The 50,622-nt window shown below is 36.5% G+C and overlaps 3 protein-coding genes across 4 annotated transcripts; all 3 read left to right on the top strand.

Annotated features, from left to right (window-relative positions):
- Window positions 1-10,252: 10,252 nt before the first annotated feature.
- Window positions 10,253-17,434, top strand: LOC132191455 (calcium-transporting ATPase 4, endoplasmic reticulum-type). Its single transcript, XM_059606472.2, has 8 exons — window positions 10,253-11,970; window positions 12,142-12,214; window positions 12,349-12,470; window positions 13,695-13,976; window positions 14,079-14,456; window positions 14,875-14,984; window positions 16,264-16,492; window positions 16,621-17,434. The coding sequence occupies exons 1-8, from the start codon at window positions 10,561-10,563 to the stop codon at window positions 17,200-17,202; spliced, it is 3,186 nt and encodes a 1,061-aa protein (XP_059462455.2). The 5' UTR covers window positions 10,253-10,560; the 3' UTR covers window positions 17,203-17,434.
- A 3,041-nt stretch (window positions 17,435-20,475) lies between these two features.
- Window positions 20,476-22,910, top strand: LOC132162587 (ABC transporter G family member 20-like). The gene has a single exon (XM_059572847.2). The coding sequence runs from the start codon at window positions 20,682-20,684 to the stop codon at window positions 22,887-22,889; it is 2,208 nt and encodes a 735-aa protein (XP_059428830.2). The 5' UTR covers window positions 20,476-20,681; the 3' UTR covers window positions 22,890-22,910.
- Window positions 22,911-45,176: 22,266 nt separating this feature from the next.
- Window positions 45,177-50,410, top strand: LOC132192022 (uncharacterized). Of its 2 annotated transcripts, none has more exons than XM_059607202.2 (7): window positions 45,177-45,236; window positions 47,513-47,632; window positions 48,292-48,331; window positions 48,470-48,565; window positions 49,114-49,331; window positions 49,425-49,520; window positions 49,644-50,410. In XM_059607202.2, exons 2-7 carry the CDS (start codon window positions 47,523-47,525, stop codon window positions 50,116-50,118), a joined length of 1,035 nt encoding a protein of 344 aa, XP_059463185.1. In that variant the 5' UTR covers window positions 45,177-45,236; window positions 47,513-47,522; the 3' UTR covers window positions 50,119-50,410. The 2 variants fall into 2 exon arrangements, with proteins under 2 accessions (XP_059463185.1, XP_088367058.1); XM_088510932.1 differs by having other exon boundaries at window positions 45,191-45,236; window positions 47,516-47,632; window positions 48,052-48,331.
- Window positions 50,411-50,622: the final 212 nt, after the last annotated feature.

The following is a 50,622-nucleotide window of genomic DNA, read 5'->3' as shown; positions in this document are numbered from 1 at the left end:
AGCCATATATTTTGGCCCATGTTTGTAATTATAGAATACTAAATCCATAGCTCAAGTGGGTTGATTACAATTAAATTATTCAGTTATTATTTTCTATTATATGGTATAAGATCTGTAGGTTATGAGTTCGAACATGACTCCATCAGTTACTTGATTTAAATTAAATATTCTACGTGTTTGATGCAGTTTGTTTAAGAAAGTTGATGTATTCCATCAAATCACAAGTCCTACATTCGTCCTCCACCGTCGATTGGAATCACCTTTTAATTGAAGAAAAAATAATGGAAAAAAGTCTATTTACTCTTCAAACTACAATTCAATTGAAAATGTATTTTCAAACCTTTCATTGTAACAATGTTTTTTTAAACTATCAAATAATTGACAACGTCTACTCCATGGCCAACAAAATAATCATAATTTTTTTTAATAAGACAAAATTATTCCAATAAATTCGAAAAATAAAACCAAAAGGAAGAGATTGAAAACTTTTGATAATTTGAAAAATATTATCATTTGAGTAATAATTTGAAGGAATAAATATAAAATTGGTCATTGTGGTTAACATAAATTACAAATAACTCCATATGGTATACAAATAATTTATAGGTCTATGTAGTTAGCATAAATTACAAATCATTTCCCATGGTATAAAATTAAAATAATTTATAAGTCCTCAAAGTATGCCAAAATAATAATTTACTCCATAAAATCAATTTATGTTAATTAATTTAACAGAATCCGTTATTTTGCCACGTCATACTGCTACAGTAAATTAACATAATCTCTTCTATGTCCAAAATTGTACTCCGTGCATAAACCTCCCTCATTTTCATCTTCTTTGGCACGATTGAGGAGCATTTTGCGAGAATTTGACGGTCACATTTTGTGAACCGGTTGAGAAAGATGAAGATGATGGAGGATTACACACGGGGTAAAATTTTGGAAATATAAGAGATTAGATTAATTTACTATAGATGGATGATAGGGACCCAACTTTTTTACCCAACAAAAGTCCAACTTTTGCCTTTTTTTTTTTTTTTTTTTTTTAAAAAAAAAACAAAATAGAAAATGGAAAAAATGTCTAAAGCAAACCCTATCTATTTTTTGTCTTTCTTTTATTTGGTATTTTTTTTAAAATGAAAAATAGTATTTTTTTTTCGTAATAATGTCATTTTTTTTTAAAGAAAATGTCATTATTATGAAAAAAAAATACCATTTTTCATTTTAAAAAAATACTAAATAAAATAAAGGCAAAAAATAGATAGAGTTACTTCAGACATTTTTTCCATTCTTTATTTTTATTTTTTTTAAAAAGCAAAAGTTAGACTTTTGTTGGGCAAAAAAGTTTGGCCTTTAGCATTTCTCTTTACTATAACAGTATGACGTGGAGTGAGGGATGATGTGTAATCTTAGCTGGCGTCGTAAAATGATGTGAAAAATCCTAATTGTCATTTTTGAAAGTCATAAATTAATAATAACACATGTGTTTTTATTAGGCATGATGTGGAAAATTAATTTTAAGAAGAAAATTGTTATTTTGGCAAACCTTAAGAGCTTATAAATTATTTTTTATACTACATTGAGTATTTTGTAATTGGCTAAATTACAATGTGTTATAAATTATTTTTTATATCACATAGAGTGATTTATAATTTAAGTTAACTACAATGATCAATTTTATATTTATCCCGAATTTGAAAGAAGTATGCAAACCTTTTCTTAAAAAAAAAAATGGTGCAACGGTTCAAGTGATCCCACACCCTGCAATAGTGCAATATTTGTGTAAACATCAAGTCAGGCAGCGACGCATCGTCATGGCCAACAAGCGCGCGTGATGACGTTGTCGATGGCAAGGAAACCACGCTCAATGAGCCGTCGAGAAACTCGCAAACGTCGTAATCGGCGTACCACCAAAGATGTCAATGGCACGTTGTTTTACCATAAAGAACAGCCTGGCGGCTTGTCGTGGCCCGGGGCCCATTTTTAAAATCAACCAAGACACTCACCAAAATCAAAATGTCGCTTTCAATTTTTCATTTTCCTCACCCAAACAAAACCTTCATTGTTTCAATGGCGTTATTATATTTTTAGCTTAATCCAACCACATCAATTATAAACATCACAGGATTCAAATCAAGACACACAAGAAATGTGCGCATCAGGTTAGAAAACCATGCTATCAACTATTTTTATTTCACAATTATTTTATAACGCTAACCTGATAATTCAATTGTTAGTTTAAACTAATCATTGAATCAGTATTTATTGTTAAGAAAAAAATAATAATTAAGAGTTAGTTGGGACTATCGTGTCAGCATTATAAAATAGGTGTGAGATAAAATATGATTTTTAGTATTACTCTATTTTTATTAATTTCTTAATTTTATTATGAAATTTTTATTTTCATTTAATATTTTATTTTTATAACTAGTTATGACTATTTTTATTTAAGGTTTGTAGTTGAGGGCATGTTTGGGTGTGCATTTGAGTGACTTAAAAGTGCGTTTAACACTCAAAAAATCTGTTTGAAGAAAAATGTATCCGTTTGGTAAAAAAGATTGAAACTGTTTTTAAAAGTCCAAAAAGCTCAAAAATTGACAAAATGCACTTTTGACATAATTTTTTTAAAAAATATTTTTTTGACTTAAAAGTTCTATTTCTTAAACGCAATCTCAAACATGCTCTAAAAGTGTTTAGAGTTTAATCCGCTCAAAATAATCATTTAGAAGCCTGATCCCCTCGAAGTGGTCAATTTATCTCTTACCTCCTTTCTATTTTCTAATATTCAAATGTCACCTATGTTTGCTCTAGCCACCAAGGACGAAACATATAAATCAAGGGGGGCCCTTGGTTTTCAAATTTTATCTTAAAACTCTTTAATTAACTTAAATATATACATATTTTTAGATTTAAAAATTAAACTTAATCTCTCATTCATACTTTAGTTCGTTGGAACGAGGATTTTCAGTTCCGTCCCGGGCCCATCCCAAGTGACCCACCAGGAAAAACAAAATGGTCCAGGTCTTTGCAGCCTGACAGGGAGGAAACGAATGAAACATCATGGTTCCCATCATAATCAGCCTTGTTTTAGTCAACCCAACAACTCCCATTATATGAATATGAACCTTATCCTCTTTGTGCAAATAATTCACGTTGGTAATTCCAATCTCAGCAGTTTTGTGGACCCACAAAGTTAGCACAGAATGTCAAGGTCCAGCTCCACCTACAAAATCCTTCAAAGTATGCTAGGAATTCAATTAGAGAATAATTAATTAATTATTAATTTCAGGATTAGGTGCGTGTGCGTTTCCTGGTAGCTTCCTCGGACATCACAAATTAATAAATAATTAATTAATTAATTGAAGAGCTACTTTTACACGGAAGGTGCCGTACATAAAAGGCGGACTCTACAAGAACCAACTTGCGCGACAAGAAAAACCAATTTTATAAAATTCTTATTAAACAAGTTTTCCTTTTCTTTTTTTTCTTTTTTTCTTTTTCCTTTCTCCTGTAGTCATTTTCAAATTTTCTTTTTCTTTTTTATTTAAAAAAAAAAAAATTCATTTCCTTTTACTTTTCCTCGGGAGTATCCCATAATTGAGAATGGACTGAAAAATAAAGTCACTATTTTGGGAATCGAATTTTTTTAAAAAAAATTGGGTAATTATTTTTTGCTTTAATGAATTACAGCCTTTGATATTTTTTTCACTATGAACTACTAATTATAATATCCGATTTTATCAAATTATAATTCTATAACAAAAAGTCCAATTTTGTCAGTTAAAAAATTTAAAATTAATAATTAATAATCATATGCAAATTATGTGTTATTTTAATTTTTTTTTCTTTTACTTTTACTTTCATTTTAAATTATTTTTATATTTTAAATTATAATTTAAAAAAGTATAAGCGTAATTTTTTCGGCCCAAAGAAGGCGAATCACTTTAGATAAAAATAAGAGTAAGGATGGAATGCTCTTAGTCGCCAGCATATTTGGTGAGGGTTTTTTCAATAAAAGTCAGATAATAATGACTGCTCAGTGGACTTCCAAGATACAATGCACTGTGATAATGACTGCTCAGTGGACCTACATCTCGCAACGTATCAAATTACGTGTTCAATGAACTAAATTTATTTGCCGTACTTCACATACATATATTTTTTCTTCTGTACTTGTTATATAATGTGTATTTGGATTCATTCTCGTTAAATGAACCAGAGGATCTAATTCCTTATAATATATGCCGTTGAAGTTTAAGTTAATAGAAAAATAATGATTTAATTAATATTGTAGTATGACGGAAATAATTTGAACTTAAAATATTTATTTTTATATTATGTTAAATTATTATTTATCATAAAAATATAAGCAAATTGTAAAAATAAATAAACTTAATTATTTAATTAATATTTAAGGTATTGCATCAGCTGCAACGTATTTTATATGTAGTGACAATGAGAGAAAATAGTGTTTTAGGGCTATTGTTGGGTAGTCGAACCTTTCTCTTTTACCACAATGCTGATTTGGCTACCCCAAAGAATGGTACAAGGGTGGTTCAACTACTCTCTAAGATTGGCAATCAAACACTTTTTTTTTTTCCTTTTTTTTTTTTCTTTTATTATTATTACTATTATTATTTAAAAGCATAAACTAAGATCCTCTCCATTTTATTTAAACTAAATAATATCCGGTTAATTATATTAAAGTTGTATTTTTGTCATTTCAAAAAGTAAAAAGACAAAATACCCATTCAATATAATTAACTAAATAGTACGAGGATCTTGTCCCTAAAAGCATGCACAACCGCTTTTCCTTGATTTTATCTAAATTTAAGGAATAAAACTATTTTTTTTTCTTTATTAAAATACATTGTGCAATAGTTTTCCTTATTTTTTTATTTAACGTTAAAATATTATTTTTTTTACAAAATACAAGTTTTCAAGGTTTGTACAAAATCTCCGCACAATCTCTGACTTTTTGCTGTTTTTAGATTTTTTCTATACTTAAAGAAAGAAAGAAGTTATAAGAAGCTGTTGTGATATGACACGCAGAATAGTAAAAAATGAATAATGCGCTTTTGTAAATAGTTTTTAAAATTACTATTAAATTAAAATTAAAATTAAATAATAATTTATCTCAAATTTAATAATATTTTCAAAGTTATTTATGAATGTAGAAAAATAAATATAAAAAAGTAATAGCGTAAATAACATTATATATATATATATATAGTACCACCATGTGCAACACTGTAACTAAATCCTACAAATCCTGGGTTGGTTACTTGGTTCAGCAGTTTTGTTCCCTGAGTGAAGAGGCTGGAAGCATCTTGGAAGTTCACGGGAGTCCTTGAATGCAACGGTCAACCTGCTCCGAGTTTCTTTCTGTTCCATCAGACGTTGGCGGGGAACATTTCCAGTTTTCGATGGTGGAGAGATTCCTTTTCCATTTTTGTCAAAAGCATTCGAGTGCGTGCCACCCAAGGTCCCAAACCTTGGCCCCACGCTTCACTTTGCATGGATTGGGAAAAATTCAGTTACGGCCGTATAGGGGATTTGCGCTCAAAGTATGTAAACTTCAGGGAAACCTCCGGAACATACATAATTATTACTTTGATGTAGATGGGAATCGGGTATGGATTTCGATCGTATTGGATATAAAATTATAAAAAATGTTAAGATATATATATATTATTTTTTTATATTTGACCAATCTCTTCTTATATATCAACTATTAGATTTGTAAATTTACGTGAACTTTACATAAATTAATGGTAGACCCCACAATCTAATAGGTGGTCTATTGAAATTTGTTATTGATGTCTAGTATTTCTCTAAAATATTTATGTTGATCATAATTTGATTTATTCAATTAATTAGGTCAAGTCCGTAATCCTAACTCTCTAGGTTTTTTTTTTTTTTTTTTTTTTTTTTTTTTTTTTTCAAAACGAATTATCTCTTTATTGATATAACAATCAAATGAGGCAAAATGCTTTGTACAATGCTAAAGATACAATTTAAAATCTTTACAACTCAAACATTATCGATGACATACGAGGGTTTTTGTAAGACAATATCTACGAAAAATCATTGTCCCAATCAATTTAAGATCTACAACAAATTAAGACAAATCACATCTCTATCTGCTGCCACGTCATTGATTCCCTAGCTTTAGCCTTTTTTTTTTTTTTTTTTTCTTTTCAAATTTCTGCCACTAATGCTTTATCAATTGCAATCCTCTTTGTTGCTTCTACTATAGTGAAAATTATTCTTTATGCCTGATAACTCATCCGTCATCGGTGTATGGTTTACTCACATAAAATAAACCATAAGAAAACAAAAGACCGACTGAAAATTAATTCCGTTATTCTTAAGGGTTCGTGAAAACAAAACTTAAGAAAACGAATAAAATTTCACTTCATAGATCAATACTAAAAGCAAATCTAGAAAGAATACATTCTTATTTAAAAACAATTAAAATACAATAACAAAAACCCAACACACCCTCACGCATTCCACGAGCTACTACCGGCCAGCCACGCACAGCTAGAATGCACCCCGAGGACCATTGACACACACGCCTTGGTTGATCTACAATGGAGTTGGGAAAAATGAGGAAGAAGGGGAAGGAGAAAGGGGGCGAGGAGAAGGGAGTCGTAAATCATAATTCCCTCTCCCCCCACCCTAATCCTCTACTTTTGTATATGATTAATGTTGAATTTGCAGATCATATAAAAAATTATCAATCATTATGTCGCATATCGGGTTCGGGTAGTGTTGATGCTTAGTATAAGACTATATATGTTAACCCTAACCCTACCCATTTAATTAAATGAGTCATACTCGTAAATTATAACTCTTTAATTTTGTGTTGAGTTCACAGTACGTGTTAAAAATTGCTAACTCTAATTCTACGTATAAAAGGATTGTGATTTAGTCTTAAGATACTGTACAGATGCAATATATTTTGTTTTGACAATTAATTACATTATAACTAATTCTTTGGCGGCCGAGGTGATTTAGCAATCTCAACGTTGTTCGAATAAAATATGTTGCATAGGATGCAATACCCAAGTTATTTTTCCGTTTGTTTCGTACTAAAAAAGTCATTTGCCCCCTCTCGCCCCCACTCTACAGTTGGGTCAAGTGTAGCATCTAAGCTTGCGTGTCCGCACTAACTTGGAAAGCTTATCATTTTGTGACCATAATTAATTAATTAATTAATAGGTCTAATAATTTTATCTCTTTTGTTGGTTACATATGAGCAAAGCTTTATTAAATGGGTGTCCTTTGGCTTTACGAAATGCCTTATCAAATGTTTGGAAGAGTAATTAGAAAAGATAATGGAAAAGCAATCAAGAATTCCACATAGAATTAGAATATGGGGTTTGCTCTTTTTCCTTGAAGTTTCACTTCTGACAAATCGCCCACTGAAATGCCTTTTTGTACGTGTTGGCTTAAGATTCCACTTTGAGCCAACCACTTTGTGTGTCCTCCAAGTTGGCCATGGTCTCCAAGGGGAGTCGTTGTTTAAGACTGGGAAACAACAAAAAAGTAATGGTCTTGTTCTTAGTCAAGCAACGGAAAGGGTCATGGGAATTTACTTTTCCTTTTACTAGAAGAGCCTCTCGAAGTGCCCAACAAGCTTGAATTTTGAATCATTTGGCATTTTGGTCTTATTTATGTATTTGTTGGATCAGAATTCTTTATACTGTTTAAGTCGTTTTTAGGCATGAAACGCTTAAAAAATGATACATATTTAAAAAGTGGCATGTTATAGTTGAAAATTGAGAAAATTTTCACCAGGTTCTTATTATCTATATTGTGAATAAAAACTGCTTTTCGACTTTACGAAGAAAAAACATCTTTGCAAAGTAAAGAATAAGCATTTTCTTTATGGTTGTCTCGATAAGATGCCATCTTTTTCATGCGTCATTTTTAAGCGTTTTGATGTCTAAAAACAACTTAAATTTCGTAATTTGATAAATTGTAGAGGATCCTAATTCATTTTAACTAACTGTATGAGAACGCTCTTAAATCTCATAATCTCGACTCCTATGGTGCAATTATGTTTAGTTTTGTGTTCTTTTTCATTTCAAGTACAATTTTATAATCTAATGCTTCTTAGAGCCTTATTTATTTCAGAATGTTGGATAATTAAATGATATTTTGAAATTAAGTATGATTTAAGCATATATATTTACCGCAATTATGTGTTATAAATTTTTTTTTAATGGAAATTTTTTTATTATGATTCATTAATTTGGGCATTTTTTAAATTTCTTATTTACCATGATTAGTGGTAAATAAGTTGAGCCGGCCCGCATATGTAAAATACTTAATGAAACAAAGTATAACTCTCTACTTTAGTTATTGTCTTTCTTATATACTCTCAAACTACTTCTCTATTATCTTCTCTACTTGCTTTAAAATATTACTTTTCACTCATTTTTATATTATATCACGTTTTCGTTAAAAAGAGAAGCCACAAACAACTAAAAAGTAACATAGAGAGGTGGAGTTTTAATTCAGGATCATTATTCTAATATCATATTAAATTATTAATTATTTTAAAAATTTAAACGGATAAAAATTATAAATTTAATTATTCAATTAATGCTATTATAATATTGCCATGCTGAAAGTGAAATACAATCATGTCATATCATAGCTAAACGCAACTAAAAAAAACATATCTTGTCACACATTTGGTGAGTACTCTACGGGTGAATGTATTATGTATTGAACCAGATTATTATTAATTTTTTTAAACCAAAACAAACTTTTTATAATATATTTGACCAAGTATGGATCGTCCTTTATTTTTTTATTTTTTTATTTTTATTTTTTTATATCTTTCATTAAAAAGGTTTTCATAAGAGAGTAAATGAAAACCACTAAGCTGATCATCATACAAAGTTTATATAATTAGAGAAAACTTATCTTGATAACACCCCTTTAACAGCCCTTAATCAATAACCAACATATAAGCAAAAACATAAAAAGTGCACAAAAATAAGTTGGACCAAAATACACTAGATTTGAGGGTGATAAAATCATTAAAAGGTTAACCTTTCACCTCTAAGTTTTAGTTTTGAATCAAAAAACGAGTTTTAAGGCATTATAAACGAGTTTTTTGGCATTAGAAACGGGTTTTGAGATATTAAAAAACGGGTTTTGAAACATTAGAAATATGTTTTAATGTATTAGAAATAGGTTTTGAGGCATTAGAAAGCCAATTTTGGGACAGTAAAAACGGGTTTTGAGGGGGGTCACGGCTGGCGGGGTTTGAGGCGTTCACCGCCGGCCAGACCCATGGGTTCGGCTAGACCCATGGCATGGGTCTTGCCAACTATGAGTTTTTTTTGTCCTATGAATTGGTGTGATTGTTCTCACTTTTATTTTTTACATTTTTCTTAAATTGATAATGTGTCATATAATAATTGGAGGCTGCGAAATGGGTGTTATCACGATAGACCTGATAGTAGGGGCTCTCAATTAATTATCATTCTATTAACTCTCACCCAAACTATGATAACCATTTTTAAGATATGTTTTTTGAGTTTTGGTTGAATTTTTTTTTTTGATATGAGATAAAAATAAAAATTAGTTTATATTTGATTTTTTTTTTTTGAATTATAAATCTTATCTTCATTGTAGATAGATAGAAATTCTTATACGAAACATATTTAGGATTTCCATTTATTTTACTAATAAATGAAAAGAGTTGCAAAAATCGTTAACAAAAAAGAATCGGAAACAAGGGAGAAATAAGATTTGGGTGGAGTTGGTGTATATGTCCTTTTATTTACACTAACGACGATCTACCGAGTTGGACGTTCGAGATTGACGTGAGTTTTGCGTTTGAAATTGTTCCTGTCCATTAAATTACAATCTCTGATGACGTCAACTGATTGGACGTTCGAGATTGACCCGTATTTTGCGACGTATATCAGGAAATAAATGTTGACTAAAGCAAAAAAGAAAAAGAAAAAAGAACCGAACCAACCCACGAATACGACATCTAGCGAATAGGAAGTGAGAAAAAAAGTTCCTGTCAATAGAAAGACGCCACATCATCCAGTATAAACCTCCCCTATGCCGCCGGGCGTCGCATCTAACCACGTCAGCGACTAATATGGAAGGTACGGCGAAGTTTCCGTAAAAAGTATATCTTAATCCTCAGTTAATGCTTCTAATCTCCTATTTAAATGCAAATAGACCAACGGAGAGGTAGAGAGAGTTTGTGGAAGTAAAGTGGAGAAAACAAGTACAATCCCTCGAATCTAAAGGATCTGATTGCGTTGATTCCTTTTTTTATTTTTTTTACTGTTCATGCTTTTTTTCTCTCACCGATCTTTCTAGAGAGACAAACAGTTGTTAAGGACTGTTTAGAAACCGCTTCCGAGCTTGGTGATCTGGAAGAATCAAAGACCTTCTATAACTTACTCCGTGAAATATGTTTTACCTTTAAATTTGTCGGTTACGGATTCGTATGAATAGATCTAGAAGGTTTATTAGATTTTCTAGAAAAAATTGTCGTGGAGGTGGCTGATTTCTATGGGGATGGGAGGCCAAGGCTACGGTAACGGAGGAGTTGTGAGCCCTAGACGCTCCGAGCGGAAAGTGTTCCCGGCCTGGGCTAAAGAAATTCCGGAATGCGAGAAACAGTACAAAGTGAGCAGGGTATCTGGGCTGCGATCCAGCGATGTGGAGAGACTGCGCATGATCTACGGCTACAACGATCTGGAGAAGCACGAGGGGCAGTCGATTTGGTCTCTGGTTCTCGAACAGTTCAACGACACGCTGGTTCGAATCCTGCTCGCTGCGGCGGTGGTTTCCTTTGTTCTCGCCTGGTACGATGGTCAGAAGGGCGGGGACACGATCACGGCCTTCGTGGAGCCTCTGGTGATATTCCTGATCCTGATTGTGAACGCAATTGTTGGAGTTTGGCAGGAAAGCAATGCCGAGAAGGCACTCGAAGCGCTTAAGGAGATTCAATCCGAGCACGCCACCGTTATTCGCGACGGCGAGAAGATTCACAATTTGCCTGCTAGGGAACTCTTGCCCGGCGATGTCGTTGAGCTCAGGGTTGGGGATACGGTACCCGCCGACATGCGCGTCTTGCAATTGATTAGCTCGACGTTGAGGGTTGAGCAGGGGTCACTGACTGGAGAGAGTGAAGCGGTGAACAAGACCCATAAGGCGGTTCCGGAGGACACTGATATCCAGGGGAAACGGTGTATGGTTTTCGCTGGGACGACGGTGGTGAATGGGCATTGCTTTTGCTTGGTTACGCAGACGGGTATGGAGACGGAGATTGGGAAGGTGCATGACCAAATTCAGGAGGCGTCGCAGAGCGGCGAGGATACGCCGTTGAAGAAGAAGCTGAACCAGTTTGGTGAGACGCTAACGCTGATAATCGGATTGATTTGCGCGGTGGTTTGGCTCATCAATGTGAAGTACTTTCTGACTTGGGAGTATGTGAATGGGTGGCCTAGGAATTTCAGGTTTTCTTTCGAGAAGTGCACGTATTACTTTGAGATTGCTGTGGCATTGGCCGTGGCTGCTATTCCCGAAGGTTTACCGGCGGTTATTACGACGTGCTTGGCGCTTGGTACGCGCGAGATGGCTAAGAAGAATGCCCTTGTGCGAAAGCTGCCGAGCGTTGAAACTCTGGGTTGTACGACTGTGATTTGTTCGGATAAAACCGGTACTTTGACTACCAACCAGATGGCAGTGGCGAAGCTTGTGGCGATGGGGAGTACTGCTGATGGGCTACGAACCTTCAAGGTTGATGGGACTACTTTCAATCCATTTGATGGTAAAATACAAGATTGGCTAACCAGTGGTATGGATGCCAATCTTCAAATGATAGCAAAGATAGCTGCTGTCTGCAATGATGCCGGCATTTCTCAGTCAGAGCAAAAGTATGTATCCAACGGAATGCCTACTGAGGCAGCTCTAAAGGTGAGACCCTTATGTTTTGATTTTCTCTATTCACTTTTGTTTGTTATTGTTCCCCAAAGTTTTTGCACATCGAGTTACTGTATCCTTTTGTGTTGATATGCGCCTGCTCTGCAAAATCAAGTAAAATTGTTGTTGATATCCCCACTTGCATCTGTCCTCTGTGCGTTTCAGGTTTTAGTTGAGAAGATGGGCCACCCTGATGTATTTCAAAATGAAAGGTCAACGACTGGGAGTGATTTACTACGTAAGTTGGAACTGGAAAACTCTCTTGATTTTCACACCCTGCACCCCCAAGAAAAGAAAAAGTTTGAACCTAGTTATCGTGATCGGCTGCCTTCTTTTTCTTTTCTTAATTTTTCTTAATTTATGATTATTTAGGTTGCTGCCGACTGTGGAATGAATATGAACATCGTATTGCAACTCTTGAGTTTGATCGTGATAGGAAGTCCATGGGTGTTATTGTGAACTCACGTTCGGGGAAGAAGTCATTGCTAGTGAAGGTACTTTCTGTGTGTGTGTGTGTGTGTGTGTGTGTGTGTGAGTAAATGGTGGTTTATCATATTGAACATGTAATTCGATGGTGTGGAAGCCCTCAGTGTGCTGTGATTGTTAGAACTAATTAAACATTAAGAGGAAGATTTTGCAAAGAGCCAAAGTGTCAGGTGCAGAAGATTTCTATATAATTTTTAAACTGCCACTGATGGGAAAGCGATAAGAAGCCTGAAAGCCATTCTAACACAAGATACGATGATAGGAATGGAATTGGATCAGAAATAGACAGACAGTGGAAATGAATTATATTACTTGATTGACATTGACAGATGTGTACCGCGCGGAACAAGCAATATGCCAGAATCTTGAGTGGTTTTTGTATGAATTTATAGTGGGGCGGGTATGGTAGAACTAATGACCTTTAAGAGGAGGATTTTGAGGAAGATGCATACAAGTTGTATGTTGAGGATACTGATTTTTCCTTTCTCTTAACTGCAGCTAATATAATAGTGATACAACAGAAGTTAACGTTGAGAATGGGGATAATGTTTTGCCTTCTTAATTGGAGGTGTCTGATGTGAAAGATATCCTTGGAAATCTTCTAATGAATTTAATGGCTCAGTTAAACTTAATTGCAGTCATGCCTTCTTGTATTGTCAAAGCATAAAAGTGTAAATTACAAACCATAGTTAAAGGATTGTTGTATATTAGACGGATGTGCTTGGTAGAATAAATGACTGGAAAAAAGGTAGGACTTTGCGAAATATATGACAAGTAGGATGTTCACAACAGTTATTTGTACCTACACTCTTAAATGCAACAGTTCTTTCTGTAGGTAACCTAAGTTTTTTTCCCAGTTATAAGGAACAGATTCAATAATCAGAGGTATATAAGGTGCTAGTTTTCAAGGATCCCTTCATGGATTTTGTGGTTCAATTAAACTTGTCTACACAATTGCAATGACATGCCTTCGGGTATAATCAAGTGCTTTTGATTGTTTTCTACGTTTAGTTGGAAAATAAAAATTTAAACAGAGAGAAGCTCCTGTGGCTTTTCTGCCTTATATATATATATTCTGCAAAGAAAGCTGCTTGTTTCATGTTGCCAAATTTAGACAATAATGTTTAACACAGGCAATTACTTTGCATTTTTCCTTACCATTATGTAGTTGTTTTCTCTTTGTCAATTGACAATGTTTTAGAATTCTAATATGAAGCGCTAAATTGTGGCAGGGCGCTGTAGAAAATGTATTAGAGAGGTGCACTAAGATTCAGTTGCTTGATGGTTCTGTTTTACAACTGGATCAGAATACAAGGAAACTCATATTAGAAGCTCTTCAAAAGATGTCGACTAGTGCACTACGCTGTCTCAGTTTTGCATACAAAGATGATCTCCATGAGTTTGAGACGTATGACGGTAATGAGGATCATCCAGCTCATGCGCTTTTACTTAATCCATCCAATTATTCATCAATTGAGAGTAACCTCACTTTTGTTGGCTTGGCTGGCCTGAGGGTAAGTCATGACATTGCTAAATTCCACATTTTTTACCCATTCCATCTCTTTATATTCTTTAATGACCTAACTTTGTATGATCATTTTTCCAACTCTTCATAGGACCCTCCTAGGGAAGAGGTTTACCAAGCAATCAAGGACTGCAGAGCAGCTGGGATCCGTGTTATGGTTATTACAGGAGATAATAAGAATACAGCAGAAGCAATATGTCGTGAAATAGGTGTATTTGGACCTAAGGAAGACATAAGTTCAAAAAGCATAACAGGAAAAGAGTTTATGGATCTGCATGATCCGAAGTCCCATCTACAACAAAGTGGCGGGCTTCTGTTTTCTAGGGCTGAACCAGGGCACAAGCAAGAGATTGTGAGGTTGCTTAAAGAGGATGGAGAGGTGGTTGCCATGACTGGTGATGGAGTGAATGATGCACCTGCCTTGAAACTCGCTGATATTGGGATTGCAATGGGCATTGCTGGAACAGAGGTATCGTTTCTTTTCCTTTAGGAAAGAATTTTCTCATATCTGCATTTTGAGGTACATGTCATGTCAAGTTAGATCTAAATGAAAGACATAATCAGCTGGGAAGGGGACTAATTAAAAGAAATCCTCTTGGGAGAAGAGCACAAGTATTAATTCTTGAATTACAGTGAAGCAAGAGATGATGTGCTTATAAAAAACTGGATATTATTCTTTTAGTTGGATAGACAGTAATGAGATGCATTTGACAGACTCAAAATGGTGGGTAACGTATAACAGAATTTATGTTGCGTATGCACTAGTAGTTGGAATAAGGGGGTATGAATTCGTACCATTGTTGACTCCAATTTTAATGCCAATACTTTGTTCCCTGGTTAAAGCCATTTTTGTATTTCAACCATTGTTTATATTTCATCTCTTTCAGGTTGCAAAAGAAGCTTCCGACATGGTGTTGGCAGATGATAATTTCAGTACAATTGTTGCTGCTGTTGGTGAAGGCAGAGCTATCTACAACAACATGAAGGCTTTTATCAGGTTGGTTCTTCTGTTTTCTTGTTTGTTTACCAATCCAAGAAATAAAAACAAAAAGCTCTTCAAAGGATGTGCGTTTAAAGATGAGTGAAAGTTATTTCCATTTTGTGGCCTGTGTATTGATATGAAATAAGCCTAAATGATAGAAGTAGGTTTTGATGGACTGCTGAGCAGGTTGAATGACATTTTAGCCATGTTAAAGTAAATGAATGCTTACAAAAGAATTATAAATTGATGAATTGAATTGTTGTCTTTGCTTGACATTTTCAACTTTTGGTTTATAGTCATGTATGATGTATTTGTTTTGGTTGTTAATAGATACTCAGTATCGAACTTGATTCAGTAACAAAATATGTAGGCTGGGCTTTGCTTAAATTCATCAAACCCAAGCCTACTCTGAAATTTGATTGGGAGCTTATCCCAGGCCAGGCCTATTTTTCCTGGTTCTAGCCTCATCTCCTTCAGGTTGGGATGGCTGGGCTGCCAGCTCATGGCTACCTTTATGTGGCATAGTTAGTTTGTTTGGTGGGAGTATGGCAACACCAGTATACTCCTTCACAGTGATTCCGTATTATTTCACATTGATCTTTTGGGCTCAAATGGTACTTCTTCCATAAGAATGGGGTGGAGGGTGAGGTTGGGTTTGTGACCTACTGACTCCATGTGTATCTGACCAATAAGAAAATAGAATTGTTTAACAGGGAGTGATTATGATAAAATGTATACTGTGTATTGTCCTCTTTGAAATTATCAGATATTTCCACCCTTAGGCTTAGTATCCTTTCTAACGTTGGGGCTCTCATGTATACGTCCTATGTATGTTAGCCTTCTCATTGATGTGGATTATTATAGTTTAAATGACTTTTAATACACATAGGGAACTGCCACTTCTAATTCAGTGTGTGCTGCATCTTTAGCTTGTGGTAAAGAAACGGGGGTTTGTGATTTTATAATGTATTGCCATCACGAGGCACTCATTTTCCAAAAAGTTGGTTATGGAAAAATGAATACTATGATCTGCCTTAGTTGTAACTGCAATTTATGCTTGATGATGTTTACTAAATCTGTTTGTAATCACTTAACAGAAGTCAAGTTGTATAACTAACCCTAGCACACCCAAGATCAGTGGGAATTTGAAAGGCACTTTCTGTTGAATTTAATATGTAAAACTTGGATTTCTCGTTTCATTAAATTGACTAGTATCTTGCCCACTTAATTTAGATACTTCTTACATGCTAACAGATGACAATATGTATTTTTGTGGTTCCAACCCTATTTTCAGGTACATGATTTCCTCCAATATGGGTGAGGTTGCCTCTATCTTTCTAACAGCAGCCTTAGGTATTCCAGAAGGCCTGATACCTGTCCAGCTTCTATGGGTCAATCTTGTCACCGATGGACCACCTGCAACTGCTTTGGGATTCAATCCTCCAGATAAGGACATAATGAAGAAGCCACCTCGGAGAAGCGATGACTCACTAATCAATGCTTGGATTTTATTCCGCTATCTGGTATTTTTCCTTTTTCTTGTGTTCCAAACTTATGTCTCGGATTTTTTATTTTCACGCTCTCTACTGATAACACTCAGAATTTTACTTGAATCTGTAATTTATCCACTTAACTTTTTTTTGCCACTCAGGTCATTGGGCTGTATGTTGGAATGGCAACAGTTGGTATATTTATCATTTGGTATACTCATGGTTCCTTCCTGGGCATCGACCTCAGTGGAGATGGTCACACCCTGGTCTCATACTCCCAACTTTCCAACTGGGGGCAGTGCTCATCTTGGAAGAACTTTACTGCTGCACCCTTCACAGCCGGAACTCAGGTCTTCTCTTTTGATAACCCTTGTGATTATTTCCAGGATGGTAAGGTGAAAGCCATGACTCTCTCACTCTCTGTGTTGGTTGCCATTGAAATGTTCAACTCCCTCAATGCCCTTTCTGAGGACGGAAGCCTCTTAACAATGCCCCCATGGGTCAACCCTTGGCTCCTTTTGGCCATGTCTGTCTCATTTGGCCTGCACTTCTTGATCCTCTACGTGCCTTTCCTAGCACGAGTATTCGGCATCGTGCCCCTCAGCTTCAACGAGTGGCTCTTGGTTTTGGCGGTTGCATTGCCGGTGATTGTGATTGATGAGATTCTAAAGTTTGTAGGGAGATGCACAAGTGGGTCTCAAGCATCCAATACAAGAACTACAATAAAACCCAAGACAGAGTGAGAAAACTTGTTTGGTTCTTAAAACTGTGCCTCATTTCAATGCATTTGCAAAATATGTGTTCTTCTTGGTTTTTCCAACTGCCTCTCTACCATTCCTCTGTTCCCAAAAGAAAACGCATCTCCAAGAGGCATTGTTTGTACAGCTTGAAAGCTGTAACCCTCAACCCATTGTGCAAATGAGACATGGGCTGGCCCTGAAGAACTGCCTATAGTATTATACATCTTCCATTATACATTGGCTTGTTTAAAAATTTGGTTTGCTGTAGTGTGGAAATTTTTCTCATAACATTCCGACAAAGATCATTAACAATTTCTTACTGCAAGGTTTACTAAATCAATTTTAAGGTAGAACTAATAGTTTTCCAGAAATCTTGTGAGAAATTGAGTTAAAAGAGTTTTGAATGACGATGGTACCTGCTTGATGGCTAATTTTTTTCAACCTCTGTGATCAACCCCCATTAACGTGTCATTTGCTCACAAACCTGATGTACTTCCACCTTTCCAATTTGTTTTGGGCTGGAAAGAGAATACAAACGGAGTATCTTTTTACAATAGTGTTTTTGTTAAGAGCACTTTGGGGCCCTATAGAATTTTGAGAAATGCAGTACATAGAAGAGAAGAGCCACATACTCCCCATTTATGCATTTGGATAATAAGCTTTGTTCGAGAAGGATGAAGACAGACAACCAACGAAGCAACAAACTCCTCCATTGTTTAGGAAACGGTGGGCAAGACCCATTTGCCCCACGCAAGTCCATTTTGTCTGTGATGAGCTCAAATTTTCTCGTAATCGTATTTGCTTTTTGTTGGGTGGTTGTTGGGTGAGCTGGATTGACCCAGAATTTTTTACAAGAAAAATTTGTCCAGTGTCAAGCCCATTGGTCATCTTGTGAGTCAGCAGATCAAGGGGAGATAATATGATATAAATGTAAAAACTATTCTTTTATTTTGAGTAATTGTTATAAGTTTATTATATAGTTGGGATGATTTGATAGTAAAAATCAGCTATATATTATTTTTATTTTTTAGAAGTGTTGATCGAAGGACTGGTTTTCACTGCTACATTATCAAGTTGTATAGCAGTCGTATAACAATATACTAAATAATATTATTCTTTGTTTTAAGGAGTATTTTATGTTTGAGTACTGCTAAATACTACACGGTCCACACCACTATCCAACTATAATTGCTAGTCCACGGTTAAATTAGACATTGTTAAAAAAATATATATAAACGGTAGATTGACAATGCTACATCGTCATATAGTGAGATAGTTACTCAAGTTATTTGTCAACATATTTGTCTTGAAAAAAAAAAAAAAATGATAATACCTAACATTAATCAAAATAATTAGAACCCAAACAAACAAAGCCGTTAACTACCTTTGGGGTGGAAAAGTAAACAGTAAAAAATAAAAAATTGGTGGCAAAAGGTGATGAGGGCCAACTTAAAAGGTGGTTTTTCTTGCCTAGAAAGACCAACCGTGCAGCCGGTCCACAGTAGATAAACACTCGAGCAGTCGGTCCACAGCAGATGTAACACCCACACCTAACATAATTCCCATTCAATGAAGAAAACGATATTAGACGTGAAGAAGTATATGCTAAAACACAAATCAATCAAACAAACAAACAAATCCCTATACACAAGCGCACGCCATCTCCCGCATTGGTTTTCCTTCAAGAAACCAAGGCGTGTGAATATTAGATTAGGCGGCGTAGGTCACCTCCTCAGCTCTTCTACTACTAAAATAGTCAAATCCCAATTCACCACACATATTTTTAATCTAATTTATACTTAAATGTCTCCATTAGTTTCGACCTAAAATTCCTTTTTGTTGCCTACAAAATCATTTTTCAGCTCTTGGCTTGTACGAAAAATATTGATTGATGGCAGAAAATAGCCGACGACTTTTGGCAACTTTCGGCGGAGGTATGACCATTTGAGAAAGAGAGACTCAAACTCAAAAATTGGTTTGCGAAATTTAAAAACGGAAATAATTTTCTCAATAAAGATTATACTTTTTGTGAGAGAATTGTTCCAAAATTCAAGAAAACAATATCGCTATAAACGACTTTGGCAGTGAGATGAAGAGTTGTCCATAAAATGGTACTTGGTTCTTTGATTTTGACACTTACCAAGATCTCCATGCAGTGAGGGGATGGACATATACTTGTAATAGTAGGTTTTGTGAAAGATATTTAGTGAAGAAAATAAATAAATAGTAATAAAAATCCAATGGCGATTGTTTTCTTGCATGGAAGAAGGAAAAGGACCCACCTGCGTCGGTGTGGGACTCATTTCTGGGCAAAAATATCGCGCTTAATTGTCTATTTTATGAATGCGACGAAAGGCGGCCCTGGAGAAGGAGATGACAACAATCTTAAATGCTTAACAACGTGGAGGCGGGTCACCATTATATTAGCAAGACAAACACCCAAACAGGGACGATAGCAATTAGCAAGACAAACTTGCCATGTTAATTTGAGGGAATCTTTTTTTTATTTTTTATTTTTTTAAAGGAAATATAAGGATTTTATTGATTAAAGATCATGAGCATAAAGTTCTTACAGAAGAGAGTAGAGCATAAAGCTCTGCAAAAATCATAGCCATATGCTATGAGGTTATAAGGTCATAGGTACAAATAAAAATTCTTACAATTAGGTGTTGTCTATGACTTCAATCTTCCGTTAACCCATATACAAATGCAATTAAAGAGCAGATCTGCTTCGAGCAGATTAGATCTAAAAAATAGGTAGCCAAATTTCCTAACGAAATTTATTTAAACCGGCCATGAGAGATAACCTCTCATACCTAATTATCCAAGCCGTGAGGAATACCACTCACACCTAATTATTTCTCCTCACTCATGAGTGCAGATCTAAAGAGAAGAAACATCTTATTCAAAACAAAAAACACAAACAAACAACTAGCAAGCAATAGCAGTGGCTGTGGAGGAGCTGAACGACACAACACAGTGTAAGGTGGACGGACGCATAACGGAGAAACTGAAGTTGCTGATCTGGTCGGACAATACGTACGAACATAAAGAAAAAAAACAACAATAATTAGGGTATTTTTAAAATTTTGTTTGAAATCTAAAATCGAAATTTTTTGGTTACTCTTATGTCGTCAGGCAATAAATGAATATGAATGAAAAATGAGCTCAAAAAAATAATGTAACAAGATGAGATTAAAATTAAAAAAAAAAAATTGAAAAATGAATGAAAATAATACAATTTCATTCATTTAAGCTCTTAAACACCGTCTGTGTAGGTAGCAAAAACAAAAAAGCATGCAACTCGATCGATATCCTTCTCCCTCAAGCCTTGACCGGGCACAACGCCACAACTCCCCTCACCTACTATATACCATCACCATCACCAAACCTTTCTCTCTCTCTCATACTCTCTGTATAAATTCAGTTGCCTAAACCCCAACAACGTACAATTCACGACTGTCTCGTGTGCTGCTCCCAACATGTCGTCGGCAACACCGCCACCCTTCCCCGCCGACAGCAAATACACATTCTTCAACCACGTCGACAACACATTAATGGAGCCCAGAAATAATCCTCCTCAAAAACCCAAACCCCGCGTCTCTCCCACGCTCGGAGAGCTCTTGAAGCGAGTCGAAGATGCACAGTCTCCGGCTCACCGAGTCCTCGACGTCTCCTACGCCGGCAGCTCCGTGCCTCCCTCCTACCCTTTCGTTCTCTCCTTTAACAACCTCACCTACAGCGTCAAAATCGTCCAGAAGATGTCGTTGCCGTCCTGCTGTTCCCGAAACGACGACGCGTTTGACTCCATCGGCAACTTCAAGATTTTACTCAACGACATCTCGGGGGAGGCGAGGGAGGGCGAAATCATGGGGGTTCTCGGCGCCAGCGGGTCGGGTAAATCCACGCTCATCGACGCCCTCGCCGATCGGATTTCCAAAGAGAGCCTCAAAGGGAGCGTGACGTTAAACGGCGAGGTTCTGGAGTCGCGGCTTTTGAAATCCATCTCCGCTTACGTCATGCAAGACGACCTGCTTTTTCCCATGTTAACGGTGGAAGAGACGCTCATGTTCTCCGCCGAGTTCCGCCTCCCCCGCTCGCTCTCCAAGTCCAAAAAGAAAGCCAGAGTGCTGGCTCTCATAGACCAACTAGGCCTCCGAAACGCATCCCAGACCGTCATCGGCGACGAAGGCCACCGAGGGGTCTCCGGCGGAGAGCGGCGGCGCGTTTCAATCGGAATCGACATCATTCACGACCCGATTGTCTTGTTTCTCGACGAACCCACTTCCGGGCTCGACTCCACCAGCGCCTTCATGGTCGTGAAAGTCTTGCAAAGAATCGCGCAGAGCGGAAGCATCGTCGTCATGTCCATCCACCAGCCCAGCTACAGAATTCTCAGCGTCTTAGACCGCCTCATCTTCCTCTCCCACGGACAAACCGTGTACAGCGGCTCTCCGGCGGACTTGCCCCTCTTTTTCTCCGAATTCGGGCACCCGATACCCGAAAGCGAAAACCGAACCGAATTCGCCCTCGATCTAATTCGCGAGCTCGAAGAAAATCCCGAGGGAACCAAGAGCTTAGTCGAGTTCAACAAATCATGGCAAACAAAAATTAACAGCAATTTCCATAACCGCCCGAAGCTGCTTTCCCTCAAAGACGCCATAAGCGCCAGCATTTCCAGAGGAAAACTAGTCTCCGGCGCACCCAGCAGCGGCGGCAGCTCTACTCTCGCATCTTCGGTGCCGACATTTGCCAACCCATTCTGGATCGAAATCCTGGTGATAGCCAAACGCTCCATAACAAACTCCAAACGAATGCCCGAACTTTTCGGAATCCGTTTGGGCGCCGTGCTTGTGACGGGGATTATTTTAGCCACCATTTTCTGGCGCCTCGATAACTCCCCCAGAGGCGTCCAAGAGCGGTTGGGATTCTTCGCCTTTGCCATGTCAACCACCTTCTACACCTGCGCCGAAGCCATTCCGGTCTTCCTCCAAGAGCGATACATTTTCATGAGAGAAACCGGCTACAACGCTTACCGGCGATCCTCCTACGTTCTCTCCCATTCCCTCATGTCCATCCCGGCTCTAGTCTTCCTCTCCCTGACCTTCGCCGCCACCACCTTCTGGGCTGTCGGCCTTGCCGGCGGACTCTCCGGGTTCTTCTTCTTCTTCTTCACAATCCTCTCAGCCTTCTGGGCCGGCAGCTCCTTCGTAACTTTCCTCTCCGGCGTCGTCTCCCATGTCATGCTCGGCTACACCGTCGTCGTCGCCATCCTGGCCTACTTCCTCCTCTTCAGCGGCTTCTTCATCAGCAGAGACCGAATCCCGCTCTACTGGATTTGGTTCCACTATCTCTCTCTTGTGAAGTATCCGTACGAAGGGGTTCTCCAGAACGAGTTCTCCGACCCATTCAAGTGCTTCGTGAGGGGCGTGCAGATGTTCGACAACACGCCGCTTGGGATGGTGCCTGAGACGGTGAAGGTGGAGCTGCTGAAGAGCTTGAGCGGCACGCTGGGCGTGAACATCACGAGCTCCACGTGCGTGACCACTGGATTGGATATTCTGAAGCAGCAGGGGATCACTGATATCAGCAAGTGGAATTGCCTGTGGATTACTGTGGCATGGGGTTTCTTCTTTAGGGTTCTCTTTTATTTTTCCTTGTTGCTTGGAAGCAAGAATAAGAGGAGTTAATTACACTTAAATTAATTATTACTTTTCCTGTGTTTATTATTATTGTTACTATTTTTTTTTTTATTATTATTATTAATGTTGTGTGGGATCTGATCGTTCCTACTTGGCTTCAATGTCAAACTGTAATTGAGAATATATATATATTATATACCAACGTTCTTTGTTTATTATTATTATTATTTTTTTTGTTTCTCGTTTGTTTCGACGTAAGATTTTTTTGTGAACGAAATGATTATTTAGAAAAAAAAAATAAAATAAAAAAAAATAAAATAAATCTGCCTTTTTGGCTTGTATGACTAAATTAATTTTCTGTTAATAATTTGAATGGAAATTGATAAAATTAATTGATAATAACAATTCGACATTATAGTATAGTCACATGCATACGATAGTGTTTTGTCATATAACCAGCTCACTGAAATACTACACCCACGTGCTTTAATTTTATAAGGTTCAAATTAATCTCTAGTCAGCATCACGCCCAAAAAAAAAAAAAAAAAAATCATTGGATAATTTGGAAGATCCTCTTTTGGATAACAATCTCTCTAAAAAATTCTTTAATTATGTTGGCCAATATATATCAAGGGAATAGGATCCTCTCCTATCAATAATGGACTGGAGAATATTTAGTTCATGGTTGAAATTTCCTTTTAGAAATCGTAGAGCCACAAATAGGACACATGTCCTACTACAATATATATATATATATATATATATATATATATATTTCAAATTATAAAAAAACATTAATAAAAAAAATTAATAAAAATAATAATGGGTGGCTGGCCACCCCATCTTGGCCATAGGGGGTGGCCAGACCACCCCATTTTAGATGGGGGTGGCTTGAGAGCCAACCCAATGGCTAGCCAGGGGTGGCCGGACCACCCCATGGCCCAGCCACTCCCTAAACCCAAATTAAAAAAAAAAAAAAAAAAAAAAAAAAAAAGAACCCCTTAAGGGCCAAACGGTTTTTTTTTTTTTTTTTTTTTTTTGATCTGGCCCTTGGGGGTGGCCGGACCACCCCCAGCCCCATGTGGGGTGGCCAGACCACCCCACCCCTTAATTTTTTATAATTTTGTTTTATAATTTTTTTTTAAAAAAATATATAATATTTTATTATTATTTTTTATTAATAAGACAGATGTCCTATTTATGGCCTCATGATTTTTTTAAAGAGATTCTAATTATTAGCTGGATATCCTTCAGTCCATTTTGGACGAGAGAGGATCATGTTCTAATATCAAGATGACAATAGATTAAGAACTATTATATATATTTATATAAATATTCAATTTCGGGAAATACATTTGTTTGTGGATTTTGTTGTAAATGACTCTTATTGATTCATTGTCATGCCGTTAATGCATAAGAAGACATTTGCAATTTTGTTTCCTTATATCCTATCGCCCAACATTTGTAATGTCTTGTTCGTGTTTATCCAAGCATGATATATGTACAACCCCCTTTCCCCACTTTCTTTTTTGGTTGTTTTTTTTTTCAACTACAAAACTATCTCATATGACGCGTCAGATCCATTTCTATAATTAAAAACACATGTTCAGTAATTAAATTTAATTATTGACATTAGAAAAAGAAGAATGATATAGCCCCAACATGCCACATCATTTATCTAAGCCACGTATCTTTCACGTGTGGCCCATATACCCGCCATGTCAGCAAGGTAAACTAAGAAGAGAAACACAGTAGTATATATAGGTTTCAGATTCAGTCAGATGTTTTACCCAATGAATTATGAACCTCATGGCTTCTGGATCCAAAGGTTATGACTTGGGCGTGCAAGCTCCTGGAAGATGTTCTTTTTTTTCTTCTTCTTCTGTAAAATGGGAAAATCATCCACCGAACAATACAATATTGTCGCTCAAAATATCCTCTTTGTCTCGTGCTGTCGCTTATCCTTCTAACACATGGTTCATCATTCTACGTGTGAAAAGAAATCGGAGAATCAAGCATAAATTCTTTTCTTTTCTTTTCTTTTTTCATCTGTTCATACAGGAAAGACAATGAGGCCGGCCAAATGGGAATTGCATTAGATGCCAAATGGTATGAACCCATATCTGACAGTAATGAGGATAATTAAAGATGTAGCACATAGTGATAGAGTGATGCAGCGTGACTTAGTGAGTTGCAGTGAAGAATATCAATAGATAGCGGATAAATACTTCTAGAATCGCGTTCATGGTTGGCGATGACAACCATTCGGCCGAATGATTGCCGTTTGCTCCCTATGTATGCACATGCACATCGTTCTTGTCTGCAAAGCGGTTGCTCCTCCCTATTTATGGAAAGTAACTGAGATCTGATACCAACTGATGCAGCGTGACTTAGTGAGCTGCAGCGAAAAATATCAATAAGCAGCGGATAAATACTTCTAGATCTTGATTTTATCAATAATTTAAGAAATCTTCTTGACAAAAGCTAGATACTCTCTAGGTTTTGAAGGAAAAGAAAAAAGAACGCTCTGAGGTTTCTTATTCAACAAAATCAATAATCAACATAAATTGTTTTCTTTTGAGGCTATAAGCATATATTTATAGCCTAAAACTCTAAATCTAATAAAATATGACATAAATACTTCAAAACCCTAAACTAATAAAATAACGAAATAAAGACTTCCAAAATCCTAACCCTAATAAAATAACAACATAAAGTCGGTTTAAAAAATAAAACAAATTGACGGCTATACAATCTGCATCATAGAGCTAGAGACGTAGCTGCCTGTGGGTGGCTAGTTTATGCCATGGCCCTACTCGTTTGGAATTTTGGTCCCTAATTCTATATGACTTGCCGCTAAAACCCAACTGGCCACTCTCTCACTCTTACTTCCTTCTCTTTCTGTAGTTGCAAAGCAAAAAACAAAGAGAGAGGGATGAAGGAAAAGGCAGGGGTGCTCTGTTTTCCTCTTTCTTCTTCTACTCTGTTTTCTGCTTTCTTCTTTGACGCTGGAGTTGGCTCCCCTTTTATTTATTTATTTCTCTTTTTTTTTTTGTGATTGAGGCCACTCTTTTATTATCATGCCTAAGTAATATATATATGCAGAAAAAAAAAATTAATGTGTTTTTTTGAAAATCCTATTCCATTCTTCAAGTAATAGTTACTCATCTAATTTTTTAGAGAAATATGTATTCTTCTTCGCAGGAAAATATCTATTCTCTTAAAAATAGCTATTCTTAAGAACGGTGAGCAATTAAACAAAAGAATATATGTTCCTATAGAATAATCATTTCATTTTAGAAGTCTATTCTTTGTACTAAACGAGCTCTAAGTATAGGTTTCGGATTTATCACACTGTCTTCACACGTTTCTTCACCCAGGTTTAATTTTCAACTCAAACATCTATCAAAATGAAACTTAATGTTCTTTTAAATCCCAAAAATCATTTGTAATTGAATCTGTATTAAATTTTGCAACAATTTTTCTTTCATTGTACAACATCAAAGAATCAATAAGAAAATCATCTTCAATTGTTACTAAGCCTAGCTAGTTTAGACTTTTAATAACCAATTGGTTGTGTACTTTTTTTTGGTAAATACTTCAATCCATTAAAAAAAAGATGGGTTACAACCAAAAAAAAAAAAATGAAGTTCCTAGAGGGGTGGGCTCCCCAACAACAAACCCATAGTGAAAACAACAGCATGAAAATGGAAATGACAAAAAAAAAAAAAAAAATCAAACAAGAAATAGGAAATTGGTATTTTATCAACTCTTTTGGAGTCAATAATTTTTAGGTCCTTTATTCATTGAACAAAAGCCAAGGACTGTGCCGCATAAAGCCGTATAGGCAGCATACCAGAAGAGGGTAGGTGCAACCCTATCCACACTTCTATTAAGCTAAAACAACCCCTGTGAGGAGGCTGAGAAGGTGGATGCACTATTGATCCCAAAAACAGATCTGTCAACAATGAGTGACTCACTCCATAAACAAAGGTCTCCTCCACAAGATAAATCAACCAAATCCCGAGAGACCACAACCTAAAAACAACAAAAAGTAAAGAGAAATAGAAAATACAATAGAGAGAAAGCACACAAAACATCATCAGCAAGCTAGGGGTGGGCAGAGACGGAGGATGATAGGTCGTTTGGGGCGTGCAAACCAAGTGCCAGCTCGTGAAGGCCACATGCCGCCGCAAGGTGGCCAAAACTAGACACTGGTGATGTTGACAAGGAGTGGCGAGACTGGTGGGGGTGATGGAGAGGAGCAACCGAAAGTAGTGGTTGCGGTGGAGGACGGTGTCCGACTTGAGCAAGAGTTTTTTATGTTTCTTGATTCTTAGGATTATTATTATTTTGTACAAACTTAGTCCGGATGCAAATACAACAAAAACAATCATAATGCCTACCTATAGAAAGAATTGTTTTCTGCAACCCTATATAAAGCCTTCCTTTGCTCCATTTGTCACCAATTTAAAAAATAAAAATAACTAGTACATTTTACATTCTCTAATCGTCTTCAGTAACAACTATTTATTTTCTTAATGGAATAGTCATTCCGTATACCCTGAAGCGAGCCCACTTTATATATATGATATGGCAAGAATTTTTTGAAGTCTTATAAAAATATTTTTTTTATATATACTATAGCCGTTTAAGGCCCCTGCAAAGAAGTTTTTTTTTTGTTTAATGCAGAGTTGTTATACAATATAGTTGGCCACCTAAATCTGAAATTGTTAGAAGCCTTCGGTTGCCATTGTTGTAGCTATACAGCGTTCGATCTCTTCGTTATTGTTCAATTTGATCTCTTACTTTTTACAGTGCATAGATGCCGTGTTGCCCCTGCCATTGATATACATATGTTCCAAATGCGTCCATGTTCAACTATTACGAGCAAAGGATATGAACCCCAATAGGAAAAGCTCATATACGCAAACTATATATATATATGAGCTAATTTCTATGACAAATTCAAAGATGATTTTATAGACATGTATATATAGGTATGACTGTGACATGTGAATTAGTATATATGAATGTGCTTTCCTCATGATGTGGATGCATTGTTCTTAGAACATGTTTTGTAGGGTGTAATTTCGAATGGTATAAAAAGTTAATTTGACTTTTGAACAACAATTAGTTTTAAGATGAAATGGTTAAATACCCGATCTAATAAATGATATTAGAGCAAAAGTCTTGAGTTCTAATCACAAGAGTCTCACATTGAATGAGAGATTGTTGAAGTGCAACAGTATTGCTCTCCTTACTTCGACGGCTCAAAAGGCTGAGCATTTTCAGATAAAATTGTCAAATGGTCAAATGCCCGATGTAACGCTTTTATTTTAAGTGCTACTCTATCACCTGACTAGAGTTAAAGTACGTTATAAACCGATACCCACCTGCTGTCATTCTTAGGAGCCAGATTTCCATGCCTTCTTACACCTAATCCATTACCTTTCCAGGCTAAGGTTCATGCATATTGACACACCATAACTCTCCTTGTCATGTTTCTGAACCACATGTGCTGTTTTGCACTTGAAGGATCTCATGGTTTGCTGTCGTAGTTTCAGCATTAATTTGTAATCCTCAAAGGTGTAAAGAATTCAGCCGCGTGCATGCATGGTTTCTTTTCCCTGCACACGTTGCCTCCTTAGCTCAATATCATGTGCTTAATTAATTATTAACTCAATCAAAATGATATCACTGTGTTTGATATGATCGAAAATCATGGTCAAACCAAAAATATTATCGGTTGGTTAAGAAAACTTTTTTTTTAAAAAATGAAATGGAGACTATGCTTATCTCTATCCATTAGGAGATATATGGATCCGGCTTAGGTGCGGTTTACCGCACCATGCTGTAGCCCAAAACGAACTGGGTCGTTTTGGGCAATAAAAAAATAGTTTTTTAAAAGAAATAATAAAAAAATTCATTTAATATTAAAAAAATCAATAATTTAAAAAATAAAACTACTAAAAAAAAAAGAAAAAGAAAAATCAAAGGGCATGGCTGGTCTGGGAATGGTGTCGTAGTATAATCTAATTCTTTTGTTGGGGTTTCTGATGCTGATGTTGAGCTGCGCATTGTTGGTGGTGAGATTGAACTGCACGAGAGACGCGTCGGTGACATGGATCTTGATTAGGTTGGAGGGGCTGAAGCTATACAAGACGATGAAGTCGGCGAAGAGAATTAGGAGGATTTTCTTAGTGGGACTCATGTGGATGTGGTCGTCGGATTTGCGTGGTTGGGGGATTGAGTACTCAAGATCCAGTTGGGCTTCAGTTTGTTTTTCTGCCACTGCCATGACTGATCGGAGAGTGAGAACAGAGAAAAAATCTCAATCAAATAGCTACATAGCTTTAGAAATACACCTAAGCTTTATTTCAATATTCTTCTTAAATAGAGATTAGAAGAGATTGGAGGAGAAGATACGTTTGAAGAAAGACTAAGAGGAGGAGAGATCTTTGGTGGTTTTGAATGAAGGAGAGGGCAGAGAAAGGCGAGAACCTCTGCGTTTCTTCGAAGGTCGGTGGTTTGGGAACGGTGGTCCTTGGGGTGGTCCGGCCACCCCAAAACCCAAACCTTTTTATTATTTTTTATTTTTTGTTGGCCTTTAGAGGGTGGCCAGACCACCCCATTTTGGCCAGAATGGGGTGGTCTGGCCACCCCAATCTGGCCAAGGGGTGGCTGGAGCCACCCCTTTGATTTTTTTTTTTTTTTCTTTCTCTTTTATATTTTTAGTAGTTATAATTTTTTAATATTTTTATTTTTATTTTTCTTTTACTTTAAAAAAATTATTTTTTTTATAGCCCAAAACGACCAACATGGTGCGGTAGTTTTGAACTACCGCACCTAAGCCAGATCGAAGATATATATGCATGACAAGTTACCAGATTTATTGCCAATTAAATGTCGTCTTAAATGGTTGTTGAATGATATATACATGTCGAAACCAATTTAGTAGACTATTTAAAAAAAAAAAAAAAAAAAAAAATTGAAGATGATTAATTGGAAGGATATCAACTGAACGGATCCATAATCAATGCACAACATAAAGAGGCATAGAATACGACATCTATTAATTAAATGTATAACTCAAAAATTAATAGAAAAGAAAAAAAAATCTCGTGCATGTGTACTTATTTATAAAGGGTAACAAACGAAGGAGAGGCAGGTAGAATCAGATTGAGAGAAGCAGAGACAGTGAGACAGACAACATGGTACTGTTTTCTGCTCGAAAACTCCAATGGATGGCCTATGTGCTGGTGCTGCTTTCCTGCTCTGTGGAGGCTAGAGAACTTGCGACGTTTGGAGAAGAGGTTTTCAATGGCGACAGGAGGAATCCATCTGGGCCCTCTCAGTCCCACCCACCGTGGGATCCGCCACCACAACCAATGACTGAGATGGGGAATCCATCCGGGCCCTCTCAGGGCCACCCACCCTGGGATCCGCCACCACACCAAAGGACTGACAGGGAGAATCCATATAGGCCCTCTCCGAGCCCACTGCACAATGAGGCTGATGATCTGCCACCAGCACCTTCTGTTCATCTTTGAGTTAATGTAGCATCATGTATGCCATGCACCTTTAATCCAACCTATAATAAATAAAGAGTACTGGTGCGTCCAAATTTCACATGAGTAAAATATCTACGTGCTATATATATATATATATATATATATATATATATATATATTATCACATGCAAAAGCTCATTTCATTGTTCATTTTGATCCAAAGGAAAAACCCGCTGAGGGGAGGACGAGGGAGCTCTTCCCCTTCCCCTCTAATACCCCTCTACTACCCTCTTCTTTTATCCCCCTCTCCTTCATGTTTTTTTCTCTTTTCCATTTCTCGTCCACTACCCAGTCTACCCTCCTCCCAGATCTGATTGGCACTACAAAAATTCAATTTTTTTGTAACGGACCGTTTGTGACGTGTCAAGGCTGTTGAAACGTTACTAAAGGTTAGTAACGTGTCATTGGTAACGTGTATGGGGCGTTTCCAAATTGGTCGTAACTACTAGGGATTTAGTAACGTGTCAGAAATTGACACGTTACTAAATGGTAACGTGTCAGAAATTGACACGTTACTAAATGGTAACGTGTCAGTTTCTGACACGTTACTAAAATTTTAGTAACGTGTCAATTTTGACACGTCACCAAATGGTGATGTGTCAAACTTCACACGTTACTAAAGTTTAAAAAATTATTAAAAAAAAAATTCCGGACAAAAATTTGAAATTTTTTTTTTCAAATTTTTTTTTCCGGAATTTTTTTTTTTCAAATAATATTATGGAATTTGATTTTCAAAAATCCAAACCCAGCACAGTTGATATCATGGAATCTGATTTTTTTTCTTTCAAATAATATCATGGAATCAGATTGAATAAACCATCAAATAATATCATAGAACTCAAAATGCCTTGAATAAGTTTCAACAACATATACAAACATCTGCAGATCTGGAGCTCGAGCTCCATTTAGGCCTGATATTCAGCTATCTCCTTTTCAGCCTCTTCTTTGGCTTGTTTCAACCTAACCATTTTTTCTAACAATAGAAAGACAAGCTATATATATTAAACCCCAATATATTAATGCAAAACACAAGCTATATATATAATGAGGAATATATACCTGAGGAGATGGACGAAGAAATGCCGAACCTGCCGGAAGGAGTTGTCGGAGAGAGAGAGAGAGAGAGAGAGAGAGTACTGTGAGAAGAGAAAGGAGTTGCTGGAGAGGAAATTCCCTCTTCTTCGAAGCATGTGTTGGGGAGGTAGAAAAAAAATATGAGGAAAAAAAAGAAAGAAAGAGGGGGGAAAAAAATATATTGGAAACCAGCTGGGCACTGGTTCCCAATACCCTATTGTAACGTGTGGTTTATTGGACACGTTACCAATTTGGTAACGTGTCATAATGGCACGTTACCAATTAGTAACGTGCCATTATGGCACGTTACCAAAATGGTAACGTGTTATTTATGACACGTCACCAAATGGTGACATGTGGAGTTTTACACGTTACTAAATATTTTAGTAACGTGTCATTAATTGCCACGTCACTAAATGGTAACGTAGCAGATATTAATGAATAGTATACACGTCACTAAAACTCATTTTTGTTGTAGTGTGGGTTTCTAGTAGGGGTGTAGAAAACATCGGGTACCAACCAAAAAACCGGAAAACTGGCTACCAACCGATAACTAAAAAACCGGTTGAAAAAAAATCGGTAACCGAGTATCCGGTTCCGGTTCTGGTTTTTGGCACCCGGTTATAACCGGATAACCGGGTAACTGGGTATATATATAATTTTTTGGGCATTTTTAAACAATGAAGTTTTAGGACATTTTAAAACATTGGATTTTTTTTTTTTTAGGCCCAACTAAAGCCAAAAACAATGATTTTTTAGGTTTTTTTATTTTATTTTTAAAACAATCACAACAAAGCCCAACTTATTGTGACAAAAATGCTAATTGTGTTTTTTAAAAAATTGTTAAATTAAGCACAAAAATTAGACTCAATACTTCAGATAAGCTAAAAAATTAGGCCAAATACCTAAAATACGCCCAAAATTATTATTATTTTTTTAAAACCAGTTATCCGGTCCGAATAACCGGGTACTGAAACTGGCCGGTTATTGTATAACTTGGTAACCGAGTACTCGGTTCCGATTCCAGTTCCAGTTTTCCAAAATTTAAAAACCGAGTACCCCTGTTTCGGTTCCCGATTTTGGCCAATAATTGGGAACTGGGACCGGGTTAACACCCCTAGTTTCTGGTACAGCTTCAGTTAGGGCCGGCAATTTGGACACGACCCGCGAATCCGACACGAACACGACACGAAGTTAGCAGGTAATGGGTTTGGGCTTATCGGGTTCGGGTCTTAATCGGGTCTACCCGATTAAGACCCGGAAAAATTCGTGTCTGGCGGGTCGACCCGGCGGGTCCGCGGGTCGACCCGCCAGACACGTTTAAGTTAACGGGTCTGGCGGGTCGGCGGGTCTCGGGTGACCCGCCAGACCCGTTAACTTATTTAAATTTTTTTTTTTAAAAAAAAAAAAAAAAAAAAAAAGAAGAAGAAAGGTAAAAAGTAAAAACCCCAACCCAAGGCCCAAGCTGCCAAGCATAAGCCCAACCCGGTTAAAAACTTGGAACTATGAAGTAAGAAAAGAAGTGAGAACTAAGAATCAGTGATTCAGACTTCAGTGAATAAAAAACTAACAAGTAACAAGTGAAAGTGAAACCCTAAAGGGCCTAAACAGCTAAAGACTTCTTCTCCAGTTCTCCCTCTCAGACACTCAAGTCTCACGCAGCCGCTCAATCGCTCACCCTCACGGTCACGACTCACAGCCTCACGAGTCCACTACGGTACTACCCCACCAATCGCCAGCCGCCACCCCCCCCCACCGGCGACGCCTCTCTCTCCCCTCTCCCACTCCCTCTCGGCTCCCCTGCATCCACCAGCTCCAAACCGGCGACCGGAGTCACCATTCACCGGGCTGTCTCTCCTCTCTCCCTCTCCCTCCCTCCAGTATGGCGGTATGTCTCTAATAGACTAATTCTCTCTATGTCTTGCTTTGATTTTATTATTATTACTATTTTTTTTAGATTTTACTGATTGTTATTTTTTTTTTCATTTTGTGTGTGTACTGATAATGTATGAATGTATGGTTTTTAGATTTTTCTGGTTGTAAATACTCATAATGTATGATTTGTAATTCGGTTATGAGGTTTTTGAAGATTTTTTCACACCTTCATGATCTCCATCTTGCACGCACATACATGGAAAGAATAGATAGAGAAGAGATATGGATTTCCATCCTTTTTTCTGCAGAGAAATATAGTACAAAGAATCGTAGATTTGATTTTAAAGAGGCGAAATACATAGTAAGGCAAAAATCAATTGTTTCAAAAAGTTGGAGAGATGCACTGATGCAGGCATGCAGTTGGATTTTCGTAGATATATATATTTCAACTATTTTTTGGGTGTTCATGTCATCTCTGTTTCTATGCTTCTCTCTGACAAAGAGTTTTTTTTTTCATTATAATTTTATTACTACTACTTCTCAGTACCAAACACATTCGTGTACCAAAATTTGTGTCGGTTACTGGGTCTCTGTACATTTCTGCTAGAGTAGTAGAAACTGATTTTTGTGATTTTTTTTTTTTTTTAATCAAACAAAGGAAAAGGGAAAGGGGTGATTTTTGTGATTGTTATTTGTTGTTCCCTGTGCCTGTGCGTGTGGTGATTGATGTTGGGTTTTATGTTTTGTAAAATAGTCCCTACTTTAAGATTGTTTTGGAAATGGATTTTGAGTTTCTGTCTTTTGGGTTTCAAGAATCCTTTTGTAAGTTTGGCTTTGCTGTTACTTTTCGAGGAAGTCACTTGGGTGCAATTTTTTCTAGTTTGCTTAAGTAATTATAGCTCCTTTTTCTTTCCAGATAAGAGATATATATGCTTTTGAAATACCTGTCCATATTTTGTTATGTGTGTAGAGGACTAATGAAGAAATTATTCAAGATGCATTCGAGTCATTCGAAATTGACGAAGATGTTGTTGAAGTAAATTCACTAGGAGATGACTCGGTTTCTATGGGGAATAAGAAAAAGGGAAAGAAGCGTAGGAAGACCTCAGATGTTTGGCAATATTATGACATTGTTCCTAATACTGATCCAAATGACCCAGAGGTATGGGCAAAATGCAAGACTTGTGCTAATAAGTATAGGGCTCGAAGTTCTTATGGAACTGGAAATTTAATAAAGCATAGTAAAAATTGCGGGGGGAGAAGCAGTCGTGATGTTGGGCAAATGCTTTTAGCTGGAAAAGCAGGATCTCTGGGGGTAAGTGACTCTAAATTTGATCCTAAAAAATTTAGAGAATTGTTGGTTGCGGCGGTTGTTAAGCATGATTTGCCATTTTCTTATGTTGAATATGATGGTGTAAGAGCAGTACATCAATATTTGCGTCCTGATGTACCTTTTATCTCTAGAAATACTGGTAAAGCTGATTTGGTTAAAATGTATTTGAGGGAGAAACAAAGGGTTAAATCTATGTTGAATGATTGTCCTGGGAGGATTTGTTTGACATCTGATTTGTGGACGTCTTTGGCAACTGATGGGTATATCTGTCTCACTGCACATTTTATTAACAAAGACTGGGTTTTAACCAAGAGGGTGTTAAATTTTTCATTTATGCCCCCACCACACAATGGTATCTCTTTGTCTGATGTTATATATAACTTGCTACAAGAGTGGGGGATTGAGAACAAGATTTTCAGTATAACATTGGATAATGCTTCTTCTAATGATAGTTGTGTTGGGTTCTTAAAAGATAAATTGAACATGAAAAAAGCCCTTCCTTGTGATGGTGATTTCTTTCATATGCGTTGTTGTGCTCACATTTTGAATTTGATAGTACAAGATGGATTGAAAGAGATCAATGATGCTATCCAAAAGGTTCGAGATAGCGTCAAGTATGTTAGGGGATCACAAGTGCGGAAGCAAAGTTTTCTTCAAGCAGTGAATCAAATGTCATTGGACAGTCATAAAGGGTTAAAACAAGATGTGCCAACTAGATGGAATTCTACATACTTGATGCTTGAGAGTGCAGTTCACTATAGGCGTGCTTTTAGTTATTTGGAGATGACTGATAGAAACTATAAGCATTGTCCTACTGCAGTTGAGTGGGAAAAGGTTGATAATATCAAAAGCTTCTTAGCTTGCTTTTACCAAGCTACATGTGCTTTTTCTGGTACTAAGTATCCCACTGCTAATTTATATTTTCCTGTGATTGCCATGATTTATGTGAGCTTGAAGGAAGACGCTGTGAGTGAAGATGAGCATAAGAGTTTAATGGCAATTCAAATGCTTTCTAAATTTGAGAAGTATTGGTTGGACTTCAGTGAAGTGTTGGCTGTTGCAGTTATCTTAGATCCTCGTTACAAGCTTCATCTTGTAAATTATTACTATACGAAGATCTATGGAGTTATGAATTCTCCACAGTATGTGAATGTTAGTGATAAAATAAAGAGCCTTTTTATGGAGTATAGTGCTTCTTCTATACCTTCAAGTTCAAGCTCCATAACTGTTCAGCAGCCCCAAGTAACTCGAGCAACACTACCATGGGAACGGGTAAATAATATTATAATATCATTGATTTCTTATCTTTTTAGTAACTTAGTATATAATCTTTTTAGTAACTTAGTATATAATCTTTTTAGTAATTTAGTAACTTAGTATATAATCTTTTTAATACTCTTAATTATTTATGCTTATATTCTCTCTTTTTCATGTAGGAATATTTGGCATTTGGTGGAGTTGATGTTAATTCACAAAAGAGTCAATTGGAAATTTATTTGGAGGAGCCTAGGTCTGTAGCTGTGAATGATTCATTTGACATCCTTTCATTTTGGAAAGGAAATGAATTTCGATATCCTGAAGTAGCTGCAATGGCTCGTGATGTTTTGAGTATTCCTGTTTCCACGGTTGCTTCAGAATCCACTTTTAGTATTGGTGGACGTGTGATTGATCAATATAGGAGCTCACTCAAGCCTGATATTGTTGAAGCATTAATTTGCAGTAGAGATTGGTTGTATGGAGAACAAGGTAATATTATTTATTTGTATATTTAATTTATTCATTTACTTGTATTATTTTTTTTTAACTACACTATAATAATACTAATTGCTCTTTTTTTTTTTTTTTGATATAGCACAAATGAAGTTGGATAGCATAGAAGAGGAAATTTTGACAACTGATGTTAATTCTTGTGACATTCCAAATTCTTCTGGAGCACAATCTGCTAATATTTCTTAAAATATTAACCTTATTTAGTTCATATTTTGTAATGACTCTAATGATGATGGCTCATAGTCATGGAAACTTTATTTAGTTATTTTGTTTAGAATCTAATGATGATGGACTATGTTAACTATTGTCTATATGTAAAGGAACTTGTAATTTGTAGAAGTTCAGTAGTATAGTAGTTTGATGGAACTGTAATGACTAATGGGTTTTGTTAGGATTTCCAGTGGGAGCAGCACTTTTAATTTTCATTATTAATGTTTGTTAATGATGCTTAAAGTTCTAAAATTATTTGAGTATTTATTTGAACTTTGGAGCTTATTTGGTCTTGATGTGTTTTGGGTGGACTTTGAAGCTTCTTCTTGTCCTTGCTATTATGCAGCTACAGAAATCAATACCTTTCACTATAGTCTAATATATTCTGCCAGGATTTTGGAAGGAAGGATTTTAGTGTGAGTTGGTCATGTACGTAGTTTTTACAATGGCTTCACATGTATGGCATCTTTGGCTTTAGAGACTAGCAAAAGTGTATGTTATCATATGATAAGGAAGTGAGGGACGAAGTACAAAATTGAATCATCAAATGACAGGGACTGCACCACAAAGTTGTAAATTGTGCAAGAATAATTTATGCTGGCACTTGGCAGTGAAAGTGAATGTTACATTTTTTTTTTCTTTTCTTTTCTTTTTCAGGGGGGAATTTATTAAAGAAAAATGAAGAAAATTGTTGTAGTAATTTTGTTTTACATTAATATAACAAAAACACTTAAAATCTTAGAAAATGGAGATGGAAAAAATGCCTAAGGGTCCATGCTTCTTAGTTCTCTATATTTTGCCATTTTGGTCCTTCCTTCCTGGTTCTTGCACATTTTTTTTCCATTTAATTTTCAATTCTATTTAATTCCTTTAAGATCTAAATCATCTAATGCTCAACAAAAGAGAAGCATGTTGATTGCCCAAATGGCTTTTCAGCCTTTTCTACATATTTTTTCGGGTCGGGTCGGGTCGGGTCGGGTCGGGTCAGATTACCTGTTTGACGCATGGTTCGGGTCGTGTCGTGTCGGGTCGTGTCTACCCGATTTTACCCGGTAATGTTAAACGGGTCGTGTCGGGTTACCCGGGTATTTTCCGTGTTATAATCGTGTCAGACCCGTTAACCCGATTAGCTAAACGGGTCGTGTTCGTGTCTTGGGTAATCGGGTCGCGGGTCTTCGCGGGTCTTAATCGGGTCTACCCGTTTACCCGAATTGCCACCCCTAGCTTCAGTCCATCAGATCCAATCCTCCACAGTCCCACACGCCGGTCTAATTGCACTGATCGCCGATCCAGTTTCTATGTTACCAATGGGAGTGGGGTGTTTTACGGGTTTTTTTTTTTTTTTTTTTTTTCTATTTATATATTTTCGTTTTTGTTCTTAGCCTTTGAATTGAGGAGGGATAGTTTCAGTGTGAGGGGTTATCTCTCATTGTTGGTAAAATAAAGTTTTAAGGAAATTTGGGTTACCCATGCCTTAGAACTAGTTTGCTTTTGGAAGTTGGAACATATCTGTTTCATAAGAGAAGTTGTGCATGGGTTAGTAGAGGCTACTATCACAGATAATTTTTTATCTATCACATATAATTTTTTATTGTGAAATTTTACTGATTGTATCTAGGGGAAAATGCAGTATACCATCCCTGAAGTTTCAGGGGGTTTTCAATTTTAACCTCAAAGTTAAAAAATTGGCAATCTACCCCCCTGAAGTTTCAAAAATTGGCAATTTAAACCCTCCGTTTAATTTTTTCGTCAAAATGGACGAAAATCTATGAAATTACATCATTATCCTCAGGCTTTTTTTAAAAAAATTTCCGTCTAATTTAACAGAAAAATTAAACGGAAGGTTTAAATTGCCAATTTTTGAAACTTCAAGGGGGTAGATTACCAATTTTTGAACTTTGGGATTAAAATTGAAAAACTCCTGAAACTTCAATGGGTAAACTGCTTTTTCTCCTTGTTTCTATGACATCATTGTATTAACATAGCTTTGAGCTATGTTAAGAGCGTTATGTTCTGGAATGTAATAACTGTTATACTCTAGATCTTATTTAAAAAAATAAAATAAAATAAAAAGAAGTAAAAAAAGGTGAGGGAATGAATCCCAGAATCTCAATTGAAGGAGGGTTTGTCCTACGGTCAATGAGAATGGAGAGTCTCAATTGAAGGGGTCCGGCTTTTTCGTGTCTTTGGCTGTTATAACTGTAAAATTAAACAATTTTACACGTGAAACTGTCAATTAACGACTTACTAAGAGCCCGTTTGGGAGTGCGATTTCAATAAGTGTGATTTTAAAAATTGCGTTTTTAAAATCGTTACTTTTTAAAATCGCACAGGCGTTTGGTATAACATGCTAAAATATACTTTTTTTTATCAATTGAGTATTTGGATAACATTAGCATATAATTGCAGTTTCATGATCAAATTACCAATAAGGACATTTCTTTATAACAGTAAAATAACTAACATTATCTATAAGCCTCCATTTTTAACGCCTATGCAAACAAAAGTATGACTTATAATTTGACATTAACTTTGAGTTTTCTACTTAGGCAATTATATATTGCTATATTACTTGTTTCTATATGCTTTTTTGTTTTTGTATATTTTTTTTTTCTTGAAACATATTCCAAACAGACATATAATAAAAAATAAAAGAACAATCCATCACAAATTGTTACTGTACAATACCCTTTAAAAATAATAAAAAAGCCATAAAAAATCGTCACTATGCACATCATTATGCAGTGCACAGTGACCTGAGAAAAATCATCATCTTGGTCATTGTACAGTATTTTTTTTTTTTTTTCAAAGAAAAAGCCTCACACGGTTACTATACACGCACTATCACATTACTGTGCTTGTACAGTGATCTATCACTGCATACTATGATGGATTGCAGATCACTATGCATGCACGGTAACCTAAATAAAATTTTGAAAAAAAAAAATCACAACTTTACTCTGTAAAAATGGTCGAAGAACATAAACACATATATAAAAAAGCACAGTAATCATACAAATCACATAAAATAACACCGAACACCAAACAGTGAAAAGTTTTACAAAAGCAAAGGAGTTATATGGAGAGAAAGAAAATATTAAGGTGAGATTATTACCTGGTAGAGGGGCGGAGAGACGGACAACAGCGATGCACACATTTTTTTATGCTACAGGGCAGAGAAAGGATGAACGAGACAGAGAGGATGAAGAAAAAAAAGGGAGAAAAGAAGGGTTTTAATATATTTTAGGTGGGTATTTTTGGTATTTTTTTCATTCCCGCTCAAAAAAGGTAACTATTGCGCCAAATATCTTTTTAATAGAAATCGTGATTTTGTTTTAAATTCGCACTTTTTCAAATAAGTACCATCTAATTAGCTTATGGAAATCGCAGATTTTTTTGCGATTTTAAAATTTACTTTTTTAAAATCGCAATCCCAAACACCCTAAAATTGCGATTTAGTTTAAAATCGTAGATTATTTTTTAAAAAAACGCACTTCCAAACACACCCTAAGCAAATACTCGACCAAAATTGTGTGTACGTAACATGGGCCCTCTCTGTCTAATAAAACTTGTATCAGATTTCCGGCAATACTTTAAAATTGTCAGCCCCAATTTTACAAATCAAAGCCATTGGATTAGAATAAGAGAAAATGGTCTTCAAGAGATAACTCAATCGGTTAGGACCACGCTTAATGAAGAAGAGGTCACTAGTTTAAATCCCTTCCTCCCTTTTGTGCGGACATGTAAAAAAAAAAAAAAAAAAAAAAAAGAAGAGAAAGTGGGTGATATATATTTCATGGCTTAAAATAAGAAAAAGTGGGTGCATATTCAGATATTCTTGAAGTTGAAATTTTTTTCCCTCCAATTTTTTTTTCCTCCAAAAGCTTTCTTCCTTCTTCCTTTTCATCAAAGACACCAGAAAAGCTTTGACAAAAACTTTTGCAACTGTTTTGGACGAAAACTGGTGTGGCTACAAGTGACTTCATTTAAAAAATTTGAGAAAAACTACCAAGCAGCGATCACACTACCGTACTGGTAATCCTATCTTGAGTTCTTTGTCTATTTTTTGCAGTTTGTTTTGGTCTTTTACTGAGTCTGCGCTATATGGTTTTGGGGTTGTAATGCTGCTATTTTTTTTATTATTATTATTATTTTTTATTTTCTCTGTGTTTGAAAAAAAAAAAAAAAAAACCAAACCTAAGAGCGTGTCATGTGCTAATGTGTGTATCATATATCTTTGTGTGGAAGTTTAAATCTTCCAACAAAAAGTTTGGATCCAAAAACCACACGAAATTTTGGGTTGGGCACTTCGTTTGTTTTTTTATGAATTAAACAGAGTTGTAATTTTCTGGTTTCTATGTATTAACTTGGGTGTTCGGTTTTCTGGATTTTGAACAAATAAATTATTGAAAATTTGATTTGTGGTTTTTTTTTGCTGTTTTAGTGTGATGAAGAGGAACACGCAGTAGCCGAGACTTATCTGATGAATTGTAATAGGAAGAACTTGTTTGTCTCTGTCTTAAAAATGCTGATGTTAGACAATTTTCTTGATAATTTCTTCTTTACTGTACCGATTCTTCATCTGCCAATATAAATATTCACTCCCAGTTCAGGTTTTTTTTTCCCCTTCTTTAGTTCTTTTTTATAATGAATTTTCATTATGCCAAACAAAGAGAACAATACACTCTAGCAACAACTTGCTAAAGAACCCAGGACCAAAGGACCTTTAGACAAACAAACAAACTATCTTAGCTCAACTAGTAGTGCATATGAGACAGATAACAAAGATCTTTATTGCATCTATGCATGCTAAGGGGAAATGTACACCGAAAACAAACTTTGTCAGCTCAACCAATCGCCACTGTACAAGCTACTTCAATTAGACAACCAATACACACTATACCAATTAAACAGATGTTTAATTCATTAAAAAAAAAACAAACAGATGTACCAGATCGAATACACAAAAGTCCCCAAACAACTCAAAATATGTTCCGACATGACTGGAACTGGTTCAAAACGTTACAATTCAAATAAAATAAACGATAAACACATTATATTCAAGAAACTAACTGCCCAACCCAAACAAAGTCGTTGAAGCCTTAAATTTCCAAACGTCTGAATCACAAACGTCCAACTAAACGAAGTGATGATCCAGAAATGTTCAAATCAGGCGGAATTAACTGTGAAAACCCAGGGCTATGCAACCGCCAAAGTCGGTGACTGGTTCTGCCTGAACTGAAAATTGTCATCTCCGGTGCAGCCATGGGCATGTTCCATGTTGCAGACCCATTTATGAAAAAGTTGATGCTCCACGCTGTAGACCCATTCTCTTTCTCAACCGAGATTTTCCCATTCGGTTAAGGAACACAAGGGCTAAAGTTGGACCAAGCTCTGCCACCCCAGTTGCTTTCCTCCGCACACCAACAGTGGCCAAGTCACTGTGCTTCAATCCGCACCACGATTTTCTGGAGAGGGGAGAGGGGAGAGGAAGGGATGGAGAGAGGGAAAAAATGGTTTTTGTTTTGAAAGACTCAAAACTAAAAAGTTGGGCGTTTAAAGTTTGAATTTCAAATTTGTTTACAGATGGACCTCGAGAATATGCACCCACTTTTCTTAGTTTAAGCCATTAAATATATCTCACCCACTTTCTTTTATTCTAAGCCATTGGAAATATCCGATGAATTAGATTTATAAAATTGGGCGCCGGCAATTTTGAAGTATTGCCGGAGATCCTGATCCATAAGACTTCTATCTCTTTTGTTCAATAGTCCTCATTGATGAGTCATGCATAACTTCATATAAGTCTAAAATTCTCACTTTCCCTTACTTTCATAACCAACCCTAATTTGCATAACCAATAATTAGATCACCACTTAACTCTAATTAAACACGGATATGTTATAGAATGTGACGTATTAGTCATCATTAAATGCACATCAAATCTCACCTACTTGCATGCGTGAGTTGAATTTAGCCGTTATCGATCTTCATGTATCACTCCAGCACATAATGACACGTAGAAATGCTATCTCGTTCGAACAAGGCACTTAGAGGTTAGCGCATTTGAACGTAGTCACTCAAGATGCAATCTTGGTCGTCCAATTTTTTCTATCAAATAATCTTCAATGACACATGGAGATTCCTTCGTTTTCGAAAACGCATCCAATCTCATTCGAATGCAATATCACCAATTCAAACATTTTAAGCCTTTAACTTATAAATTTGATCCATTTTTGTTCAAATACCCATGAGCCTCACTGTGCTCCATTTTATTTCACAAAAATATATTTTTACTTTATTATTTTATTTATAAAATCTAAGGAAAGATTTCACTTATTCCCCTCTTAAATGTCTCATCGCTTTTGCAATTACATCTTTAAAGTTTAAAAATTCTTTGTATTTGAGTATTGGCTAAATTTAAAAACTTTGCAATGTCACCTTTGCTATTAAGTTTTGGGGTTAAATTAGACAATAAAAAAGGTGGAATGTCCCTTATATCTCTGTAAAATTAATAAAAATTATAAATTTACCATTGAATTAAAATTTTTTAAAAAAAAAGTAAAAGAGAATTTTTTATTTTTTATTTTTAGAAAGAAAAAAAAAAGGGCTAAAGAATTCATAGTAGCCATGGGTTACTTGACTAACAGCCTGACGTTCATGGGGGTTTTGTGAAGTTTCTCTTTATTTATTTATTATTTTCAAAAAAGTTGGTATTTTGAGAATTTTCTCGTCATCCATTATGATCTTTTTGCTAATGAAAATTCTCAAAACACCAATGTTTTTGAAAATAGTAAATAGAGGGGTGACATTGCAAAGTTTTTAAATTTCACCACCCGACATTGAGAATTTTTAAAATTTAGAAGGGTGACATTGCAAAGTTTTTAAATTTCACTACCCGACATTGAGAATTTTTAAAATTTAGAGGTGTGATTGCAAAAGCACTAAAACATCGAGTGTAAGTGAAGTTTCCCTTAAATCTAATTTTTTTTAGCATTTAATTATGTCGGGGGTTACATTATCAACTTGGCAAAAGTCGAATTTTCTTCTCAAGATATCCTCAACTTTTTGCTCAACTCAGTATAGTCTTCCACTATAACTCGTATGCTTCTTCGCATTGAACTACTCAATTGATAAGCTTGACATATACAATGCACAAAGACTTATTTTGAATTGTTGTCTGCTATGATTTCATGTTCATTGAAGTACTACACAATCTCATTCTTCAAATTTTTTGTCCATCTCTCAATGATATATTTCTCTAGAAGTGCCTTAATATCTATAACATCAAGAATTATTAAAGCATAAATACACAAATTTTCACGTCAATTTTTGGTAAAGCATTCTGTTGGGTGATGGATCGGCCACTCAAAGCCCAGCAGATCTCTATGCCCGGTCCAATGAGCAAGCCCACTTGGGAGAAGCCCGGGCCAAGACATAATCGATCCAGACTGAAGCATGGCTAGCCCATCGAGGACATAACAGTCTCTTCACCAAGGGTACAATAGTCATTCGGCAAGCGAAGGAAACTCACGTTCATGTGTGATACACCCAACGCCCAAGCAAAGCCCCCACATTTACCAAAACGTGGTACAACTGTCAATGTCGAACCAAGACACGTGTACCCAAGAATAACTTGGGAATCCACGTCCAACATAAGCATGGCTAAGCCACTCTCCAAACCCACGATCTCAGGATTGTGAAGTAACCTACAACCCATAATCCACTTCGTCATACACTACGCACAATAGATCCTCGAGAACATGGAGCTGCGAACTCTAGGACAACAACTGCTACCTGATGCCTATAAAAGAGAAGCTCCAATTCATTATTTAGTAATCACAATTCTCTATCAAGCTCTCGTTGCACATATGTTCTCCCTATCTCAAAACAAACACTGACTGCAGCATCGGAGTTATTCCCTTCCAGTACACCCCAACAGCTCTTATCCTATTTTTTTATTTTGCAAACCAACGACTCTTTGGACTTCGTGCCACATCACTCCTCGAAAAACTGTCATCAACACCTTCTTTCTCTCAATTTTCATTTATAAAAAATATATATATATATATATTCAAATTCCGGTCTTCATAGTACTAAACAATTTTTTTTACTTTTTAGATGATATTTTTTTATTAAAATAATATTTTGATATGACATAAATATAAAAGTAGTTTTAAGTATTTTTTGTTTAGAGTTATTATTATTATTATTGCTGTTGTTGTTGTTAAAAAGTAAAATATTTTTTTCCCATTGAAGCAATCTTGACCGTCCGAAATAAGCAAAAGGGCCATGAGCCAAAGCCGATCCAAAGTAAAAGACCATCCACATGGTTGACTCACACGCTTGGAGCCAAGATCTCATTGGCCGGTGAGGCACGCAAACCGCGTGAGCTAATCTCGTTTCTCCATCCGATCTGAACTGTTCGATTAATAGAAACGCATCCTGGCCGTTGGAACTGACGGTCCTTTTCTATAAATAACAACTATCCAATACCAACCGTATATCTGTTCGAAAGCGCTAGGGTTAACAAATTCTCGTTCCATCACCTCCTCTAAGGTACGAATTGGGAAGAATTACATGACTTGCATGTCAATTAGCGTTTACAGGGCCTAGAAAGTGAATTTCTTCTTCTTCTTCTTCTTTCAATTTACCTTTGTATTTTTTGTATGATACATCTTTAGCATAAAGTACTGTGATGTGGGATTTTTATTTTTTCCTGATTTTGGATGAGAGTTTTGTATGCAACCGTGCTTTAAAGCTGTTGAATTTATCTCTGTATTAGGGATTTATTAATCCTGGGTTTTTTTCCCGATGAATTTGGTATATGTATGTCTGTGAACGTATCTATTGTACATAGAAACTGAGCGATGAGATCATTGATTTATGTTATATAGGGTTTGATTTTGATGGTTGTGTAAGAATATGAACCTTCACGGCTTAAGGCTTTTGAAAAAAGCAAAGCGATTTTAGGTTGTGCTATCTGGTTGTTGAGGTTCGGTGGTGATGGGTGGAGTTACTATTGTTGTCTTCAACGTGTGATCTTGTAGGCAGAGATTTGAGATTGTGGTCTTGAGTGCGTTCCTTTTATTGAATTTATGAGTTTCCTGGTACTGGAGAAAACATAATTGGAAGTTTTCTGAATAGTTTGGGTGCGGAGTGGAGTACCTTGCTAAAGAGGATTGGTTTTCACATGCTCATGAGCTGTGCTGACCAAAATACTGCTGAACAGGCTGAAATTTACTCCGTTTCGGCAGAAATTTGAACATCATTAAACCAACCAAAATAGCCAAACAGATCATAGAAAAAAATCAAACTGCAAGCACCAACCACCAAAATTGCCTGAGCATAGAGAGAAAGAATAGTAAAAGTAAGGCACCACCAACTATCGAGAAGCTTTTTCCACCAACCACTGAGACGAGCAAACTTGCCAACCATAGAGAAAGGAAGCAACTTTGCGCATGAAGCAGAGAATCCACTAACCACCGTAATTTCCCAAACATAGAATCCTATCACCTCACCATCAGACCCACTCTTATATGCAGATGAATCATCGATCGAGCACATTTCATTGCCTGCTAATTCTACCTTCTATAGCACCATTTTTACCAGCAACTATAAGACAACAATTTAGCAATTGGATTCTGCACACAGCAAAAACTAGGATTTCTTCAAAAAAATCATTAACCAGCTTAAGTTTCCGTTTCCCCCCATAGCTTCTGCTCAGTGGCTCGTCAGGGCAAGGGTTGGGGTGTGGAGAGAGAGAGAGACCACACCAATCAGGACCTAGGAAGAAAACACGGTCCGTATTCCGGCCAAGAAGAGCCGGACAGACGCAAGCTCCACAGGGGGGATTTGGGCTGTGGACAATGACTTCCCTTGTATTAAGTTGTTTATGATTGTTCCACTTTTATCGGGTTTGATAATGTTTGTCCGCTTAGGCCTCTTTTTCAAATCCAACTACTATGATTCTTTACTGCAAAATGATAAAGATGAAAAGCTAGACATTTACCTGTATCATTGTATTTATCATTGTATTTGTTGGAATTGTTCTAAACTTGATTGTTCACTTCACTATTAGTTATTAAAAACAAGGGTAAAGTCCATATATCCCCCTCAAACTACCACCCAATTGACAATGTTCTCCCAAACTTTCAATTGTAACAATGCCCATCCCAAAACTACATAAATTTGTCAATGCCCCTAATGATGAAAATACCCTTAAAATTTAATTTTAATTTTTTTAAAAAATAAAAAATAAATAAAAACCAAGGTATGGAATTTGAAAATTTTCAATTTTTTTCTTAAATAAAAAAATTAAATTTTTTGTTTTTTGTTTTTGTTTTTTTGTTTTCAAATTTACTGGAGTATTTTTGTCTTATTAAAAAAAATTAGGGTCATTTTTGTCTTTTCGCTAGCCTTGAGGGGGGACATTGTCGCAATTGAAAGTTTTTTTTTGGGGGGGACATTGTCAATTGGATGGTAGTTTGAGGGGAGTTTGTGAACTTTTCTCTAAAAACAATCTGTGAACTTCATTATTGTGTTTTTGGAAAGTAGCCATATTGTTATATGTTATTGCTTTATGTGGACCATATGCAGAGAAAGAGGAGAAATGATTGCCACATTTAATGGTAATTGTATGAGTGGTCTGTGCATTTTGTCGGTGTTCATATCTCTTCCTTTTTAGACTTTGTTTTTTTGTTTGAACCTTGCTGTGTAATTCTTTAAGGGACTCCTATGTATAGGTTTGAGCTCTTTCTAATTAATTTTTATTATTAATTTTTTTTGCATTGTTTGGGTTTGTTGTGGTTGCTAATGTTTTGATTTCCTTGTAGTAGCTTGAAAATGCCTCGTTATGACGATCGATATGGTAGTAAGACACGTCTGTATGTCGGTCGCTTGTCTACCCGAACACGTTCGCGTGATCTGGAACGCCTTTTCAGCAGATATGGGAGGTAATTGCTTTTCAGCCATGCTATCTCTCGCTTATCACTCTTTCAAAATTTATGTCCATTTTATGATCATTGTAGATAATTAATTATCTTGCTTTATTTTGGTAGTTATGCCATCAACGTAGTTTGACTCACATATACTGTTATTTTAGAATGTGTTATGAATGAAAGAACGATAATTAACTCCTATCTATGTATTATCCTTATTATCAGGTTAACTTGTTATGTGAATTGTATAGCAAGTCCTTAAATTAGCAAGCGATTGGTGTGAGATGTGGAGTATGTCTTCGAAGTGTAGGGGAATTTAGGTCTTTGCCAAGTTTGTTTTTGCGTTGGATCACCTTTAACTATTCATCATCTTCTGTGTGGGAACAATTTCCCCCAGGTGTCCTTGTAATTTAACTTGAATGATCTTGTTGAAGGTTTCTGGGGGTTTTGCCCTAACCAGGAGGGTCTTTTGGTGGGAGGGTGGCCTTGGTGGAATTGGTGGAAATTCTTGTCTAAGGGACTTGGCGATTCTTTCTGTTATGTTATAGCATGTTTTTATGCAAATGGCAACAATCTCAAACTGGTGTTTAGTTCGTCTGTGAGGGGCGAAGTATCATACACTTGCAGTAGTTAAGTAATGATGGCCTTACTGTTTCTGGCAACCATTTCCGCAGAGTACGAGATGTGGATATGAAGCGCGATTATGCCTTTGTTGTAAGTTTTACTCATTCCATTTTCTATATTTGCGAAGGCTCAAGTGCTTTGCCCTTATTTTCTTGTGAGAACTCAATTATAGATTTCACAAATATGGATGTCCCTTTGTTGGTTTCTGCTCTCACTTCTTGTTAACAGGAATTTAGTGATCCCCGAGATGCTGATGATGCTCAATATAGCCTAAACGGACGGGATTTTGATGGAAGCCGTGTTATTGTGGAATTTGCAAAGGGGGTGAGCTCTTTGGACCTCACGATTCTCATGAGTCAATCATTCTATCAAACTTTAATGCATATATGCAGTCATCGTGTGCTGGCCTATTTTTGACATTACTAGTTTATTGCATGTAGAATGCTATAGCTTCTGTAAAATTTAGTTCAATACATTTTACAAAATCAAATAATTGTTTGGCAGCTTATTTTCATCTGATAAATTTACCATTTCTTATCTGTTTTACTCTCTCATCCTTTTCTTGACTGCTTAGTGCCTGGCTAATTGAGAACCTTGGGGTCTAATTTTTAAAGACCCCTGCCTTTCCTATTTGGAAGTTTTAAATTATGTTTTAGTTGAATTATTCTGCCTAATTTCATATGGGTTCTGTTCATTTATATTAGCTTATGATTGCATGATTTATCATTTCCAGGTTTCCCATGTTGAGATTTTTCGTGCTTCTCGCTCTCTCTCTCTCTCTCCATTCTTTCTTATTTTGGTTTAAACTGGTTCTCTATAATCTTTCATCTGATTGATTTTTTTCCCCTTTTTTTGGCTTTGACATGGAGCAGGGGCCACGAGGTTATGGTTCTGGTTCTGGTTCCGGTTCTGGTTCCCGAGAACTTTTGGGTAGAGGTCCTCCTCCTGGATCTGGACGCTGCTTTAATTGTGGCATTGATGGCCATTGGGCCCGTGATTGCAAAGCGGGAGACTGGAAGAACAAGTGTTATCGTTGTGGAGAAAGAGGTCATATAGAAAAGAACTGCAAGAACAGTCCCAAGAAGATAAAGTAAACGTTTGTTGCTTATGTGTTCCTGTGTCAACTGCCTATTGCAAAAACATGGAGTACATTCCATTTCTTATGGGTCTACTTTTATTGCAGGCGTGGAAAAAGTTATTCATTATCACCAGGTAGATCAGTTTCCCCTCGCCGTGGCAGAAGCCGTAGCCGAAGTTACAGCCGAGGCCGCAGCTACAGGTGAGCTATGGATTGTTCATTTTCTTGATGTGGGTAAATGGTTCTAATTTAATCTCAAGCCCGAAGGAAAATGATGAGCCATGCAGTTTTCAACTTATTAACTTGATAATGTGTTCTTGCCAGCCGGTCAAGATCCCCATTAAGGAGAGAGAGAAGCCTTGAGCGTGAAGAGCGATCACGGAGCCCTCGCAACAGAAGCCCTGAGCCTGCAAAGGGGAGAAAACGCAGCCTAACACCTGACGAAGATAGCCCCCAGGAGAGACGCCCTCGCAACAGAAGCCCCGAGCCTGCAAAGGGGAGAAAACGTAGCCTAACACCTGATGAAGGTAGTCCCGAGGAGAGACGCCCCACTTCTCCCAAAAATGGTAGATTGGCTGCTGAGCAAGATGGGTCCAATTACAGTGAGAGCCCTAGGAGAAAGAGCAGAAGTCCTTTTAGCCCTGAAAGAGAGTCTCCTGTCGATAGGAGCTATCCAAGTCCTGAAGCTAATGGTCATGGCCGCAGTGTCAGCCCTAATGATAATGATGATAGGAGCCCTGTTGTTGATGAAGAAGATGGTGACAACGCCCGCTCTCCAAGAGGCAGTCTGTCACCCTGAAATATGTTTGTTGGAGGAAGTTTCATGACTCTTTTGCATATACATGGGCATCTATTAGAACAAACACCTGCTTGTATTCATGTGCATTTTGTCATATTTTAATTTGACTTCAAACTGGGTAAAACATAATTGGGATAAATGTGCAAGTTGAATTTATGATGCTAGTTTTGCGAGTTTTCGCTTTCTCCCTTATACAGGAAAAGCTTTAGCGACTTTGCCAGCCAAGTAATTTACCTGTCCCTCTTTATGGACATCTCTTTCTTAAATAGATAACTGTAACAGATGTACTGAAGGTTGAGAATTGGTCAATTGTGGGAAGCATTTCTTTCTGTACTCGAACATATCTGCAAGAACTTGTTCGTATGAATCGTGGAAAGCATTTGTATGCATATTATTTGATTAAGAAAATAGATGGAATGCGAGGGTTTCAAATTGCTTTTTGTCACTCGGTGGTTCACCTGGTATTATTGTAGTTTGAAGTTAAATACCACCATGTTTTTAAGG

Source organism: Corylus avellana, chromosome 10 (genome assembly GCF_965113065.1).
Source record: "Corylus avellana chromosome 10, dhCorAvel1.hap1.2, whole genome shotgun sequence".
NCBI classification, from domain to species: domain Eukaryota; kingdom Viridiplantae; phylum Streptophyta; class Magnoliopsida; order Fagales; family Betulaceae; genus Corylus; species Corylus avellana.
This window is presented reverse-complemented; position numbering and strand designations above follow the sequence as displayed.

Bases quoted from the DNA above. Each gene is read 5' to 3' on its own strand.
- LOC132191455 (XM_059606472.2), top strand. From the start codon at position 10,561: ATGGGGATGGGAGGCCAAGGCTACGGTAACGGAGGAGTTGTGAGCCCT. The intron at 14,457-14,874 runs GTATCGTTTCTT...CATCTCTTTCAG, and splicing joins TGGGCATTGCTGGAACAGAG to GTTGCAAAAGAAGCTTCCGA. The intron at 16,493-16,620 runs GTATTTTTCCTT...TTTGCCACTCAG, and splicing joins GGATTTTATTCCGCTATCTG to GTCATTGGGCTGTATGTTGG.
- LOC132162587 (XM_059572847.2), top strand. From the start codon at position 20,682: ATGTCGTCGGCAACACCGCCACCCTTCCCCGCCGACAGCAAATACACA.
- LOC132192022 (XM_059607202.2), top strand. From the start codon at position 47,523: ATGCCTCGTTATGACGATCGATATGGTAGTAAGACACGTCTGTATGTC. The intron at 48,566-49,113 runs GTGAGCTCTTTG...GACATGGAGCAG, and splicing joins TTGTGGAATTTGCAAAGGGG to GGGCCACGAGGTTATGGTTC. The intron at 49,521-49,643 runs GTGAGCTATGGA...TGTTCTTGCCAG, and splicing joins AGCCGAGGCCGCAGCTACAG to CCGGTCAAGATCCCCATTAA.